At 58.0% G+C, this 64,354-nt stretch overlaps 2 protein-coding genes and 1 long non-coding RNA gene across 4 annotated transcripts; 1 reads left to right on the top strand and 2 right to left on the bottom strand.

The window, feature by feature from the left end:
* Nucleotides 1-22,110: 22,110 nt before the first annotated feature.
* LHX3 (LIM homeobox 3) lies at nt 22,111-28,661 on the bottom strand. 2 transcript variants are annotated; one of them, XM_025475775.3, is made up of 6 exons: nt 28,456-28,661; nt 26,107-26,278; nt 25,377-25,579; nt 24,650-24,801; nt 24,403-24,574; nt 22,111-23,605 (listed from the first exon to the last, which is right to left on the bottom strand). In XM_025475775.3, exons 1-6 carry the CDS (start codon nt 28,547-28,549, stop codon nt 23,187-23,189), a joined length of 1,212 nt encoding a protein of 403 aa, XP_025331560.1. In that variant the 5' UTR covers nt 28,550-28,661; the 3' UTR covers nt 22,111-23,186. The 2 variants fall into 2 exon arrangements, with proteins under 2 accessions (XP_025331560.1, XP_025331559.1); XM_025475774.3 differs by lacking the exon at nt 28,456-28,661 and adding an exon at nt 27,506-27,632.
* Nucleotides 28,662-29,226: 565 nt separating this feature from the next.
* LOC118355649 (uncharacterized) lies at nt 29,227-30,560 on the top strand. The gene is made up of 3 exons (XR_004818503.2): nt 29,227-29,364; nt 29,659-29,803; nt 30,431-30,560. It is a non-coding gene; the product is annotated as an uncharacterized LOC118355649 (long non-coding RNA).
* Nucleotides 30,561-32,031: 1,471 nt separating this feature from the next.
* On the bottom strand, nt 32,032-63,919 carry QSOX2 (quiescin sulfhydryl oxidase 2). The gene is made up of 12 exons (XM_025474995.3): nt 63,563-63,919; nt 50,006-50,106; nt 48,462-48,510; nt 47,508-47,613; nt 47,271-47,361; nt 45,487-45,632; nt 43,871-44,005; nt 43,491-43,620; nt 41,498-41,620; nt 40,169-40,319; nt 37,263-37,451; nt 32,032-34,927 (listed from the first exon to the last, which is right to left on the bottom strand). Exons 1-12 carry the CDS (start codon nt 63,891-63,893, stop codon nt 34,380-34,382), a joined length of 2,100 nt encoding a protein of 699 aa, XP_025330780.3. The 5' UTR covers nt 63,894-63,919; the 3' UTR covers nt 32,032-34,379.
* Between the last annotated feature and the right edge of the window lie 435 nt (nt 63,920-64,354).

Here is a 64,354-nt window from a genome sequence, read left to right as displayed (position 1 = left end):
TTCCAATGGCTGTGAAATCCTCAATGGATTGGTTGTAGCACAAAACCCTTAATACTTTCCCCGACATTTAGACGTTTGGGAGGATGCTATTTCTTTGCTATGATAAATAATGTTGCTAAGACGGGCCACACGGGGTCTGCCCCGAGCTCCCTCGCCCCAGCCTCATCCCTGGTACCCCCGGGGCCCCTCAGCCTCCAGAAGCATGCGAGGGGGGAAGGGCAGAGGCAGACAGACTCTCAAGCAGACTCCACGCTGAGCTCGAACCCCACACAGGGCTCAATCCCACGACCCTGAGGTCAAGACCTGAGCCAAAACCAAGAGTCAGATACCCAGCCAAGGGCGCCACCAGGCACCCCTTCGTCTTAACCACTTCTAAGCAGGGCATGCAGATGTTTACGGTTGCAGTGATGGTTGCTGTTGCTTGCCATCTGCTCTCTTCCCTCCATCTGTCTTGTTCCCTTTCCCCACGTTTTCTGCCCTCCTTCACTTAACCAGGTGCTTTTACTATTTCACTGCATCTCCTCCTCCAGCTCATTAGTGACAACACTTTATTTTGTGTATTTATTGGTTGTTTTAGGGATTATATGTCCCTAACTTGCCACGGTCTTCCTCCAGGTGATCATCTACGGTTTCCGTCCACCTAAGTGCCTCATCCCTTTCACTCCCATTCACAGACACAGGTATGTGAGTGCACAGACACACGTCTGCACATGGACACATGCAATCAGAGACACGTGTGCAAGTGCACACACACACACAGATATGTGGACCTCTGGCTCACCCCTGGCCTGAGTGCTATGGTTCACGCTTCTACATATGTTGTACACCTCGTAACACATTATTACAACTCTTGCCTAAAACTGTCAATTATATATTTTTAAGATTTTATTTATTTATTCATGAGAAACACAGAGAGAGGCAGAGACATAGACAGAGGGAGAAGCAAGCTCCTCACAGGAAGCCTGGTGTGGGACTAGATCCCGAAACCCGGAGATCATGCCCTGAGCCGAAGGCAGATGCTCAACTGCTGAGCTGCCCAGGCGTCCCTAAAACAGTCAATTATTTAACACTTTTTTCATGAGAAGGAAAGTATTAACTATTACCCATGCGGCTTCCATTCCCTGAGTCCTTCATTTCTTTGTGGAGATTGATCTTTCCATTGGGAATAATTCTTTTTGTCCGAAGGATTTCCTTTAACATTTCTCATACTGTGGGTTTGCTGGTGAAGAATTCATTCAGCTTTCTTAGGCCTGAAAAGCCCTTCCTTCACTTCCCATTTCATGGAGATTTCCCCACTTGTAGAATTCAGCGGTGGTGAAGGTTCTCTCTTGGAGCCTTTGGAATGCCCGCACTGCTTCTGCAGAGGAGTTGGCTGTCCCTTCCTCTGCACATATGTGCCCTTCCCCATGGCTGCTTTCATGGTGTGCTCTTTATCTCTGGTTTTAAGAAATGTCATGAGCTTCGGTGTCAGTTTTCTTCATGTTTCTTGTATTTGGGGTTTGTAGGGCTTCTTGGACCTGGGGGTTTATAGACTCCATCAATTTGGGGAAGATTTTGGCCATTAATTCTTTGTGTACTTCCCTTTCTCTTTCCCTTTCCAGGCCTCCAGGGACAGGGACACTAAGCCACGATTTATGGCCTTTTCTGTGTTTCTGTTGCCATGTCTCTGAGTTCATGTACCATCATTCTCTCTCTAGGGTCTATTGATCTCTCCAGAGATGGAATTCCAGTGTTTGTGTCTTCCACGGCATTCTTTACATGCTCAGCCTTCCCTCCTCCTGGAGCATTGGGAGCATGGCTCCAGCACCTGTTCTGACAGCCTTCTCAGCTTGTCCTCTCACCCCCGACATTTCTGATTCATTTCATTGATTTTCTACTCATATTATCCTGCTTCTTTGCCTCTCTGGTAATTGTTATGTGGGTGCTAGACATTGTAGATTTCGTCTTATTGTGTGAAGGACACTTTGTGTCCCTGTAGATCCTCATGAGCTTCATTCTGGGATGTAGCTAAACTACTGGGAACAGTTTGCTCCTTTGGGCGTTGGCTATCGAGCCCTCCTGGTCTGTTAGAGCGCCATTAGTTCAGGACTAATTTTGCCCCAAGGCTGAGGTGAGGCCCTTCTGAGTGCTCCATCTGATGTCCCAAGCATTGCGGGGCCTTTCACTCTGGCCAGTGGACACCTCCAAACTCCTCCCAGCCCTGCTGGGGTTTCCCAGGATTCCTCTTCCTCTTCCATGGTTCTTTGCCAGCCCTGGGCACTTTACACACATGCACAGGCTGGACTGGCAGCTGGAGACCCGGGGGGGGGGTGCTCTGGGGCTCTCAGCAGCCCCCTCTGTCCACACGGCCTTCTCAGAAGAATCCTGGCTCTCTCTAGCATTCCTCTCCCCGCACTAGGCCTGGCAGCAAGCTGAGGCAACCGGGCATGCTCTTTGTTTGCTCCCCTCTTCCTGGATCGCCGTCCTGAGCTGCCATCTTCTGATGTCAACCATTGTTTCACATACATATTTTATATATTTTGCTGTTGTTTCTTCTTTAGCTTGAGGGCAAATTCAGTTCCTGTTACTCTGTCATGGGTAGAGGCTAACGTTGCCTGATGATTCAGTGAATATTTTCCAGGTGAATAAAGCAACCAGTGACCGAGTGATGCTCCAAGTGTCCTTTGGAGCAAAGAGTTTTTCTCCGAGTCAGGCTGCTCACTGCCTGGGCTCCATGAGGGCGAGTGGTGTAGCCCGCCCTCCTCTGTGTCACAGAAGGTGGGCAGGGATGGCCAGCTGCGAACTGACCCCGGAAGTGTAAGCAGGACACCCACAGGTATCAACACTTGTGAGGCCCTTGAGCTGAGCCATGAGGTCTGGTTGCTTCCAGTCCCCAAGGAAAAGTCCCCGTCTTCAGTCCAAATCCTGAGCTCAAGTGATGGCAGGGTAGTGGTTTCTTTCTTTCTTTCTTTCTTTCTTTCTTTCTTTCTTTCTTTCTTTCTTTTTTTTTTAAAGATTTTATTTATTTATTCATGAGAGACACAGAGAGATAGAGAGAGAGGCAGAGACGCAGGCAGAGGGAGAAGCAGGCTCCATGTAGGGAGCCTGATGCAGGACTCGATCCCGGGTCTCCAGAACCAGGCCCTGGACTGAAGGCGGTGCTAAACCACTGAGCCACCCAGGCTGCCCAGGGTAGTGGTTTCCACCCTCACTGGTTTCCACCTAGAAGCCCAGGATGAAGGGCTGGGGGGATCCCTGTCGTGCCCTCATTTGTCCTGTGGAGACAATGGGACACCAAAGGCACCACTGGAGGGGAGACTGTATGGCCCCCGAGCAGACCCCATGTCCACGGTCCCAGCTCAGGCCTGGTGGGAGCAGCTCCTTCGAGGAACCTGAGCACGGACAGGGTGGAGATGGTTGGTTTCCTCCTGACATAGAAATAATGACTTGAGGGACGCCTGAGGGGGCTCGGTGGTTGATCATCTTCCTTTGGCTCAGGGCGTGATCCCGGGGTCCTGGGATCAAGTCCCACATTGGGCTCCCTGTGAGGAGCCTGCTTCTCCCTCTGACTGTGTCTCTGCCTCTCTCTGTGTCTCTCATGAATAAATAAATAAAATCTTTAAAAATAATGACCTCTGCTATATTGTTAAGGAATCCTAAAGGGAAAGTGGGTTGCAGACTGCCCAGATGTGTATGGGGATCATGGGAGAGTCCTGGGGGTTCTGGTCTCCTGGGGAAGCACCCTTGGCCTGTGTTCCCAACACTGACCCTAGATGGGGTCTCACTGGAGGGGCAGCTGGGGCCCAGCTTGGTGCACTAAGGAGCCCCAAGCTGGGGTCGGGGACGGTGGGGGAGCAGAGATCAAGGTGCCCACTGTGGGGAGGCCAAGGATGGGAGGAGGGTCCATCTCCTCCCACGTAATTCCTAAGGCCACTGCCCTGACCTCAGGGTTATGGCACCTCCTGAGAGACCCCAGAGTCCTCACAGGACCATGAGAGAGCCAAGGGGGCCATGGGAGCCAGCAAGGAGAGGGACAAAGGGGGGCTGGGGCAGGGAAGGGGCCAGTGTGTGTGGCTGGGGAGGAGGAGCCTCCATAGACAGGGGGCCCGGTGCCCGTGTCCACCCCCTGCCCAAGCCGGCTCCAAGCCCCCATGGGCGCAGTGGCCATTCCAGATGATGGATCACGGAGGCTGCCCTGATGCAGCAGATGCGGGGCTGCACTTGGCCTCAATCGCTCCCCAGGGACCCCGATCGATGGCGGCCCGTGATGAATGACTCAGGATTGATTTTCACTTAATTGACAATTTGGTGAACCTGTTTGCAGAATCCCAGGTTGGGCCGGGGAGGGAGCCTCAAGGTAATAGACGGCGGGTGATGCTTCCCTGGGCTGGGGTGGCCGCCAGGGGGCAGCAGAGGCCAGCCAAGCCGTTGGGGGCCGGGGTGCAGGGGGTGTGGTGCAGCTACATCAGGGCTCAGCCTTACAACCTCGTGCCCACTTGAGGGTCTCATCACTCGAGAGGGTGTATGAGGCCACTTGCCCAGTTGGAATGGGTTTTCCTCTGGTTGGGGGCCCCCAGAAGAGTGGGTGCAGCCATCACAGGCACAGTGATGGCAAAAGGTGGGGATTTGATCCCAGCTCAGCCATAGGCTGCATCATCCGGGTGCTGCCTCTGGGCCACTCTGACCCTCAGGTTCTCTTCTGCAGAGTGAAGCCCACTCAGGCCTGCCCAGCCCCTCGGCAGTGCCCACTTTATCACCACAGTGTCTGCCCACAGCCCTGCCCCCTGCCCCTCCAGCTGTCAGACACCCTCCTTCTCCTTGCCTCAACTTCCTTCCAGGTCCTGGGACATGCCGAGCTCTTCCCACCTCAGGACTTTTGCGAATGATGTTCTCCAGCTGGAATGCCCCCCTGCCCCTGGCCTGCACACCACAAGGGGTGGGCCCATCCACCCCCCTGATCCCCAGGGCAGGCCATGAAGCCCCACCGCCGCTCCCCCCACCCCCTGCCCCTCACCCCAGAACTCAGAGCAGCCAGGTTGTTACTAGGACAACAGGAAAACAGGCCTCAAGCTCACCTCTGCCACCAGCCCCTGAACTCATAGTAACAGGACCCAGGGTAATCCCTCCCAGGGGCCACCCAGACAAAAGCCAAATTAAGTCAACAGAATTGCAGAGGGGAGACCAGGAGACTGGAATTTACCCCCAGGAGCAAACAAAGACTGTCCCCTTCTCAGATGTAGGCTGCACAGGGTCTGATTTCCGTCCTGAGCAATTTGATGCCGCCCCAGGAGCCTGAGGACGGTCCCCCTCCCCCACCAACCAGAGCGCCCTGGGCTCCAGACTGGCACCCAAGGTCCTCGCAGCACAGCCTACCTACCCTGGCACCACACACCTGCTTCACACACACCCAGCCCCCACACCCACCCTTGCTCCTCACCCGGCGCCCACAACTGTTCCCCAGGTGCTGGGTGGACAGGAGTGAGCCAACGTGCTTGGGGGGAACTGGGGCATGAAGGGTAAGCTCTGGGCTGTGGAGGGTCCCCAGCATCCCACACAGCATTCATGGGGCCTTGGAGCCCGTCTCCCTCCACCCCCAGCCTTGGGGGCTGTTCTGGAGAGGCTGGTGGGGGCTTCTGGGGAGGTCCTGGCCACTCTGGGGGCTCCGGTTCTGCTGTAAAACTCCAGCTTGGGGAGTGGGAGATGGGAGGCGGGGGCAGCAGACCCTAACCTCAGCTGGAGGTGGCCTTGGACCTGACTTCCCCCTCCCAGCACCTGGATGGAGAGGCTGTGAGTTTGAGTGAGCCGGTCAGTTCTGGGAGGCTCAGTGTCCACATCTGGAAGTGAGGGTGACAGTCCTCATTGCCTAAATTGCTACAAGGACCTTCTGAGATGTCCAGGGTCTCAGGCTTCCCTTGGCGCCGGGCGGAGTCCTACTCTGCGGCTGGTAGCTGTGACTGGCTATGGCCATGGCTGGTGATAACAGTGTCCAGGTTGGGAAGCCCCCATAGAAGGCATGAGCATGTGCAGGATGGGACCCCCGGGGCTGTGGGAAGAGGTGGTTTTGAGCAGCAGGGGCCCTGCAAGCCTTCAGTCCTCTGTCCAAACCCAGCATGGGGTGAGCGGGTTGGGCGGCCAGAGCAGGGGCCCCTGGATCAGGCCTGGGGGCTCAGTGGACAGAGGCTGCCTGGGGCCCCTGCCATGACCTGGACGAGTGGCCGGCAAACCCCGCTGGGCTTATCATCACTGACCCCAAACCATCCGTTCCCCACTGACCAGTGCCTCAATAGTGCAGAAACTGCTAGAAACCCATCTGAATCGAAGACTCCCTTCCAGCTAGGCGCGGGGCATCCTGAAGGCATTCAGAGACGTGTCCTTGAGACCCAAATGCTTCACCTGGGGGAGCAGGACAACTGTCAGCTTGGGCCCATCTGGCGGTCACTGCAGGTCAGACAGGTGGTCAGGGAGCCTCCTCGAGGACGATCACACCTCCTCTCCAGAGGGGCACGTGGAGGCCTAGAGGTCGGCCAGGGCTCACAGTCAGCCAGTGAGGGGCAGACCCAGTGTCTCTGCAGACGTAATCATTTCCGGGTCTCAGAGATGGGATCCTCCTGGATGGGTCGGCCCTGCATCCAAAGACCCCATGTCCTAATAAGGAGGGGAGGGGCAGGGACAGAGGAGAAGCCACGTGAAGGACGTGGAGACTAAGGTGATGTGGCCATGAGCCAAGGGCCACCTGGGCCACCGGGAGAGGCCAGAAGGACCCTTCCATGGCTGCTGGATGGAGCGCAGTCCCGTGGAATCCAGATTTGGGACTGGTTCCAGAGCCAGACAGAGCCAGTTCCCGCTGGGGAAGCTCCCTGGACTGTGGTCATTGCTCGAGATCCCAAGACACTGACACACAGCCCCAGGGGCACCTGGCCCCAACGCTGGGCATCTGCGCCCCTCGTTGCCCCTGGAATCCGGTTCTGCGCCCGGCCCCACACCAGTGCCTGCGAGTGAGAAGTTTCCTTGACCCTCTTAGCATCCCCAGAGGGTCTGATTGGTAAACGGAGGAAGACAGATGAACAGAAGAGAAGCACACATGTACGTTTTTGGTTAGTTCAGTGTCAGCTTTAGGTGACAAGAGAGCCTTCACGAGGAAATGAGGGCCCAGAGAACCAGCTGACTTGGGGCGCCCAGGGGGTTCAGGTGGTGAAGCGTCTGCCTTCAGCTCTGGGCATGATCCCAGGGTCCTGGGTTTGAGCCCCACATGGGGCCCCCTGTTCAGGGGGGAGTCTGCTTTTCCCTCTGCACCTTTTCCTGCTCATTCTCTCTTACTCTCTCTCTCACTCTCGCTCTCACTCATCCCTTCTGTCAAATAAATACATAAATAAAATCTTAAAAAAGAAAAGGAAAGAAACAGTTGACTTGCATGTTCAGCAGAGAGTGGGCAGGCCCGAGGAGCCCGGCAGGTCAAGCAGCAAGGGAGGCTGTGGATGGGGACCTCTAAGCAAGGCCTGCTTGTTTGGGCTCTTCCTGGGGTCCCCTTGCTTTGGAGACAAGGGGTGTGGGGAGAGTGCCTCTTGCATGAGGGTTTCAGGACCGTTTCAGGGAGAGCCTCCATCAGCTTACCGTCTCAGATATGCCCAGGAACGATATTTTGGAGCAGGTTCCCCAAACCCTGCCACCACCATCCCTCCACCTCTCATCCCCTCCGTTTGTCCCAGGCTCTCCTGCTCTGGCCTGACCCAGCAACTCCAAATCACAGGCAAGGTGTCCAGGGAGCCAATGTGGAAGAGTGTACAGGGAGAGGACCCAGGAGGTACAAAGGCCCTGAGGTCAGAGAGTCAGTAAGGAGCCCAGACACTGGGGGATGGGGTGGGGATGGGGAAACCAGGCTGTGTGGGACTGGGCGGTGGGCACGGCTAGCATCGCCAGCTCTGGGGGAGAACAGGAAATGGTCTGGCCTGCCATGAAGACCCCACGCCCTTTCCCACCTAGTGGCCACAGGGGCATTGCGCTGCCCGCTGGCTGGTACGAGCCCTGACTGCAAGCTTTCTGAGGGAGGGCAGCCCTAAGGGTCTGGGGCAGTGGGTAGCAGGTGTGAACCATGCCTGGGGAAGCAGGGGATGGGTCTTCTCGGGGTCACCTAACTGAACATGCCCCTCGACAGCCAGTGCTGGCAGGTCCCAAAGCCTCGTGGGCTCGCCTGGGCAGCTGTGGTCCTTGCAGCCTGTCAGCCTCACCCACAGTCTGGACAGTAAGGTGGCCACGCCCGGCGCCTGGAGCCCAGATGCCCAGTGATAGACCCTCCTGGCTGGGCAGGACCCCTGAGCCCCCGGGACTCTGTCTACTTTCTGCCTCTCTTTCCTGAACTCAGTCAGGGCTGCTGGGGGCGGGGGACAGGGGGACAAAGGCACACCTGTGCTTAGTCGGGAGAGTTACTGGTATACTCCCAGCACCAGCCTCAGCTGATAGGATGGCTCCCCACCCCTCCCAGATGCGGCCCTGGAGGGGCGGCTCGGCTCTCCCGAAAGCAATCAGCCAAAAAGGCCTGAGTGCTTCAGAAACAATTTGCTTCATCAGCATAATGGAGACCCAGGAAGACTGGGGTTAGGGCTTTTGTCTCGGGTGCCAGAGCCTAAGCCCCTGCCGGGCAGGAATGTGGGCGCCCAGGACACCACCCTGAAACCGGAGCTCTGGGCCGCTGTGTGGACTTTGGCCCAGTTTGCTGGGCTCTGTGAGATTTCTCCAGCACTTACTCTGGGATCAACTCTTAACCCAGCCGGTAAATCTTTTTGTTCCAAAATGCAGGCCTCATTCCTTGCGGTTTCTGAGGTAGATCTGCATGGTTTTCCAAGAGCGATCTAAAGCCCTGGATGATTTTGTGAACGGCTTTCGGACCCTCATGGGGTCAGAGGCTTGTCTCCAGCCTCTTGTTCCTGGGGGACACGGGCCACCTTCCAGCCAGGGTCAGGCCGTCCCTGATGTCAACCCAGACTGGACTGGCAGGGATAAGGCTTTCCTCAGTGGTTCTCGAGGGCCCGTGCAGGAGTTTGGCATTCGGGTCCAGCCCTCTGTGGAAGTTAGGAAGTTAAGACCTGACAGCGGGTTAACCATGGCCCAGAGCTCAGCACCACACCAGCTGTATGGCTCTGTCTTAGTGCCCCGGGTTAGGAACCTGGGCTCAGAGACAGGTGGGGAGGTGTGGCTGGAGAAGCTGCCCCAGGAGCCCAGTGATCTCATCCCTGCCTCTGCCCCCCACGCCCCTGCAGGGAAGGCCCCCAAAAGTCAATTCTGGAAAGGCCCCAGGCTAGCCCACGGTGCCCCCAGGGATCCCTGCCCAGGCCTCCCCTGGTCCCCTGGTCCTCTGAACACTGCCATCCAAGAAAGGCAAGAACGGCTGTGTTCCTCTTACTTTGGAGAGGTGCAGACAGGTTAGACGGAGAGCCAGACTGTGCCCCGGCCCCTGCGGATCTGGAGGCTCCGCCAGGCACGCATCTCCTCTGCCCCTGCTCCCCACTGCTCCCCGCTGCTCCCCACTGCGGGCAGGCAGGCAGTGGGGGGCAGCAGGGAGCCCCGCCCGGGCCCCTCACCACTCACTCTGGACAAGCACAGTGACCTGAAGCAGAGCCGGGAGCTCCAACCTTTTCATCAAGAAAGATTTAATTTATTGGGAGTGCGGAGTCACAAATCATAGGCCTGGAGATTTATGGCCTCCAGGAGCAGAATTGACCACAGAGAGAAGGCAGCATTCCCAAGCTCCACACGCTCCTTTAATAAAGTCGGAAATGTAAAATATGCCCACCCCACGCCGGGCTCCCTGTGCAGGGCGCAAGGCTCCGCGGAGGAGACAGAGCCATCCCCTGGTCCTGGGGAAAGCTGCGGGGGACCCGTGGCAGGTGGCCGCAGGCTGTGTGACGTAGGTGATAGGCCGTGAGCCCGGCAGGGGAGGCAGCGTTCCGGGTGCTAGTTGGCGGAGGTTTGAGTCCCTGAAAGCCATCTCCCAGCTCTCAGTGTGGAGCCGCGCCCCCCAGGGGTGTCCTGGGGAAGTCCGCCCGCCCCAATGCCGTGTCCCGAGTCCAGGCCTCAAGGGAGGCCTGCAAGGCCTCTCGGGCGCCTTTCCTGGTAGGGACAGTGCAGGGTCAGTGCAGGGTCAGGCTGGTAGAGAACCTGACCCTCAGGGGGGCTCTGGAATCAGAGCCTGGAGCCTAGGCTAGAAGGCTGAGGAAAGTCTCCAGACTCAGCCAGGGAAACTGAGGCCCAGGGGATCCCTGCGGTCTCCATCAGCTGCACACACCCTCAGAGGGGCCGTGCGGGGCGTCCTGGTCCCCTCCTCCATGCACAGGGCCGGCCTCGGCCTGGGGGTCAGGCTGCCACAGGAGGGTCAGCTGCTCTTGCCGTGGTCCCAGACCTGTGGTGAGGCTGCCGTGGCCCAGGCCTGCTCCACCAGACGCGGGGGTCCCGCCCCACCCCCAGCCACCCAGTGGTTTACCTGAGAGACAAAGTGCAGGGTACCCCCTCAACTGCCACCCAGCAGGGGACCTGGAGCCCCCGTGGGGGTGGGAAGCGGAGACCAAGGATTTGCTTCATCAGGGAAATCAGAGGTGGTTTTAAAGTAGGAGGTGAAGGAAAGGCTGTTGAGGAGCAGGTATGTGTGCCTGTGCAGGTGGACACAGGCGTGTGTGCATTCGTGCCTGCGCGAGTGGACATGGGTGTGTTTGTGCACGTGTGCACGGCGTGTGCGTGAGCGGGCACCATGTGGCATGTGCAGGTGTGCCTGCGTGGGGGCTCACAGTGTCGTGTGACTGTGGGACATGCCCACACATGCACACACCACCCGGCTTCACCTGGGGTGTACGTGGCTACCTGCAGGGACACTCACTGTCTTGGGATGGTCCTTCTTCAGTCAGGCTACAGCCCTGCTTAGAAGCCTCCCCAGTGCCCCCCTGCCCCCCTGTCCCCCCACCCCTCCTGGCCAGCTGGCTCCCACCCTGGCCGAACCCTGCCCTGGCTGCTGCTTCCCTAGGATGCCCAGCTGCTCGGAGCCTGGTGGAGCCGCACCCTGGCACCCTGGACCCAGAGCCCCACTCCCTGTGGCATCCCACCCTCTCCGGCTCTGGGACCACCCGCTCATCCAGCCCCTGCCCCCCCCCCCAGCACTCTACTTAATGTCTTTCTCATAAGCAGTTTTAAATTATAAGCCTAAATGAGGTCTATAAATTTGACTTCATAAAATTCCACGCACATCATTTTCCAGCAGAAAAGGCTCTCTAAGAAATATTTTCCCTGAGACCCCCTGTGTCCCCTCCCTCTGCAATATAACATTTATTCTAATATTAAAATGGCAGGTGTTCTATAAATCGTGAGTCATTAGTACTCTCCATTGATTGTCCCTGCAGCCTCTAGCCCGGGGTAGAAGCCATGTGTGAATACCAGTCTATTCGATTGAGATTCATACCCTATTTGGGGGTCAAAGAGCGAGGCCCTGTGAGCTTGAACTTCTATCAGCCTAAAGCTGATCAATACTTGGAGATATATTAGGGCTGGCCGCTCACACAGATTAAGTGGCCATAAATAGGGGGTGGGGGGTGCGGCAGGAGGAGAGGGAGGCAGGAACCTGGGGCCATGCTGCCTGTCCAGCTGGGTCTGGGGGTCTCCAACCAGGGGTGCTGGCTGGGGCAGGAGGGGGCTTGAGGGGCGGGGCCCAGATGCAGGATGGAGAGGCTGCTGCACTCAGCCAGGTGACTGGCTCACCTTGGCCTCTCTGGAGCTAGGGCCCCCTGCCCCCGGGTGAACCGGTGGGAGACCCTGGTCCTGACCCAGGGGTGCAGTCCTCAGAGCAGAGGGATCCAATGAGCTCTAGGGCTAGAGGACCCCGCCGTCCACAAGGGCACACGGGGCAGGGGCCCCCTTCCTCATGATGGGAACCAGGATTTAAATCCTAGCTGCAGATCATTGTCTTGGCTTGGAGGCTTCCCAGGCCCACACTATGGTGGGCCCAGCTACCTCCGCATCCAAACTCTGGCCATGTACCCTTCTTCGCAGGGCGGCTCCCCTGGGGGGGGGGGGTTACCTCTTTCTCCCCTGGCCCTTCGCAGCCATCTGCAGCCCCCTGCCTGGCCTCTCAGGCACATCAGCCAGTGGAGGCCTCTCCTATCCAGGCTGGGATCCCAGTCATTCCCCCTGGCACCCCTGGGCACCCCCGGGCTCTCCTCCTGCCCATGGCCCTAGAAGCCCCCTCAGCTGGGCAGCATCCTGCACCCAACATCTTCTAAATACCTGCTTTGTCTCAGATCAGGGACAACCACTGAAAGTCAGCAAAGGCCAGCCCCTGACTCCAGCCCCAGCAGAGGGGCAAAAACCCCAAGGAAGCACCTGCGTCCCCTCCTGCAGTCCCTGAAAGGCACGTGGGGTCGCGCTCACTCCCTGAACCCCGGAGTGTCACGCTGCCCGCCCCCCTCTCCTTGGACTGGAGGATCCCTGGCTCTGTGGCCCTCTCCAAGGCTTGTCCTTCCTGTGCCCTTGCAATGGGGTCACTCCAGGGAAGATCCCACGCCTCCCCAGCCCGCCTCCTCATGCATCACTCGCCTGCCCCAGCGCGAGGCCGCTCGATGCCTGCGATCGGTTGCGTTATTAGGGAGATAAATAATTTGAACTCCGGCCTTTTACCTTTTCCTCTGGCAGGCGGGCCGCCCCCACCCCCTGCCCGGCCGCCGCCACCCGCCACCCGGAGGAGTAATTTCATTAGGAGCTTCCTGGCAGCTGGCAGAGGCCATCCTGTGAGGCCCACAAGCAGAATTTCTTTATGGAGATGAGAAATAGGAATATGAAAATTTAAGCCGGAGCGGATGTAATTTAACTTTGCATTATTTATTGGGGACACAAATCCTTTCTAATATTGGTGGACTGGGGAGGGCCAGGTAGGGTCACCGGGGCCTTTGTGGGGGCGGGAGGGGGGCTCAGCCCACATGCTCCCTCCCCACCCCCTCAGCCTGTAAAGAGGCCCTGGAAGACTCTGGGGTCCCATGGGGCAGCAGGTTGAAGCTGCAGATGCCTGCAGGCTGTGTGGCTATGAGGGACAGGCCCCGGGAGGGGGGGACATGCCCTGAGATGGGGGGCAGACCTCAGGAGGAAAGGACCCATCCTGGGATGGGGAGGACAGGCCCAGGAGGGAGGAATAGGTCCTGGGAGTGGGGAATGGGCCCCACGAGGGAAGGATGGGCCCTGGGAGGGAAGGACAGGGCCTGGGAGGTGGGGACAGGCCCCAGGAGGGATGGACAGCCCTGCTGCCATGGGTAGGCCTGAGACCTCTCCAGGTACCCTGGCCCCTCCCCCCACGCCCTGCTCCCCGCTCAGGACCCACCCCGCAGGGACCCCAGGGACCCACATTGTGGGGTGATGTCGACACCAAGCAGTGGGCCCGGGTCGCTGCCTTAGCAAAGTACCTGACACATACGGTAGCTTAAAACTGTATTCTCGGGATCCCTGGGTGGCGCAGCGGTTTAGCGCCTGCCTTTGGCCCAGGGCGCGATCCTGGAGACCCGGGATCGAATCCCACGTCGGGCTCCCAGTGCATGGAGCCTGCTTCTCCCTCTGCCTACGTCTCTGCCTCTCTCTCTCTCTCTCTCTCTGTGTGTGACTATCATAAATAAATAAAAATTTTTAAAAAATTTAAAAAAACTGTATTCTCTCCCATATTCTCTCCCCCATGTGGAGGCCACTGTCCAAAATCAAGGTTTGGGCAGGCTGGCTCCAGGGCCCCTTGCAGCCTCTGGTGCCCCCCCCCAGCTTGTCCCAGCACCACCCACCCCTGCATCTGTTCCCATATGGCCATGTTCCCTGCTATGTCTCTGACCTGTCCCTTCTTGGCACACCTGTCCCTGGGTTAGGACCCACCCCGACCAAGTAGGACCTCATCCCCACTCAATTACATCCAGAAACAACCTTTTCAGCAGAAGGTCCCATTCATGGAAGCCGGGGTGTAGGAAGTGAATGTCTCTCTTAGGAGTACGTGGGAGGGAAGGGGAAGTCTGTCCACCCAGAGGACGCAATGGCCCACTGCCAGGGTGGGCAACAAAGATTTAAGTAGTTACATAGCCACGTTCTGTGATCTTGACTGTTCTTTTTTTAGCATAAAAAAAAAGAGTATTTGGTGTAACTATTCTGGTTTTTCAAAAATTCATTTAAACTCCTAAGTTCTAAAGTTTACGTTTCAAATTCGATTCAACAATGACGCTTAGCAGACTCAGAGCAATGTCAGAGAACTTCTGCGACTGCCTTAAACTCTCCTAAACACCCCTCAACCTCGGAGCCATTCCAGCTGCCGGACACAAGGGAAGGCCCCAGGTCACGCACATCTGGAACACACGCCCCACGGACCAATGTGGAGCCTGGTCTTCTCACAATTCCAGTGGTTTACGAAGTTCCTAAGAGAGCGGCCTAAAAGCCAGGACTGGTAATTTAATTAAACATTTTAGCTGGAATCACAAACCAATGGGCCAAGTGACTTTGACCTGGACACAGGAAACCATAAATACGCAGCCTCCCGAAATCCCACACATGACTCTGCACTCCCCCGGGTTACCTGTGCCCACTGCTAACCGAACAAGTTGTTTGGGGCTCCTTTTGCAAAATACCTCAGGCAGGCGGCTTCGCCAATGCCAAAGTCACTGAGGGACGGTCTGGGTGTGGGCTCCCCATCCCCCCTTCAGCCCCCCTTGACCCTGGGCCCCTGAGCCCCTGAGCCCCCGGGAAGTCAGGAGATAGCTCCATTGAGAAATCCCTCAGAGGGTTTGCTAAAGGACAGTGACAGGAGGCGGGCCGGCCAGGCCCCTCGGGGGAGGCAGGCTGCAGCCCTCCTGGACCCCTGTGGAGGCCTGCCCACCCGCCTGTGGCCCCCCACACAAAGGGCCAGATGGACTGGAAGGATGGCCAGATGTAGGGGAGGGGGATGCAAATCACTGGGATGGGTGCCAGGTTGGAGAGGCTTTTTCCCAGGCCCACCCTCTCCAGTTGGCCCCCATACCCATCGGGTGCCCTCCAGCTCATGGGGCTGAGGGGCTGAGACAGGCCTACGTTCCAGGCCTGTGGGGGTGGGGGGAGGGAGGGACTGCCAGCCCTAGGAGAAGGCAGTCCTGGCCTGAGGACACGTGGCAGGGGCATGGATGCCAGCACAGGACCCCAAAGCCTGGGGTGGGTGGGAGGACAGAGGGCGGGGTGGGTACGGCTATGAGGGAGGGTGAACTCATGTCTCAGCTCCTCTGGGGGCTAGGAAGTGCCTCCTGATCTCCACCCCTCCTCCAGCGGGGCCACCCCAGATGCAGACCCTCCCTCCTCCATGGCCTCAGGGCCCCCTCCCTCCCCCACACCCAGGCTGGGCCACAGGGAACACACACCTTCAGAGACATGTGTGTGGAGCCCCCAGGAGAGCAGTGGCCCCTTGGCTGTAGTTTGAGAAACTCCACATCCTCAAGCCAGGAACCCTAGGGGAAGGGAGAGAGAGACGGGACTTGGGTGGGAGCCATGGAGGGGAACATGGGCTCCCCAAAACTGTGGTGGAGCCCCATCAGAGACAGGGGATGGGGAGTGGCCTTGGCGTGGAACATTCTAGAAAGGAAGAAAGAGGCAACACCGGGGTCGTTCCCTTTGGTCAGGGAGATGCCCCTGAAGAGGAAAGATGTTGACCCTTCCCCAGGACCAGGTGGATCCCCGTCTGACCCCTCCAGACTCTGGGGCGTGTGGGGGGGCAGGTGGTGCCAACAGAGCCCCGTGAGCCAGCGAGCTGTCCTCCTGCCCCGGCTGGACTGGGTTCACGGTTCCCAGAGCTGAGGTCCCCAGGAGCACGGCAGACACCCACCAGCAAGAGGGCAGGTAAGGCCACCAGCAGCAGAACTTGCCTTGAGGTACATTCGGCCGCCCTGGAAACGGGCATGGAGCGACACAAAGTGAGGACACTGCCACTTACGGAGCTTGGACACATGCACACGCTGAGTGTGCACATGCCAGCACGTGCAGGTATATGTGCAGGTGTATGTACAGGTGCATGGGCAGCACCATGCGGGCTTCTTGGTTAGGATGTCCGGCGTGCGGGACACGTCCTGTATGTTTTCCAGAATTTTCTACAAGGAGCATCTACCACTTTTCTAACAAAGAGGAGCCACACACAGTACTTCCTCCAGCTGAGAGTGGCCAGGTGGGCCCCAGGCCTAGGGATGGGACAGGGAGGCAGTGGCCCTGTAGTGATGGAGGCCACCCCCCACACCTGCCCTGGCCCCTCCCTCTGGGCCCCACCACCTGATGCCACCCGAAGGGCTGGGAGAGCCACCCACCTGCGACTGGCGGTGCAGGGGCTCGGGGCTCGGGGCTCGCACCCGGCTCACACCCGACTCGCACCAGACTCCCTTGCTCAAGGCTGCCCAGTCAGCCATAGATCTCCATCCGGCCCCCTCCAGGCTTCATTTTAACTAATAGGACACTTAGTTTAATGAGGAGAGTTTGCATAAGAGGAACTTGCTAATTAAATTTTAAACCTTGTCATTCTAAAGATTAGCGGGAGCTCTGGAAGAAACATTTGTCAGAGGGAGAGAGGAGCCGCCTCCTCCCCAAGGAAAGGCCTGGGGGGGTGGGGTAGTTGACTACTGCAGAGGGTTCGCTGTGGAGGTGGCTGAGGAGGAATCTTCTGGAAGACTAGGAGTTTTGCACACAGCACCAGGCCCCCAAGGCAGCCCCCAGGACGGGCCCTGCTATGGGGCCATTGCCCTGGGGAAACAGTCAGGGGTGTCCTCACCAAAACCCACCCCCAGGGGGCCCCTGGGTCCACACGGCTGCCCCATCCTGAGGAGTCGGGACACACAGGCCTCAGGTCTCTAGAAGACGCCAGCGTGTGGTGGGCTCAGGGGTCCCGGTCCCTTTCTGCCCTGCCCACACCGTTGGTGTGGGGGCCAGGCCCCTGCAGCTCGGAGCTGGTGGCGGCTGGCCCACCCACCCCGCCTCCTGTCCTCCAAGGAAGCCAGGGGATCCTCTCTGGAGCTCAGACCTGCCTGCCCCGCCTCCTACGCCCATTGTTCTCCCAGCACAGAATGAAAGTGAGGGTGGAGGCCCTTGGAGAGGGTGCCTGTTGCCCTGTCACCCTGGAACATCACAGGTCTCGACCTCTGCCCTTTCTGGAGTTCAAACAAAGCTGGTGGTCAGGGTGGGCTGGTCTCAGTGACAATGGTCAGGGGTCTCATGGAGCTTTAGGCAGGGGAAGGCAGGACGGAGCCACTTTGTGGACGACTGCCAGTCCGGGAGCAGTGGGTCTGGGGCTAGAAATGTGTTTCCCTGCTCAGGCCCCGAGTCAAACCTCCCTGGACCCAAGCCCTTTCCTGGGACGGGGCAGTGGGTTCCTGGCCAGCTGTGCTCAGCTGGGGAGTGTCCCTCTACGGTCCTTCTCCTGCTGCCCTGGTGCCCTGGGGGCTCGGGCGATGCCTTGTGGGCTGGGCCCCGGGGTGCTTAGCACCGATGCGCAGGTGCTCCCTGTAGGGTGCTGGCAGCACCGTGGATCCTCTGCACGCTCCGCTGTGTGGGGGGCCAGCGGGGCTGGGGTCCCCTGGGTGGGCCAGTTTCCGGGGCCTTGTCAGGAGAGGGCTGCACATGGAAGGAGGATGCCAACGCCAGGGTCTGTGACCCAGCGCTGGGGGTCCTCCCACAGTTATTGCAGGATTTCTCCTGCTGCCTGCCCAAGGTGACAAAGACGCCATGTGAACAGTCATGCACCCCAGCTCTGGTTTCCAGCACCTCTCCGGGATCCCAGACCCCTTAGCGGTCACCTGCTACACTCCCATCCCCAGGACCACAAATCTTCCGTTTCTGAATTTTCCTGCTCTGGACATTTTCTACCCAGAGGACCGTATTAACACGCGGCCTGTGTCTGGTGCTGTTCAGCCAGCACAACGGTTCCAGGCTCGTCCGGCCATGGGGCATGGTGCATCGCCGGGTTTGTGGCTGTGTGCTCCTGTGGTCCTGACGGGCCTCTATCCATCTCTCACTGATGGACGTCTGGGTGTTTGCTCTGTTTGGCTCCTGTGCCACCGTGAGCATCTGTGTCTGGGTTCCTTTTGGGTCCCCGTGTTCACGCCTGGGGTACGCACTCACATGGTACCGCTCTCGGGGACAGGAGCCTCCAGGCTGTTGCCCACAGCAGCAGCATCTTATATCCCCAGCAGCGGAGTGGAGGCCTCAGTTTCTCCATGTCCTCGTCTTGTTTTGTCACCATCTGATGGGCGTGAGGTGGCATCTTACATGGTTCTGACTCGATTTCCCTGGATACCAGTGGTGCATCTCTTCCTTGACTGTTGACCAAATCATCCTGTCCCAGAGGAGGGGGACGGTGTGCAGAGGCGCTGAGTCACTTTTTGGCCCACAGCCAACAGGCCAGGGATATGGGGGACAGAATGATGGCTGCCCTCAGCCTTGGGGATGGGACACCTTCAAGGAAGGGGGGCCCCTCAGGTTTGTGGGAACTCCTGGGATGGGAGATCCCTCTGGGATGGAAGGCTCCTCTGGGGTGGGGAACCCCAACAATGGAGGAGCCCTCGGGGTCCGGGGACCCCTCTGGGATGGGGGACCCCTTAGGAAGGGAGGATCCTCTGGGATGGGGGACCCCTTAGGGACGGGAGACTGCTCCAGGTTGGGTCTTCCCAGACAAATCACCTTGAGCTCATGCCTCCCCCAGCAGGTTCCCTCACTGCCTCTGCCTCCGCCCCCGAGGGGCAGACACTGGCTGGAGGGGGGCAAGTGGACATGAGCCTGCCACCCCGTCTGGGCCCCCACCCCACACCTGGCTCAGATGACATGTAGACCTGGGTGCTCTGTTCAGAAGTGGGGACGACACCAGAGCCCCCAGAACCAGTGCACACAAGCCCTGCTCCCCTCTCAGCAACGACCTACAAGTCAGGGAGGAAGGCACATGGGCAGAGTCTGTGGGGATTGGCCTCCAAACCTGATGGAGGTGGTTTCCTTGCTGTCCCCAGCTCTGTCCAGCCCCGTATCCCTGCCCCCCACCCCCCCATGGCGACCCAGGAAGGGAGGTCGTATGCGGCTCTGTGAAGGCTCAGAAAGGGTGAGTCACCACCCAAGGTCACACAGCTTCAGCGCCCGGCACACGTGTGAGCCAACTGGCCGCGACCCTGAGCTTCAGGTGCCTGGCTCTCCTCTCTGAGAACTGGTGAGGGACGCGCAGGAGCCCAGGCACGGGGGCTGTCTTCCCACACCTGGCCGAGCCCCAGCTCCGCAGGTGGCTATCAGCCCGCCAGGCCACCCCATTGTCACATCCGGCAACCTGGCTGTGGCGACACACCCGGTCTGGTTGGCCTCCAGGGGAACTGGTGGAACTGAGGGCTATGCCCTCCTCTCTGGGGCAACCTGCACGCCCAGTCTGCACGCGCTCACATACGCGCACACCCCTCCATCTGGGGTCTGCAGAATGGGGCACTTCCCCTCCCGTCTGGCCAGGCACCCCATCCATGCGACGTCCTGTGGGCAGCTCCTTCGTCTCCCGTCGGGTTCGAATGCCAACAGGGGGCTCCGCTGGTCAGGATGGAATCTTTTTATGATAAAAAATGAGCCTTGTTGCATCAGCTCCGGGAGGGGTGGGAGCCGCCACCGCAGGTCACCCAGGCAGACTGATGAAAACCCTGCTTTACGAAGCCGTGGCTCCCCCATTAATTAGAGGGAGGGGGCGCTCCGCAGTGCCGCGCACCTTGCCCACGGCCAAAAGCTTGTCAACATTTTCCACAAAGAATGAAAATGTAAATAACTTTCAGATTATTCAATGTCACCAAGGTATGGAAAAAGGTCGCAGCGCTCGGTGTCATTTATCTCGTTGTGGATTTAAAGAGCTTTTTTCTATTAAATTTCTTAAAATTAATGTTTTATGTTGCTCAGAGTAATTTGAACAATTATGGGCTTAAAGAATTGATCATTACAGCCTCTGGGATTTAGCGCTCCAGACTGATCCCTTTGAAAACCCATTGATTTATAGTCTTTCCACTCAACCAGGCAGCCCTCAGGGTGCGCTCCCCCCGCCCCCTCCTGTCCACATTTGGGGGACCAGTCCCCCAAGACAAGCTGGCCTGGGGGGCGGTGGGGAGGGAGATGAGCAGGAGGGGGAGCCGCTGTGTCCCCTCATCTCTGGGAGAGGCATGTTCCTGATTTGGGAGCATTCTTTGAACTTTTGCTTCTTGTGTGAAATTTATATTTAAAAGGTGAGAAGACTCTTTATGTATCGTTCGGTATTATTTATATTATTCACGTATTTACTTTTTTAAAAGGTATTTATGTTTGATAATGTAATACATTGCTGGGTTCAAAGGTTAACAAGCCCTCCCCTCCCCCACAAAAAGGTTAGCAAGCCCAGTGGGCCCCAATCCTGGATAGGATGTCCCAACCCAGGTGTCCCCAGCCTGGCAGCCACCCTGCTGCCCGCTGGTGGTGCGAGTCAGGGTTCTGGGGCGCTCCACACCCCTCCCTACTGCTGTGCCCATCCCAGCGAGGGCCCCGGGGTCCCCTTATGCACCGGGCAGCGGGCTTTTTTATAGCCCTGAGACATGGGAGCTGGGTTTCCGCCCCAGGTGGCACTCCATTCAGACGGGGACACGGAGGCCGAAGATGCTACGCGAGTGAGCGTGCACCGCAGGGCGGCTGTGGGGCTGCTGGCCACGGGCATTCGCCAAGGGCCCAGGGAACCTCTCCGTGTGTCCTCTCCCATGCACCCGCCAGCCGGGGTCTCCTGCTTCCCCCGCACGGGCTGTGCCTGGGCCCCAAGGGGTCTCGCAGGCTGCCCACCCCCGGCCCTGAAGCCACGACTTGGCTCCGGGATTATCGACGCGCCGCCAGCTGGAGCGAGCTCGCGGGCAACTGCCAACAGGCGGAGGGCCCCGTGGGGACACTTAGCACTTTATTAACCTGTCAGTGCCTAAAAGGTCCCGGGCGGCCTGGGGGAGTGGCTAAGGCGGGAGAGGGAGAGACTGAGGATTTACGCAGCCCCCCCAACTCCCCGCGCCCCCTTACGCCGCCTGGGCTCTGATCCGGACTCTGGCAAGGCTGCTTTCTTTTCTGGGGGCTTCCAATCCCCCTGGGAGGAAGCACGATGTCGGCTGCCCCAGGACTGCGCCTCACCAGCCGCAGGCCGCCCCCGTCCCCGGCCTTGACCTTAGAGCACTGTCCCCTAGACCAACCTGGGACCACCCACACTTTTTGGCCCAGAGCTTCCGCTCACAGCAGGCACCGTCTTCTGGGCGGTTGCCTCCTCCTCCTGCTCCAGGACTGGCTCTTTCCTGCTTGCTCCCCTAAATGGCGTGACCTGGGGGGGCGCCCTTTCTCAGCTCCGAGGCTTCTCCTGGTGCCTCCCAACTCCCTGACCCGGGGCTGCCTTGAGTGCCTCTTGGATGTTGGGGTGTGTGACTCTGGGGCTGCAGGTGGGACTGTCCTCCCAGGCAGCTCCTAGGGAGTGCCCCCCTCCCTCCCAGAGTCCATCCCTCCTCCCCTGCACTGGAGGCTCATTCTCCCACCTGCCTCAGTGCCCCAACTTGTGTCCTGGCCCACAAGGCCAGGTCCTGCCCACCAGTGAGCACTCACTGCTGGGGGCGGGGTGGGGGTGGGGTGGTGGTGGAGGTGAGGCCCCAAGCTCACAGACTCTTCCATCTCCCCTTAGAGGAGGTGTCACCACTGTCTCCCCAGGACTCAGAGGGGGCAGCTCACTTGCCCAGGGTCACACAGCAAGTTAGCAGATGGCTAGGATTGGAATCCAAATTAGTGAGAGCCCTGGAGACCCTGGGCCGTGAATCTCCTGATGGGCTGACTCTGGCACCCCCTTGCCCCTCGCTGTGAGCACCTGCCCTGGCCACCCCAGTCCCTGCCTCGGCGGGGGTGGGGGGGCAGTGTCAGGACGCTAGGCCTCTACTCGCGGCTGGGCAGCTTGCTTACCCACCTCTCCTCCTGGTGCTCAGAAGTTGGGCCAAGATCCAGGGACGAGGGGCCCAATTCACAGCAAGTGCCATCTCTGGCAAGGATGGCCTCCCCGCTTTTGGGGGACCGCTCTCACCCCCAACGCGCTCTCACCCCCCACGCCTGCGTGCCGCCAGCAGCCCTAAAGACGTGGAACTTCTAGACTGGAACTGACCAATTTATTAAAGTCTTGGAAAGAGCCGATGGTCAGAGAGTAAATAAAAAACACGGGACGTCCACAGAACCAACAGGTAGTTTGGGATGCAGGTTTGCGGGGGTAACTGGGCCTCACGGGCGGCCAGCCTCCAGTCTGGGGCTGGGGCGTCACGTAGTCCAGGGGAGGAGGCGGTCCAGTCCTCAGGCAGTTAGAGGGTTAGAGCCAGCTCCCAGACAGAACGGAACGCCCAGGGCCTCAGGCTGTTTGGCAATGGAAATCGGTGGGCTGGGCGTGGCCTGGGGGGAGGGGTGCGGCCGTGATGGGGGAGGAGAGGGGAACTTGCTGTGGGCAGGGGAGGGAAGTGCCCACGGCCCTAAAGTGTTGCTCGCGGAGACGAAGGGCACCCAGGCAGTGGTGTCTCCTCCGACAGGTGGTGGAGTCAAGAACAGAAAAATCTAGAGCCAGCTGTTCCAGGGATGATGGCGAGGAGGCTCCTGGGGGCGTGGGGGTTGGGACCAGAAGGATGCTGGCGTGGTCCCGCTCTGCCGCCTCTTGTCTGGACAGAAGAGGCTCATCCCTGACCTGATGTCGGGACCACCAGGCAGATGGAGCTTGGATAATAAAAGCGTGGTTCCTACTTTTTTTTTTTTTTTTCTTTCCATTTTAGAAAGTAAAGCCTCTTCCAGCCTGAAGACTGTGCTGCTCTGGGCTGGAGGTCGGGCCCAGCCTGGGAGGGGGCGACACTTCGTGTCTAGAAACAGCAAGCGTCCAGTTAAGTGGTCGATCAAGGGAGAAATCTGTACAAAACAAGGCTTGTGGGGCGGCTACCAGCCCGGCCCCTGTGTCCAAGGAGGAGCGACTGGTCCAGGGACCGCTGGAGTCCCTCCGTCCCCCAGGGAGGGGCGCGGGGTGGGTGCTCCGTAGGAAGGAGCCTTCGGTGAGGTCCTCATCCTGTTTCCGCTGCTGCCAGTGGCACCTGCTTCCCACACAGTTTGGGGCTTCGGGTGAAGAGGGGAGTGCAGCTCCGGGCACTGCTGCCCACACCCCTTGTGTCCGGTACTCAGTGGAGCCTGGGGGCCCTCGGTCAGAACTGGCCGTGGTCAACCTCATCCAGCCAGGAGGCGGGGCTAGCGGGGAAGTCGGGGTAGCCCCCACTGCTCCCTGTGGACAGGTCGGAGCTGGGTCCGTTTCCGGCCAGCACCCTCATGGGTGGGGGCCCACCTGGGGTGCCCGAGGGCACCAGGCCCAAGCTGGCATCTGGATATACTAAGCTAGAGAGAAGGGGCTGGGGGCCAGGGAGGCTCTGCAGGGCAGCTGGGGACGGGGGGACCCCATAGGGGCTGCTGGGGCGCAGCTCACGGTACTGCTCCGGGCCGGCCAGGCCTCCGTGCTCCAGTGGGAAGCTGCCTGGGGCTCCCGCAGGCCTGCCCAGGGCTGAGGTGGGCTCCCCCAGGCTGCTGTAGAGGCCGTTGGCAGGGCCCAGGTCGGCCATGGTCGGCTCATCTGCAATGGAAGCAGAGAGCGTGGATGGGTGCCCGCCCCCCTCCACCTCCTGCCCCCAGAGCCCCTCCTTCAGGGGTGTCCTGCCCCAGCCACCCGAGGAGCCAGCCTAAGACTCTTCAGCTCTCAGGACTCATGCTGCCCTCTGCCCCTGTGCTTGCTGAGTGGTTCAGCTCAATCCCACCTGCTCTCTAAAGGCGGCGGGATCCCCCCCAGGGACCAGGGTCGTGACTAGGCCAGCTGGGCCCAGGGTTGCAGGACAGTCCCCACGGCTGCCTTGGGAGGGGTGGCCACCATTCCCATTTTGCACACAACTTATTGGAGGCTCTGAGCCGCAGAGTAGCCTAAGGTCACAATGCAGTCAGAGTCTCCTGCACAAACTGTCTGGGGATGGGCATTGGGGGTAAGTATGGGGCCTCCCTGGTACTGGGGAATGAGATCCCACAGAGGAGGGTGGACCCCTCAACTCCAAACACCCAGCACTTTTTATCACTTACCCCAAAACCGTGCTGCCCACTTTCCTAAAAGTCATTGCAAGGGCCAGGAGCCACAGGGATGGTGTGGACCCTTCCCTGTGGGAAAGCCTGCTGGGGGTGTGTGGGTCGTGGGGGCTGTGCCCCCTCAGGGGAGGGGGTCACCGCAGGGCCTGGGGACGGAGGGGACCAGCGTCTAGGAACTCTTAACAAGGAGGCTTAACAGCGCCCGACTGGGAAGTTCACACCCAGGCTCTGGCCTCGGTAGGGGGCTGGGTGCGGGAGCCGGACCGCTGCCTGGGGCGGGGGACTCCGGGGGCGACGTACCCGTGAAGGAGACGTCGGCGTCGCTGTCCTGCCCCTCCTCCTGGACGCTGTCCTTGTCCGACTTGGGGCCGCCGCGGGCGCGCTTCATGCTGCGGAAGTACGGGCCCCAGCGCTGCCGGCCCGCATCCTTCTTGAGCCGCTTTTCCTTGGCGCGGCGGTTCTGGAACCACACCTGGGCGGGGGTGGGGGGAGGGTGAGCGGCGGGCGCGGGGCGCGGGGCGCGGGGGGCGGGGCGCGGGGCGCTGACCTGCACGACCCGCATGTCCAGGCCCGTCTCCGACGACAGCTGCTCGCGCACGTGGCGCGCCGGCTTGGGCGACGTGTTGTAGGCGCTCTTCAAGGTCTCCAGCTGCTTGGCCGTGATGGTCGTGCGCGGCCGCTTGGCCGTGGCCTCCGCCTCTGCGCCGCGAGGGGTAGGGTGAGGCCGCGCCCCGGCGGCCGCGGGGACACCGCAGGAGCCGGGGGGTGGAGCGCGTCTGGGCCTGGGCGCAGGGGCTCCTGGCGGCGGCCCCCTCCCGCCTCGCCTGCCGCCTCCGCCTCCCGCCCCCGCCCCCGCCCCCGCCCGGGTTCCCCTTTGTTCTGCGGGTAGGGCCGGATCTTCACGGTCAACGGTTCGGGGCGATAATTCAGACCAGGGGTGATAATCTACGCAGTTGAGACCAAGCTCCCGGCGGTGCCCCCGAGTGGGGAGGCCGCTGAGGCCCGGAAGCCAGGCTTCCCCAGAGCGCAGCCGACAGGGCCCCCTCCCCCTGCGCCTGCCGCCCCCCTCCCCCTCCCCCTGCCCCTCCCCCTCCCCCTGCTCCCGCCGGCCTCCACCCCGGCCTGGAAGGAAAGCGCCCAAGTTCTCTCCCCGCAGCGAGCGGAGCGCGCTCTGGCAGGCGCTGGGCGTGAGGATCCCTCCGCGCCCCTACCGGGGGGACCCCAGCCCCATTTTGCCGGCGGGGAGAGGAGGTGGGGTGGACCCTCCCACTGACCGCGCTGCTTGGCCGTCTCGTAATCCGCCTTGCACACGAGCCGGCTGTCTTCCATGAGGTAGAACTCGTCGCCTGTGGCCAGCTGCCGCTTGCACACGACGCAGGCGAAGCAGTGCAGGTGGTACACGAAGTCCTGGGCGCGGCGCACCACCTGCGTGGGCGGGATGCCCAGCTGGCACGCGGCGCACTTGGTCCCGAATCGCCTGCGGGACGCACAGGGCGCGGCTCAGCGCGGAAGTGGCGGCTCCTTCGCCCGGAGCGGGTCGCAGAGCGCTGAGCGGGGCGGCGCAGGGCGGTTCAGGAGGGAGTCTCCCCGCGGCAGGCAGCCCCCGCAGAGCCGCCCAGGATACGGAGAAGGGACCCAGAGGCCCTCGGGGAGGAGCCCAGCCGCCCTGACCTCGCTGCCGGGTCAGGAAGCTGGATCCGTGGGCCAGGTCCCCTAGACCCCAGAAGCCTGTGCCTGGGAAGCACCTCCTCCCCAGCATTAACGACAAAAACAATCCAAAATTAGGAAGGAGTCAATCCGATCACGTTCTGCAAACTTGGGCTTATCTTTTTGAATGACTATTACCGTGATTTAAAAAGTAATTACTTAGAATTTAGCAGCGCACCAGCCGGGCCTGGCCGCCCGCGGCGCTTCCCCCTGCCCCTGCCTGGGTGACAGGAGGGTCCGCTGTGCGGAAGCAGACTGCGCCCCTGCCCTCCCCAGCGTGCCCACGGCCACGCTCACTTGAAGAAGTCGTCCTTGCAGTAGACGCTCTCCCCGCGGCTGAAGCAACGCTCGGCCAGGGGCGTGTGGCAGTCCGTGCACTTGAGGCACTTGCTGTGCCAGTGGCGGTCCAGTGCCTTGAGGATGAAGCGGTCCAGGATGTGCTGGTCGCAGCCGGCGCACAGCGGGATCTCTGCAGGCGGAGGAGCCACCCAGGTCACGGGCTCAGAGCTGGAGCACTCGAGTCACCTTCCAGCTCCAGCCCCCACGGGGGCCCAATGTTGCCAAGGGAGATCTCCTTCCCTGCACACCCTCCTCCCCACCTGGTGTGGGTGGTGCTTGGCTCCCCAGGTGCAGGGAGTGCATGACATGAGCCTGGCCCATGGTTAAAATTTGGGAAAACCGAAATAGGTTTAGAAGTGTGCCCTTGAGCAGGAAGGGGCCCCGACCATTCAGCCAGATACCATCAACTGCAAAATGCTCCCAGTGAGCGTGAGGGGTGCACGTTGAGCTAAAATGAAAACCCCACCCCAGGGGCTCTCCACCAGCACCTGAGGCAAGAGGCAAGGCGCACCCAAACCCCATCGTTATTTTGCACAATCCAGTGTCCTTGCTCCTTGGAGATCCCTGGTTCAAGTGTGGCCGCCCAGCCCTATGGCCGTGTCCGCAGGCACCAGGGTAAAAACTGGTGTCCTCCTCATCTCTGGGAGCCCTCGAGGGTACTTGTGTACAGACTGGACAGCTGGATTGCTGTCATCACACTCAAATGTCGGTGTCTGACAAGAGTTACTCCGACACCTGGCTCTGCCACTGCGGGACTGCAGGCCTCTGGGGAACCAGGTCAGGGAGAAACTCGGGGGTGACCTGCGTGAGCCACTGGCCCATGTGGGGCTTTGCAGGGTGCTCACGGGGTGAGTCTCCCTGTTGTCTCAGAAAAGGTCTTCCAGAGAGGAGAGAGCCAGCAGCAGGGGCTGGAACCGGTGTGAACATTGCACCCACCTGGCCGAGTTCTCCTTCCTCCTCGCTGCGGACCCCTCCGGCCCCTGGGGGGGCCCCCCGCAGTGGGTGGGAGGAGAGAAGGGCTTCCCTGGGTCTCAGGCTGCAAGAACCCTGATCAACATCCCTCCCGCGGTGGCAGGAAACTCGAGAAGGACGCCGACCCGCATCGGGCCAAACGGCAGCCCCAGGCGCAGGGGAGCTCGGGGGCTGCACCGGGCGTTCGGGGCCCCCTTCGCGGGTGGTGACCGCGGGCCGACCAGCGCAGCCGGCCTACAGCAGGAGGCTGGACAGGCGGGGCATTCAGCACCGCGGCCCGGACAGCGCCCGGCCCAGCTGCCCCGAGGCCCCGCGTCCTGCAAAAGCCTTCCCGCCGCGCTCCTCCCCTTCGCGCTCCCAGTAGCGCCCCAGACCCGGGCCTTACGCTGCATGGTGACTCCAGCCTCGGCGGGTGTCCTCCCCTCAGCAGTGGCCCGGCCCAGCGGAGCCTCGCGCCTGCCTGCCTGCTCCGGGCCAGCTCTCCTCAGCGATCCCGTTCGGAGCCCGCCTCCCTTCCCTCCCTCTCCCTCCACCCTCCCACCCCTTCCTCCCAGCCCCTGCGGCCAACCCCTCCCAGGAACCGTCGGAAAAATAAATAAATAAATAAATAGGGGACAGATGAGACCCCACAGCCTGGATGTAACCTCTTTCCCACCTGCTCCGACCCTGTCACTCCCCACCCAGCCAGGCCCGCCTCGGTCTCCATCCTGTGGTCCCGCGGGGCGGCACAGCTCCAAGAACGACTGCCCACCGCCCTTCTCTGGGAGCCACAGCGCAGGGGGGCGGGAGCAGGACTGGTGCAGCTAGGGAGCTGGGGTTTCTGTAGAAGAGTCCAGAGGACCAGCCTGGGAGCCACTGGTGAGCAGGTGCGTGTGGGTGCAGACAAGGGGACCTTGACCTGGGACATCTGTGTCGGGCCCCAGCTACACTCTGGCCCCTGCATCTCCCTCTCTTCCCCTGGAAAGTGCGGAGGGTCTGGTGGGGCCCGCCCTCTCAAGGGTCCTCTTGCCCTGTGGTCGCTGGGCCACATGGTTGCTCTTCACATACTCTCCTGATAAGGGAGTGGGCTTCCTAAGTCTGTCCTGGGACCCCAAGGACTCTTCCGCCTGAGCAGCGCGGCGCAGCGAGCACACAGCTGACAGCACCGCTTCGGGGCCCCGCAGCGGACTCGCTGCTCCTGCGCCCAGGTGGGGATGTACTGGGGCCCTTGCAGCCACGCCCGTCGGGGTCTCCCGTCTCCCACCACCGCCGTGGCCAAGCTCGGGAAGGAGCGAGGACCTCCGGGTCTCCCGGGCCCGGCGTCCCCGGTGCAGGCACTCGAGCCCCGGCACCCACCTCGGCGTAGGTCCTCCCTCCGCGCCAGCAGCGCCAGCAGCAGGTCTCCACCCGCCGACTCGCGGCCCGGGCCCAGCTCCCCGCGCGCCTCCATGGGTCCCGTCTCCGGGAGCTGCGGCTCTCGGGTCCCGAACTTTCCCGGGGCCCCAGGCTGGTGTCCGAGTTATTCCCTGCGCTCCTGGGCGCTGCGCCCGCGGGCCGCCCCGGGGGCCCCGAGCCTCAGGCCGCGCGGAGGGCGGAGCGGCCGGGGGGCGGGGCCGCGGCGCGGGGCGGGGCCGGGGTCGCCGGCTCTGCGCGCCTTTGCGCGGGGACTCGGGGTGCCCAGACGCCACCCGAATGCCTGGCCCGAGGAGCGCAGGGACAGTCGGGGGAGGAGCCGGGCCGGGGCTGCCCGCCGGCGCTCACCCGGGCCCGCAGCCTCCTGCTCTGCGCCGAGGGTTGGGCCTGGGGCCTGGGGCCTGGGCTCGGACGTGCACGCGCGCGGGGAGATCTGGGTCCCCGGAGGACAGACCAGGAGGGAGCAGCGTCGCACCGCCGCTTGACAGCCGAGCCTAGGAGGCTTAGTGACAACGTCTGGTCGTCTGGTGGGCAAGAATGCGACCCGAAATCCAGAGAGGGTGAGTGTGGCGCCCAAAGGCTCACAGCAAAGCCACTCGGAGCCAGAGGCGACCTCAGACCTCCCAGTTGTGACTGGCTTCTGGGCCCCACCCTGGGGACTGCCACCTGAATGGGCACAGAGAAGGACAATTCTCGGCAGGCACACTTGGCCAGGACATGCAGCCAAGACTCAGGTCAGGAAGGACAGCTGGGAAAGTGGGAGGTCTACTCTCACGTCCTTCCACTCACCAGCTTGCACAGAATGCAGCTCCCACACCTGATGTTCCAGCATCTCATCCCCAATCCAAACGGGTAAGCCCATAGGAACCCACCCATGCTCGCTGTGGAGAGGTGCTCCTGCCCAGAAGGCACATAGCACCTGGCTACTGGCCAACACCAACGCCACCCCCCACCTCGATTAAGAAAGAGCCATGTGGGGCTATTGCAGCACGGGGCATGGCGAGGGCAAGGGGCCCCCAGCGGTGAGGGGGCGAGTGGGTTTATGCCGGCCTCCAGGTCCCTCCAGTTGGGATCCCATGGTAAGGAGCAGTCTTCATCCCGCTGCTCATCCTGGCCTCCAGGCACCTGGTGTGTGCACTTTAACAGGACGCAAGCCTGGAAGGATGTGGGCCCGAAAGGCACAGCACCCTCCCAGGTCCCAGCGGACCCAGGCTCCTGGTTTTGAGCAAAGGCGCATGCCACCAGCACTGCACCCTTCCTGCACACTTGTTACCCAGATGACAGGGCACAGGTGCGCAAGCCGGGGGGTTGAGGGGGCACTGGGTGCCCTGGGATGTTGGCTGTGGGGTGTCAGCTGCCGCAGAGGCCTGTCTAGAGAAACCATGTGTGGTTCGAGTGGGGAAGGGGCTGGCGGGCAGCGGGTCCAGGAGGTGGCGGCCCCACACGCTCTGCATCTGGCTGGCCTGCCAACAATGCCTCCATTCTTTCCCAACGTCTTTGACGAGATCGAGTGGCCCTTAGGGAGGGCGGTTCAGGCGGGAGACCCAGCCCGGGGGGGTCCCGGTGCTGCCCTGTTGGGCGGTGCAGGAGCGCTGAGGGTTGTGGGGTCTCTGGAGGAAGGTGACCCCCCACTCCGCCCTGTCCCTCACCCCAGCACTGTTCCCAGGGCACTCCACAACCAACTGCCACCTCTGGGGCAACCGCCGGGAACTCCAGGCCCTTTGCCCCTGGGACCTGCCTGACACATCCCTTCCTCCTGTTCCCATCCCTCAGGTGTGCCGCTCCCGCTCCCACCCCCACCCCAGCAACTTCTCCAGACTTCCTTCCCTCGTCTGCTGTCCGGGGTCTCTCCCTGCCCACCGTCCCTGACGCTCCCGTCCTAGCCATTTCTCCCTTGTGGGTCCTCTTGCCCCTGCAGGAGGCCGAGGGGCTGGCGGGGGCCCTTACCACAAGTCCCATGGAAGGCGCAGATGGCAGCCACCACGGAGGTCCCCGGGCCGAGCTCCGTCTCAACTGAGCTCGGTTTCCAGCAGCATGATGACCGCCAGGCGGGAGGTGGCGTCCGGGTCTAGGCCGCCCTCCTCCCTCCTCCTCTGCCGCCACAGGCGCCTCCAACCGCGACCCTGTCTACCTGGCCTGGCGGAGACTCAGGGCCCTGGGGCGCTGTCCGCGGTGCTGAAGGAAGTGCTGCCGCCCCCACCCCCTCCCCCTTGGCGGGCCTCTACCCCCCAGCCCCCTCTGCCGACCAGGCCCACCCCCTACCCCTGCCCCATCCCTCCCGCCTCTGCTGACTCTGCCCACCCCATTCCCCCCAGACCACCCCCTTCCTCCCTCCCCTCCTCCCCTCTGCCGACCCCACCCACCACCCTCTTCCCCCAGCCTACTGCCTACCTCCCCACCTGCCTAGGTCTGCAGTCCCTCCACCAAGTCTGCAGCACCCAGATCCCCCCTACCCACTTTCCCTCCTCTGGCTCGTCTGCACCCCCCACCCCCAGTCCCTCAGGCAGCCTCACCCCACCATCCCTCCCCTTGCTGGGGCAGGCAGTTTCCACCACACTGGCCCAAAGGCTTGGGGATGGGAAGCAGGTGGGTGCTCCACCCTGCCCTACACACAGCATCCAGGGTCCTGGACTTGGACGGGTGGCCCCTCCAGCCACACTGGCCTCCAGCCCGGGCCCCCACAAATCTCTGGCTCCAGGTATGGTCAGCACTCACCTGTTGGACTCATAACCTTCCCCACCTCTCCTGCCACAGCCCACCCCCACCCCCAGCAGAAACGACTCAGGACTCCAGGGGTGTGGGGGGTTACCCATCTAGGCCAACCCCAGCACCACAGACCCGGCTGGCACCTCAGGGCCTGCCTGTGCCTCCTCTGAGGGGCGGGTTACCTGCCAGCTTGCACACCGTGTGGCTGGGCAGGTGGAATCCACAGGAAGCACAGCCAGCAGATCCCTCAGAAGCTACACAGGGCCAGAGTGCTCACCCCAAACACCCCAGCAAAACAAAAGGTAGAAAGCAGGAGAAAAGGATCAATAGTTCAGAATCCAGGGGGAGCAAACAGGTGTGCAAAGCCCCAGGTAGGAGGCAATGCTGGGGCATTCAGGCCCGGGGCAGCAGGGAGGAGAACGGTGTCCAGCACCAGGTGGGCTGGGGGCTCCCACCAGCTGGGGTTCCTTGGAGGTCTCCTTCACCAGGGTGCCCCTGGTGCATTGCCAAGTTGTGAGACTCGCATCTGTTCCTGTCACACGTCATTGATGTACCGTGTGACATGAATGAAGGCTGTGGTCCTGTGGCCAGCCCCTGGTCTAGATCAGCCCCAAGAAGATAATCTATAATTGATCTCCCATTTTTCACTTTCCACCTGACCCCTGGGCTGTCTTCCAAAACGTCTCTAGTTTAATTCAAGAAACCCTGGGATTTCAGATGCCCAATCCACAAACTCTGGAAGGGGAGGAGGGCTCTGTTCTGCACCCTCTGATCACTGCTAGAACGAACTCACATTTTTAAAAGAATCAGTCCTTTCAAATGTCAAATTTTTTATTTAAAAAATGTGCACATTATAGTTCATTTAAATACAAAATGTTCACTTTCCTTGCAGGTAAGAAATTTCAGACATTTCCATGTCAATTAGCTTTTTAATCAAAATCCTTCCAGTAAAAATAAATACACATTTAAATTATCGAACTATTCTATTCATTAGTCTCAATACTTACAACTTTAGAAAAGAGACCTTAAACCTTGCCTAAAGGTAGTGTCCAGTTCTAAGCAGGCCATGGGAGGTGTGTGGCCATGTTCACACCTGCACACGAGACACACGTCCGTGGCCACTTTGGCACCACCACCTGTCCCTGACTGCTCGTGGTCTACTGGAAACCTGGCCCCCCTCAGGGTTTTGGAAGCTTGTCCCCCAAATACTGATGACCTCAGACTGCAATATTATCATGAACCTCGAAGCTGTCACGTGGGTTTTATAGAGGTTCCAGCACACGGTGGTGCTCTGCAACCTCATCCCAGTCCACACCGCGAATGCAAACTTCCTTTAGGGGAGGAAAGCATTCAACACGAACCAGAAGGCAGTTTAATTCATGGTGCTAAGTATTTCCCTTTGGATTCTGTGGGTGAATCTGGCCAGTTTTCAGGATAAAAGGAAACAAGACAGGGTCTCCAGTAACCCAGCTGCACAACCACCGACGAAACACACAGACTTCTGGGGTTAAAAACATGTCAAACAAGAAGAAACCTCTGGTGGCAGAGAAGCCAGAAGTGAAGCAGCTGTGGAGGACCATGCCCCATCCCGTCCCATCCCTGGCCCCCATCCCATCCCTGGCCCGTCCCCATCCTGTCCCCCATCCCATCCTGTCCTCGTCCTGTACCCCGTCCCATCCTTGTCCCTGTCCCCCCCACCCCCGGCAGGAGCTCAAGCTCCTGACAGCTCGCCTGCTGCCCACACGCTGCTCCAGCACATGAGTGTTCTTACACAGAAACGACCATGGTCAGCGGGAGTTTGTAAACATGGAGCACACTAGGCAAGGTGGAAAGACTATTTACAACCATCATAGTGACACAAGCACAGATACATCTGAGCTTGTGAGACAAACAGTCACAAAGGATCTCCACGAAAATGGCAGTTTGTTCATTTTGTTTACATCTCCAGAGGCAAACTGACATCTAAATGATTTGGGTTTCACAAATAATGTTAAAATCATTAAATGGTAAAAAAAAAAAAAAAAAAAAAAAAAAATATATATATATATATATATATATATATATATATATATATATCTCACAAAAGCCTGGGGGACGGGGGCCCTGTGCCAGGACCCTTCATAAAACAGCTTCAGGGAAATGAAGTTTGGAATTTGGCCTTAAAGGTGCTGGAGACAGGGCTGTGGGGCTCCTGGGGTATCCCCGGGCATTGTTGTGTCACTGGGCCCCATGTCCTAGCCCCAGGCCCTGCAGCTGCTGGACCACGTGACACAGAGGATGATGGGGGGCTCCTTGGAAGGTCTCCTGGGGACTTGGCTCCCAAGGAGTGGGCCACCCCACACGCCTCCCCTGCAGAGCTCTGCCCTCAATGCCTGGGCAAGGCAGTTTGGGATGGTCCTCGGTCACTTAGGGCTCTCTTCCCACCAGATAAACAAAGACACCGCCTCTGCCACCGTCCTGCCCCCACCACCCCCCTTGGCCTGGTAGGGGTGTTCCTTACAATGCAGCAAAGCCACAAACCCTCCTCTGTCCTTCCTTCCTGTGCCAGACTCTGCATCTGGAGTGCACACAGGTCTTGATGCAGGGGTGGTCCCTTTGGCTTGGAGCTGCTCCAGCACCACGGAGATGCTCTCTTGCTTCAGCTGAAACTGCCAGGCAGCTGAAAAGCACAAACACAAATGATCTCTGAGAACCAGACTGGCTTTGAGGAGCGGCCAGGGTGGGTGAGGCTCTGCTGGGCGAAGCTGGCTGCATGGAACCGTCCGGAGCCGCCAGTACACGGCACGGCTTAGTTGTTCTCCAAATCCCAAGCCAGGCTTGCAGAACGTGTCTAGAAACTCAGGATGAAAGCAGGTGGGAAAGAGTCTGTTCGTTTGGCCTGGGCTCCCACTTTTTTTTTTTTTTTAAACTTAGAAGAATAAAAATACAGACATCTTTTTGCTGTCGGATCTATAAAGGCGTCCAGGGAATATGCCAGCGGTCAGTCTCAACAAACGCTGGCTTGTCCTCCACAGGAAGACCATTTGTCCAACAAGGCCTTGGAGCCCATGACGCTGATGCATGTGAAACCAGATCTGCTGTGTCTATAAAATCCCTGATCTTAATTATTAAAGCACGGTGGGGCTGTTTTTCCAAAGGTGCTTCTGTGGTCCCACTTGGTTCTACACAGATAGGCGGTGATATCTGACTTTCCATCGCTTGGACCGCACTCGGAAGAAAAAGTACATTAACATTAGAAACAAGGAAGAGGCCACGTATAGCACGACGCAGAGGCTCATGTCCAGGCTGGAGAAGCCCATCCCGAGAAAGGGCACAGCCACCTCCACCTCCCTATGGCCCTCGGCCCTGCTCACACTCTGGTGTCCCCCATCCAGGCCGAGCTGCAACCCTTGTGACAGGTCGGGTCTGGGAGGCAGCACACTGGGTGGACGGAGACTCTTGGCACGCTGCTCTCCCTGAGGCTTCTCTGGGGAAACGAGGCCTCGCTCCTGCTCCCCGCCCTCAGGTGGGGCACCTCCTTCATGGGCGTCTTCCTGGTCTGCAGCATAGGTATCCACAAGGTTGTCGCTGCCATAGTGCTGCTTCAAGAACAGGAGCACTTGGCCCTCGTTCCAGCTGTGCAGGCCCTTAATCTCCTCGTGGCAGGCTGGGCAGAGGTCCGGGGAGGGCCACGGAACCTTTGGAAACTTGGGGTCCTCACTCAGATGGCCTGGGATGAGGGGAGAGCAACAGTGGAGAGGTGTCTGGTGACCTGACTGCCCCACACCCTGCAGCCACCTCCCTGTCCACCCACCTGCACCATGACCTCCCAGTGTTCCCAACTTCATGCCCAGTGCTCCAGCACAGATGCCTGTCCCCCAAGCACCCCATATAAATGTCATTTCTTCCCTGGCACCTCTGGCAGGGCCCCATGGCCACAGCAAAGGATGCTACCATGCACCCGGCCAGATCCTCCTCCAGCCTGCAGCTACTCTGCTTCCCTGTGACCTCGAGGCCCCAGGTTAATGTGCTCCCGACCTCACAAACCCTAGGAGTATCTGGCCCTGGATGTGGCTGTCCACACGATTCCACACACTTCATACTTGTGTGGGCCCTTCCCAGACCCCAAAATCCCTTAAGTACCTCTAAAAATTATTCTGGGAGACCTGCCATGACAGGAGAACCGCACTGCCAGAGCGCATCAACACAGCACTCTTCTGCACACTCGAGTGTACTTTTTACAAAACAGAACCGCACAGCATGGTTTCGATTGGACACAGCCCTTGGCCAGCACTACTGCTCCGTGTAATAATCCGGTCCCGGCTGCGTGGGTCAGCGCTGCACGTGCAATCAGCACCCCAGGACGGCCAGGGCAACTGTGCAGCGAACACCAGCTCCACACAAACGGAATCAGATTCAGAGCATCCACACATTTAAGGTTTCCCTACTTCCTGCTCGAAGGCTGTCCCCGAAAGCAGTTCAGCCATCACCCCCACTGGCCATCCACATGAGGCCACGGCTGATCCTTCTGTCCCCGTGTGTGCATTCGCTCCTCTGGTCCATACCTGCTAATGGAGCACCCAGCCTAGGGAGCACCCAGCTGTACATTCCAGGCAACCAGCATGTGCATACGAGACCCTGAGGCAGGCCATCACCTCCCGGCCCACTCACCCTGCATTGGTGACTTCCTATTTCTCTTCCACAAGGGTGAGTGACAACCCACCCGACCACCCAGCTCTGGGTCTCTGCCATACAGACTCGAGGCCACACGGGTTCCAGGTATAGCAAGTATGGTGCACAGTGCTCCTTGGCTCCCAGAAGAGTTCCCTGACCTGACTTGGGGTGCCCCCCACCTTAACAGTGCTTCTACAAGTAGACGTGGACAAAATCACTGTGTCTGATGGGTATGAAACACTGGAGATGCTCCTGCACCTTGTAGGCTCATAGCCGGGGGAGGTGGGGGAGGTGGGGGGCATTGGAGAATGCAGACCACTGAGGCCCAAGCACCAGGTACCAGGCTGCTGGCGTCTGCACCTGGGGGCAGATGCACATGTGCACACATGCAGGCCAATGAGGAGCTGCCCAAGGCCTAGTGTAATACCCCACAGATACAGTGAGGTCTAGGGCAGGGCTGCAGGGCCTCCAGGGAATCTGGGCCTCTATCCAGAGGCTGGAGGTGGGACTAGGGGGTGTGGGGGGAGACGGCCTACAGAATTGAAGGAGGGACATAATTACGCTGGCTGCTGAAAGCCCCTTTCTGCTGCAGCACAAGCACACAGGGGACACAGGGGCTCCCGGGCCAGGACCTGCCCCACAGAGTCTGGTGCAGCTATGCCAGAGCCGAGAGCTGCTGGGATAACCCTGTGGGCTCTGGGGTGTGGGGGGCAGGGGAGTGCCATACACCTGAGGTGGAAGCTGATAGCCACGGACGACCCCGGCAAGCAAAAGTGCTGTGGCCAAGTGAGCTGAGCTGCAGCAGCTCTGAGGGCAAAGAAAAACCAATTTTCTTTAGTGCTTCAGTTGTAATATGTTTCATAATACGGTGGATTAAATAAAAACCAATAGTTTAGTGGTTTTTTCCTACTCATCTCTATTAAGATTTATCCGTCAGCAGAATTATTTTTAAGCCTAATTTCAATCTGCCGGTGATTTAGGAGGAGTTTGAATTAACTCTGAGGCGATACACGCGCCCTATTTAGTTTGAAACAAAACTACTTCATGGGGTTTGGTTTATGAGAGCAGATCGCAGTGCCACAAACTCCTCACAGTAGCCTGATTCTACCCTAGTCTTCTGCTGTCAAATTTCCACGGGGGCCCAGGAGGCTCCCCCAGGGGGAAGAGGTGCCCCTGAAGTGGAGAACAGTCTGGAAAGCCAGGGACATTGGTGGCCTAGAGTGGCTGCCATTCTTGGCAATCCTCCAGGCAGCCAGCGTGGTAGCAATGGTCAGGTGCCATTCCCACTGCCTGCAGGACTCATGGATGGGTGCCCGTCTACACGGCTTCACTGTCTCTGTGCTAGCCCCTCTGTACCCAGGCTTGGCCACCCCAATGTGGCTTCTGCTCACCTGCCAGGCGGTTGTTTACTAAGTTATGTTTCTTCCAAAGCCAGAGAATTGCTTGGTCTGAGGTTTTCACGGAGTCCATGGATTCCTTAGCCATTTCCTCAAAATGCTCACTGCACTCCTTACAGCCAAAGAAGGTATGAATGTACCTCCTTATGGTCTGCAGCACCGCCTGGGGGTCATCCTCAAAACCTAGAGGGTCAGAGGACAAAGCGTTGACACGGTGGGAGTGTTTCTGAAGGCTTCCGCTGGAACCCAGGGCTCAGGCTGGCGTGGGGAGCCTGAGCAGGCCAGGTGCCTGACCGGGGACCCTCGGACAGCCTGCCTGTCTGCACGGGAAGGACAAAGGGAGGAAGGAAGCAGCATGTCCCAGACATCTACTGCATCCAGAAGGAGTGGCACCATGCGTCTGGGGAGCAGACCCATCGCCAGTGTCTGGGAGCAGCACGCACTCCAGGGTGTGCACAGGGGCCTGGGAAAATCAGCTAGACGCAGCGAGACACAGGGCTCCTTCCAGAGAACAGGAGGGCAGCCGCTGGCAAGGACCTGCACCACTCTGAAAAGGCTAGCCCTCTTCATGAGTGGCAACTCCAGCCTTGCCCAGCCACATGGACCACGTGCCCCATACGTGAGCACAGGTACTGCCAGGACACGCTGACTGCGTGAAAGCACTGCAAATGAGGAAAAACGATCTTTCAAGGAAATGGTCCCTGATGGCAGAAGGAAGCAGCTAGCATCTCACTAAAACAAGGACCCCTGAGAAAGCAAAAGGGGGGTGGGGACAGGGCTGGCAACAGCAGCTCCCTTCAGACAGCTAATGCGGGGGATTGAGCCAACAAGCGAGAGACTGTGAGATTAGAGCAGATTAAATGTCAGCATTAAAAGAAACACAGCAAAATAATTGGAAAAAAAAAAGATGTGCTTTTGAGACTGAATCCGTCTTAATCAAGAGCAGGCCCTCGAGGGTGATCTCTTTCTTTGCCACTAGCTGTGGCTCCACTGGTGGAGGGCCAGGACCCTGCATCTGTCGCCGACTTCAATGGGCCTCACCGGGGTTGCCAGAAATTCCAACTGAGCAGCCAGCCACGGTCTCCTCAGCTTGGTGTGTCTCAGAGGTGGTGGGTGGCGAGGGTCCACAGACACACAGCGAGGACATGCGGCTGACCCTCCTCATTTCTGCTCCCTGCCCTCCTCTCCCTGCCGCCAGCTGCCATGCATCCCTGAGTAATCCTCCTTTTCTCTCCCCACCAAACCACTGCACGCCCGGCCACCCTAATCTTTAGAGTGGACAAGAACCATAAACCCTACCTGTGGGGGATTAGAGGACTCGGCGGCTTTTTAGTCGATGGGGTTTAAACACCCACTAAGGAGAGGAAAAACCTTCCAAGACCTAATCCGGCGGTGTCCATCTGACCCAGTTCTCTGGGCATGAGATGCACTCCTCAGATATGGCTCCAGCCTCAGCCCCGGAGACCTTCCCAATGGCGTGCCCTGTTGCTCGGCTGCTGTTCTGCCCTGTGCCACGAGCCCCTGCAGAGCCCCCGGCAGCCCCTCAGCGGAGTGTGCCTCCCACGTCCCCCCACAAGGCCCTGAGAGATGGACATCAGTGTCACCCTGAGGAGAGCCAGGGTGGTGAAGATTTCCACAGACAGCACGTGGTGCCCACAGCGTGCTTTCATTGCTTCCCCCAGCGCCAGGTAGACACCCTGTCCTCACCAGGGATCCAAGCCGGACAAGGACCATTTGACCAACAGGCTGTGACACAAGGGACACCCTGTGCTGGCTGTCCCAGCCTCAAGGTCCTTCCTGAGCGAGGGGCTGTAGGGAGCTGGGATGGCCCTATAGGCGTCGCACCTCCTGAGTCTCTGGCCACCCAGCAGGCCGCACTCACTGAATCTGAGCACATAAAACCGTGGTTCTTTTAAGCCCAGCATTTGGTTTGGTTTGTTACAAAGCAAGAGATACTGCAGATTTCAGTCTCACTGGAAAGGATGATGGAGTGTGGGAGTCCCAGCCCTTAGGCAGTAGAAGCATCCCCGGAGCTGCCTGACTGATGCAGTGGCTAAAAGGCAGGCAATCCACCCACCACAGCCAGAGGCCAGCTTCATGGGGGAAGCACGCATACAACCGAGTCCAAAGTGGATAAAAACCCAGCAACGGTCTTCACTGCTTGGGTAGGACACAAAACATGATGATTCTGGTTTAATGATTTCCTGATCATTAAAACTGCTAAAGCTAACTTATGCTTCTGTAGCTTTTAACCTCCTGGGCAGGCAGCCTCTGAGATGGCCCAGGGTCACAGCTCAGCTGGCTCAGCCCCTCCCCCAGGCTGGGCGGGCCGCCCAGAAGCGGCCAACACCACACTGAGGATGGTGCCCTCTCTGTGGCTTGCCCATGAAGCCAGCTGCCACACTGACAGCCAGGAAAGCCCTGATCCCATGAGTGAGCAGGGGAGGGTCTCTTCCCCACAAAGATCCCCAGTGAGATGCCAGCCTCGGCTAACACTGGGCCTGCAGGCTCATGAGGTCTGTAGCTTGGGACTCTGATCCAGCTACACCTGGGTTCCCAGCCTACAGACACTCTGACATAATACTAAGCCATGGGGGTTCTTTGTTATGCAACAACAGGTAACAAACACACATTTCCAAGTACGCTTCACTCATGTTCAGGCTTTTGATAAAAGCAGGTGTTACCCTGCAGATTCCTGGCTGTGTGCACTCATTCCTGCACATCAGCCATGCACAGGTGGGTGAGCTCTGAAGTGCCTAGGGCCTGCAGAGGAGTGCACCAAACACCTGAAAAGATGCTCCCTCCACACTCCTTAGCATGGGAACCTTTGGCAGCCCTGGGGACATGTCCCCTAACCTACAGCTTCTTACGTGCCCCGGGCCCCCGTGGGGACAGTTTACCTGTGCCGTCCAGTGCCTCTGGATGGGTCCCAGCTTGAACAGTCAAAGTGTGGAATAATTTCCAGAGAGAACAGGTGTAACCCCTGAACTCTGGTCGGCTTCCTTGACATCCAACCCACTTTATGCGATTAATAAGAAATATTCCAGAAATCTGCCAGGGGGTGGGGAAGGGAAGAAATCAATAAATTGTTAAAATTATAATAGTTGATGATAAATGTTCTCTGGGTGCTGGTTACAGAGTGTACATTTATCAAAACTTTGTCAACCGTACATCTCACTATGTGTGTATATAATTGAATACCAAACAAACGAGAGAACAGTCTCCACTTTACTAAAGGAATTCTCAAAATAGGGGGACGTGGCCCAGGCCTTTCCTTTCCGTCCCCCAGAGAGGGGGGGTTCGTGTGTGTCTGGACAAAAGAGCTTTATTAAGGGATCAGGATCGTGCGTTAGAGTCCATTAAACCAGCCCTGCTGGGGAAGGCTAATAGTAGAAAACCTCAACTGTCCAGTGAGTGTCCACCAGAGCAAGCATGGACTATGACTGCACGGGCAGGAAGCCAAGGCCCTAACAGCTCGGGAGCCACGTGCCTGCAGCCAAGCACAAGCTTCTAACACTCAGCCCATGTCCACGCCCTGTGTCTCCCAGCCAGTGGGCACAGGGCTTGTCCCTGGGGTCCAAGTGTGCAGCTCCTACAGGGAATGGGCATGCAGGACAGACCCTATACCCAAGGACCCTGTGCTGGCTTCCAGCTCGGGTGGAGGTCAGGGGGAGGTCAAGGCAAGCACTCAGCAGTGGGCTCTATGCTGCTGGCGCAACTGATGTGGACTCCCGCGGGCATGCATACTGCCCACAGAATCAGCCTGACCAGGGAGCCACCGGGTTTGCTTCAAGTCACTAACACCTCTGGGTGCCCACAGTGGACACATTGAGCCTGGGTGGAAGGGAAGAAACCCTCACCTGCTGGCAGCTGGCAGCTCTGGCAGGGCCTCCATGCTTCTCATCGAGCACATTGCTTTATTAGCCTTTTTAGTATAACATTCCTAAGTTTATGAAAAATTTAACACAAAAGCCCTCGTGCCGCACTGCCTGAGAAAGCTGCCCATCCTGTCACAGCAAATAGGGGCAGTAAAATCCACAGGGCACACCTTAGAGGGACCCGGGCAGCTCCTGCCACGAGGTGTGTGTTGGGATGACAGGCCAGGGCGGAAGGCCACATGTGTGTGGCTTCCTTCTTTCCCAGGGGCTGGGGCTGGGTCCCCAAGCAGGGAGGACACGGACCACAGGGGCTGGGTGTGCCGTGAGTTCTGGCAGGAGTGCTGGGCTCACCCGCATCTTGTTGTTGACGAGGTCGAGGATGGCGTTGTAGGGGATCCTGTCGAGGGGGAGGTTGGCCAGCCACTCCTGCAGTGTCTCCAGTAGCTTTCTGACCGGTGTGCGGCCGGGGAAGAGCTAAGCAAGGAAGGACTGCACTTAAGATGCCATCCCTTGGGACCAAAGCCAGGTGGGGTCGGCCTGACCTGGACCCACTGGGTCAGCTGGGAGAGGTCTTAGGGGTCTCACCTAGGACTGGGCTGGGGCGCTCTCCAGAGCACAGAGCAGGGGGGTGGGAAGAGCTGCAGGCAGGCTTCCGGCCAACGGCTTCCCAGCTCAGTGCCCCAGCCCACAACTGCTTCACAGTGACAGACGACACAGCCACAATGTGCCTTATTCATCACATTGTCAAGGACTCTGCGGTCCTTTCTGAAAGCGCTATCTACTTAGGAATTCCGCGCCTCCCGTGAATGCGTGCCCATCCCGCCTGCTGCCCTTAGTGCTCTCTCTGCCGCCCCTTTGCTGTCTAACTGCAGAACTATGTGAAAAACGCACGTCCCACTGAGGCTTTCATGCGAAAGTGTGTAACCTGCTGGTTAACTAAACGTCTGTGCCAGCTGCACAGCTGCGGCCCTCACAGCCCAGAGAAGCACCCATTCGGCAACCCCAGGGGATGCGGCCCTTCCCAGAGGGACTCGGACTTGATGCAGCCTGTTAAATGTGCAAAATGAAGTCCACCCAGAGCTCAGAGGGCTGAAGGAGGCCTGCTGTGGCAGGGACAGCCCAGCTCAACTCGTAGAACCCCAGGTCCCACACGGGTCACAAAGAGTCACTACCGACTTGCCAGCATCTAACCTCCACTTGCAGCCAAGCTTCATAAAAACTGCTAAGAATAATTTATGGCCGCCTTGACCTACAAAGCTCTATGCCTAATGGAGGTAAAGGACAAGGACCCGAGCATGGGGAGTGCAGAGGGAGCGAGGACCACACAACGGGACGCACGTCGGTCTACACAACCTCCCTTTCTTCCCCAGAAAGACATCATGGGTCTCATGACTCCACTGCAGGCTCAGCTTCCTTCCTTCCATTTCAAAAGTCATAGAATATGAGTGTTCAACACACTATTCAAGTGAACAGGAATCATTCTGTCAGATACCTTACCTGAGCAAAAGACACCCTTTATTTATTTCTAAAGATACTATTTTTAAATAAATTCTACATTCAATGCAGGCCTTGAACCCACAACCCTGAGACCCAGAGTCTTAGATTCCACCAACAGAGCCAGCCAGATGCCTCAAGAGAAGTCCTTGAAAACTGAGTTTCCGTAACTTCTCGACAATGGGCACGGCTGTGGTGCCTGACACAGGGACAAAGGCCTCTGTCTTCAGGCCACTGTGACTGAGGCCTTCCCCGAGGTGAGAGCACAGAGGGGCCCCAGGCGCTCCCTGGGGAAGGGTGATAACCTGCTTCCTACTGCTGTAGCCCAAGGAAACAGGAGGCCTCGGATTCTTGGCCCTAGAGCTAAGAGCTCCTGGGAAAGGTGACCCGATGGCCACTTCCCAACTGATGGTCATGCACCACCGGTGATGGTCCCCGCCAACGGGCCACAGTCTGCACATGGATGGCTGATAAGCGGCTGCCGCTGCTGCCCTGCCCACACACCTCCTCCCACTCTTTGCTAGTGTCCTCTTTCAGACATGTCATAGTCCCAGCCCTGCCTTGACACTTTGTGCCGGTGTCTTCCTAGGCCTGGTGTCTCAGGGTCACCAGGCCAGCAGTGATGTGCGCTCTGTTACATCCCCGGGGCTCAGAACCAAGTGAACGCCCAGCAGGCACATGGTGAGCAGGGGCTGCACAAAGGCCAGTAGGGCCTGGGCAGCTGGAAGACAGAGCTGCCATCCACCTGAGGTCGGGGTCCTTCCCTGCGGAGCCCCGAGGGCACCCTCTTGAGCGCAGCCCCCATCCCGTGGCACCCCACTCGTCACAGCCTGGCTCAGACGCTGCACACCTTGGCGAGGACAGTGACGAAGTCCTTGAGTGTTTGTAGCTCGGCCCCCGCCAGGGACCTGTGAGTGGCCAGCTCTACCCTCAGCAGGTAGTGTAGCCCGGACTCAAGATCCGCAGTGTACAGCTTCGACCTGAGGGCAAATACCATGAAGTCAGCTGGGAACACACCCCTGCCTGGCTCCCACCTGGAGGGACCCCCCACTCCCCACAAGGTGACACCATCAACTCTAGAATAGCCCAAGGCCCAGGGGTGTGTGTGTGTGTGTGTGTGTGTGTGAGAGAGAGAGAGAGAGAGAGAGAATCCCACCTGCAAAGGGGCTGCAAGCCGCCCAAGCACGCAGCCACACCCCTGGGCGGCTCAGGACCAAAAGGAATACCTACCTGTCAAATTCTCTCCAAATGACAACTTCAGGATTTTCTTCTTTGTTGGGCTTTTCAGGCAACGAAATCAATTTTTTCCTCACATCCGGCAACGACTTCAAATAAGAGGAAAAAAACGATCGGAGGGGCTTCCCGCTGCGAGAAAGGGGCCAATGAGGGCACAGGCCAGGGTGCCCCCAGAGGCCCAGCCCCTCTGCAGGGGTTTGAGCAATGTGCCTGTCACCAGGCACCCATGTCCTCCACAACTGAGGGAGTTTGTCCAGACTCCCAGCCCACCCACTCTTTGGGGACTTGCTGCAAGGGTTATGGGTTGAAAAGCGGGATGCTGGCAGTACAGGTGTTGGGGGGCTGGCCCTCCACCTGAGAAGGTAAGATGAAGCCACAAATAACCCAGTCAGAGCTGTGGTAAGTACTAGGACTCATTTTCGCTCAGTGGGGACGTTGAGATGTTTTGTAAAGCTGGTATGAGCATCAGCCAGAAACGTTACACCAACTGGGGTTTGCAGCACACCCAGGAGCCCTCGTTGCAGTCTGCCAGCCCTGAGGGACACCAGGTGGTCAGGGCTGTGGGGGGCAGCAGGGTACATCCCGGGGCTGTGGGGACCCTGGACTGGATAGAGAGGAGCATGCACTCTGAGGATGTGTAAGGCCACTACCGAGCACCTCCAAATGGGCTCAGGGCTCACCGCCATCTAGGGCTCATTCTCATTCCCAAAGCAACAATGGTGAAGAGGTGGTACAGGTGTTGCTTTTACTATAAAAGGAGCATTTTTCCTTAAAACAAAATGGCATGTGGTTCAGGGAAACTCCGCTGAGAATAACACCTGCTGTCATGGTGGTGCTGGATGCCTCTGCCGCTGGGCCAGAGCAGGGCACGCAGGCCCAGGGCTTGGAGTGTCCAACAAGCTCACTTGTAGAGCATGACATGAGTGGCCCAACCCACAGAGGTTGCCATGCCTACCCTGTTCTTTTTTAAAATATTTTATTTATTTATTAATGAGAGACACAGAGACAGAGAGAGAGAGAGAGAGAGAGAGAGAGAGGGGCAGAGACACAGGCAGAGGGAGAAGCAGGCTCCATGCAGGGAGCCCGACGTGGGACTTGATCCCGAGTCTCCAGGATCAGGCCCTGGATCGAAGGCAACGCTAAACTACTGAGCCACCCGGGATGCCCTGACTTCTGGTTCTTAAGGGACTGGGGCATGTCTGAGGCTCTGGGGAGGCCACTTCTCAGCTGAGCCAGGAGCCTGGGGATGGAGGAAGTGTGTCCTGGCTGGGCTGTGTCCCAGTACATGGAGACTCACCAAGAGCAGCCTAGGCAGTGCTGGTTAAGTGGACACCTGCGGGCCAGCAGGCTGGGTGGGTGCCCCTGGGGGTAGACAGGTCTTCCACACCTACAGGAGGCTGGGGCCACGGCAGACACCACAGGCCTCAGGATCCTGTCTCACCTTCTTACCTGTGACCCTTCCCAAATTTGCTTCAGGTTGTTCACTTTTTAGCAGCGCCCGGTGCATGCTGACGGTGTCCAGGTGGGCTCTGTGGTCTGGCCCAGGGGAGGCTCCCACACTTGGAGGGGTTCCCCAGATCCAAATACTCCTGAAGCCAAATTATACTTACATGTTCATTAATCCACGCGTCCCATTTGGGTAAATTAAGTAACATGAAGGAAGGGAAGAAACACCCAGTTTCTCCAGGAAGGCCTCGTCCGCGTCCAGCACTCTCTTTACTACAATGTTCTCGTACGGAAGCAGGTCTAAGATCACCTGGGGAAGTAAAAAAGAAATGTCACCTAAACTGCGGATGGCCGGGTCTCAGGAAACATCACCTTGATGAAGTGCAAGGCAGCGTGGGCACAGAAATGAGAAACGTCATGTGGAATACATCTGTGTCCACCTCCTCTCTGAGCCAGACCGACACTCCCATCTTCACTGTCACTGCACTCTCAGACAACTGAATGAGACGTGTGCAGGCCAGCACGGCAAGCTCGCTCAGCAGGCTTACAGAGCACTGAAGAAAGTGCGTATCCATAAACCGGTTCTGGGCCTCCTAAGCCAGACAAGCGCAGGCACCACCACTCATGTACATAGGGCTGGCTATGACCCTGGCCCTGAGCCTGCCCTAACACATGTGGCACGTGCCCTGCTTGTGGAAGGCTAACAGTATCCCCTGGACAGCAACACAGCCCTGGCCAGCCAACTGAAGGCCTGCAGGCTGGGGGCCAGCTGAGCCTTCCCTCAAGCTGGCCCTGTCTAGGCTGAAAGGACGCAATGAAGGATACACAGCAATGGCATCTCAGGACCTAGAACAGTGAAACAAACCCCGGCATGCAATCAGGTGCAGAACCTGCACCTCTTGACTTCTTTCCTCAACAGAATCAGCGTATCTTGAACCAGGGGCATTGCTGAAAGTGTGCACCATGTACTCCAGTGCGCCAGCCACCAGACTCCCGCGAGCTGAATGCATGGGCTGGAGTGACCACACTCAAGCCCCGCCACAGAGCGCCCCTAGGAAATACTGCAGCCACCTGCCCTGGGGAGCAGTCCCTGCTCAGGTCTGTGTGTGCAAGTGAGAGGGGCAGCCTGGGGACAGTCTGGGGGGTGTCACGTGAGAATGCTGGGTCCTGTGGCTAGCGGCTCCTCTAGCCCCCCACTGAGAATCCCGATCAGCCATGGATAGGTGGGATGATGTCACTACCAAATTTGGAGGGCACAGGGAGACGCAGTGTGGTGGTCAGATCACTAACATGTGCGGCCTTTGCCTGCGTAAGTAGCAACAAGAGCTCCTGCCAGCAGCATATGACTCCCACCTCTGCTCCCAGAGCTCATAGAGGAGGGGAATAGAGCCAGCAGGCAGGCAGAATGGTGAGTGGGGAGGAGCAGGGGTGGGCATGAGCATGGGGGTGCAGCCCCATGGGCAGGCACTTCCTCCCACCTATGAGGGGAGTCCCATCATCCGTGCTGGTGTCTGGTACCAGAGGCAGAGGCTTCAGACCCCCACGTGTGAAACGAGAGCAGAGTATCATTCCACTGAAGAAACAATGTTTTACAGAACCTTGGATTTGGCAAAAAAGTTGAGCGTTCCCAATACAGCCAAGAAAAAATCTTGATGGTGATGCCAACGTGTAAGAAATAAAGAAGGCAATGTGCCCTAAAAGCCAGGTATGGGGGGCCCCCTCTCAGCCCCACATCAAGGATGAGGCCACAAGCCTGCCTGCTTCACCCCCAAGGCCCTTCTCACAGTCTTCTCTGCGAACCGGCTGATCTGCTGAGTGACACCATTACATCCCAAGAACTAATGAGAGCGAAACCCAGGAACGCCTCTGATCAGGAGGAAGCAGTCGTTCCCACAGAGGAGCCCAATCACAGCACGCAGGTAGAGGGAGAAAGACACAGACACAGTACCTCACGTCCGACGTAAGAGCTGTTGTTTTCAAACAGGATGGCCACATAACGGCCATCACGGTTGTCCAAGAGAGAAAGGACGTCACTGGGCCTTTCAAGAGAGACAAAGAGGCATTTAGGGCTCCCAAGAACAGCGAGCTGGCCATCATACACCGGCATCCATATCCCTGAACGCAAATCTGAATGTTACAAAATTTAATTCAATTCCTAACATTCCCCCATTTTTACACTACGCACGGAATAGGGCCCAGGGGCGGGCAAGCCGGGGGCCTGTCTGTGTCTGTGTGATTCTGCAGGAAGTCGATCATTGTCCGCCTCACGGTCTGCAGCTCCCGGTCAGGCCCTGTGGGGAGGTATGCCACTATCACAGCCACATCTGCCCCCCCCACCCCCACCCCACAGTGCCTCCACTCAGAGCCCTGGAGGACAAGGCCTGAGCATGGGGAGGGCCCATCGATGACCGTCTACCGCGGTGGGTACGCATGACCAGAGACCACAGGGTAACTAGCGTGGAACAAATGAGCACAGGAGCCAATCTCACAAATACAGTGTGGAGATGCAGGCCAGGGACGCCTTGATGCCATCTCCGCCAAATTCAAAACAGGCCCGGTGACCTGTGATGGAGAACCGCCACCACTGTGGACTGGCCTGGGCACTGGCTGCCCGGGGGGCTCTCTCATAAAATTCAGGTGAGCATGTGATTTGTGCCACTTCTCTGAATAATTTTTTGAGTAAAAGAGTTTACTTAAAAAAAGAAAAAGATTTCAACGTGATATTTGCCAAGGAAGGCATAACACACACAAAAAAAAAGCCATCACCGAAATTATGGGTGTTTAAAAACTCCTTAAGGAAAGGCAGGTTCGCTGAAGCCGGTGTGGAGCACGCAGACCCCAACACGTGGGATCTCTGGGCTCTTGCATAAATCCTTGCTTTAACGAGTTCATGAGGCAACTCTGACAGAAACATACAAAGCTCATGTCCTTACCTTTATTTTTTATTTTTTTATTTTTTAAAGATTTTATTTATTCATGAGAGACACACAGAGAGAGGCAGAGACACAGGCAGAGGAAGAAGCAGACTCCATGCAGGGAGCCCGACATGGGACTCGATCCTGGGTTTCCAGGATCAGGCCCTGGGCTGAAGGCAGGTGCTAAACCGCTGAGCCACCCAGGGATCCCCTCATGTCCTTACCTTTAAAATTTTCTCCAGTGGTAAAGTCCTTGGTGAATGCCTTGAAATACTACGAAGAAAGACACAGGACAAGTAAGCAGCAGCCTGACCTGGGGTCTGGGCAAACATTTCATCTTTAACCTGACCAGAAAGCTTATGTTCACTGATGACGAGCTACCCACTTCTAGGCACGTCTGCGGACCTGTGCGTTCCCGAACAGACTCCCCATGAGTGCTCAGTATCAAATGGGCTCTGTCCCCAGCAGGGCTAGAAGTCAGACAGTGCGGCAGGCGCTTTCCCTAGCCCCCAGCACCCATATGCATCCTAGTGGGTGGCTTGGGCTCAAGCGACATATAGGGAGGGTGACAGGTACTACAGAGCATCTTGGAGCAGAAGAAAGCGTTAAAATTAATCTCTTCTAGCGAAGAAATGCCAAGATGGAGAGTTGCAAACCAAATGAAGAGACTCAGTTCTCACAACTGAAAGGTCAGTGTGGAGAACACATGCAGGGCTCCTGTGAGTCAGGAAAAAACCTGCAACTACCCAAGAGCAAAGGGGCAAACAGTAGGAGCAAACAGGGTGATGCAGGGCTGGTGAATAGAAGACGTGGCCACGATCACACGCGTGGGGGGCAGAAGGGGTGTCCTTAGGGAACCGAAGCCACACCCAAGGGTGCGGGGTGCTCGTGGTAACCCCCGCTCATCAGGAGAGAGGAAGCCCAGCGCGCACAGCCCGCACAGCATCCTATATGTGCGGCTAAAATGAAATACAACTCTGACAAGAAGGCAGACAGCAAGCAAAACTCCAGAGAAGTGTCACTTGCAGGTGGAGGCGTGGCCACCACAAAGCCTGGCTGGTGAGCAAAGGGAAAGCATCAGGCCCTGAGCCACACACAGCACAGGTGTCAGGACTGGAAGACTGGGGCCCTCCGAGCTTCCTCAGAGGCTTTCTAGGATGTAAATACTGTCCTGAAGCATTCGTGGGCCCACATGCACACACACACACACACACACACACACACACACACACACGGGCACAGACCCTGCATGCGCCTCTTCAGAAGTTTCTCAACAGATCTGTTTATTCTCTGCCCCCAGTGGAAGAAAAGGGTCAAACCCGCATGCGGGGCCACCCTCAGGCCACCCACCAGGTGTCCCTCTGACAACCCGACCCGCCATATACACAGTACGTGGAGGGGGCCCAGCTTGACATGGGTCACACACACAGGGGAGCGGGGAGGAGAGACCCCCACCCCCGGGGCTGGCCCATGCCCACCGGGTCTGCACACTGCAGACCTCCCCATCTTCTGCTCCTGCTGTGGAGTGGGTATGAGTGGGGGGCTGGGTGTGCATGTACAACACCCCCCAACAACATGGACAACCCAAGAGGGCGGAACAGGAGGATGTGCAGACACATTCCTGCCAAGTTCTGGGTTGCACACCCCTATGTGCCCAAGCATAGGAGTCATACACAATGCCGCAGGAAGGTGTCCCTTGGGTGGAAGGGAGGATAGGGGGAGAAGGGAGAAGAGAAGGAGGGAGGGGGGGCGGGGGGGGGGCGCTTACCCGGAAACTGGGGTAGAAGTGGATGTCGTAGGCTCGGCATACCTCATGGTTCTCCTCCTCCGCGCAGTCCAGGGCAGCAACGCGGATGGCTGCAGCCCAGTCTGAAAAGTGGGAGTGCGACTTTCAGGGTGGGGCTGGGCCTGTGCCCCCCATGGGACATCAATCAAGTACCCGCATGAACAGAACATTCCTGTGTTGGGCTGGGAGAGGGACGAAGCCCCCATGGGATGAGGGGTCTCCCATGGCAACCACATGGCAAACAGACCTCTGCTGAGTGTGCTGGCCACCACAGGCCTCCCATCAGGGCCAGGAGAGTGCCTGCAGACGAGGGACCCTGCAGGCACATTGAGAGAGAACGGTCCCCAGCACTCACGTAAACAAGAACCAGCGCTGCAGCGTTGGAGCAGCGGTCCTTCCAGGAAGCAGTTCCTATCTCCCCTGGACGCCTCCCACAGACCCCCTGAATGCTGGCACCTGTCCTGGGAGTAGAACAGGAGAAGGTTTAAATATATACTCTGCCTATCTTTGAAGGTTTTCTTATGGGAATGTCACCACATGTGAATACCATAGAGGTCACACCAGCTCTGGCCAGGCCGCTCGCTTCCTCCAAGCTCCCATCCACTTCTAGAACCGTCCCATTACCAGGTCACAGCCAGCAGTGGCTGTAGTCACACCAAGTCACATGGAAACACTCTCTACTCAGGGCTCACATCTCCCCACGTTTCTCTGGTCGGGAGACCATGACCGTGTCAGGTCATCTACTGCTCTGCAATCCCCGGTACTTCCTGTCAAAGACCCTGGATCCTTCATCGGGTGGCCTCCCAGCACTAGGGCTGTGCTTACGGCAGCCCCACCCCTGATCCTGTACCTACATGGAGACTGGAGTCTGATCCTCCAGGGAGGTGGCTTCCCAGGTGGTGTTGTGCACTTCCACGAGGAGGTGGGTGACCCCTGGCTCCCTCCCTTCTCACTGACAGCCACCAGGAAGACACAAACTCCAGATGGGCGGCTGGTCGTCCCTGCTTCGCATATGGTTGGGGCCCCTCTGTACAGAGGAACCCAGCTCATGGCAACCCTGAGGCTCAGAGCACACAGGAAGGGAAGTGCTTGGCTCAATCCTGTGGTTGCCAGTCTTAAAGCATGGCTTCCTGAATATCCTCCAAAAAGTGAGGTTCTCTCTTTACAAGATTTGATCCCTTTCCCTAGGATGTTAGGGTTATCCATGCAAACAGCTCCCGGCTCCTTAGGGGACAGCCTGAGGAAGCAGGACAGGAGCACGGCAGTCTGCAGACACACAGCAGCAGAGTACTCACAGCATAAGAAGCACCCAGGTGTGGCCCAGTGGAGGCAGGTGCTGACACCTGACAGAGACCTGGAGGAACCGGGCCACCCAAGGGATGGGCAGGTCCCTCCTGGGCTCCAAAGCATGTCACTGCCCCTGAGAGGCTCTGTGCTGCCGTGCATCCTGACAGGACACCACGGGTTTAAACCAGTAATCTGGTTGAAAATCACATAATAAACGTTTTCTCTGCATACTGGCTATGATCTCGAACTTCAGAGGTTACATTAAAAACATGCCTGGAAGGAGAGAAGACACCGGTCATGACGAGATCCCCAACACAAGGGCTCCTGTACGTTGCCAATTCCATAGTTGCCAGTTTTCCATCTAACTCACTACTTGTGCTAAAAAACATTCCCCTTTTTCCTCTGCCCTTACACATTTACCAGTTATCATTAAAATTCGAAGAATCAAGTGAAAAAAAGCCACAGCTGATTTTCACCCCCCAAAAACCAGTACAGTTCCACTCATGTTGCTCCCCTGAAACCAATTCGTGTCCTGGGACCATTTCAGATGTCTCAAAACAAGAATCACAGAACCTTCCTGAACCACAGGTCACATCTTCCCGGAGTCTCGAATTACATGGAACTAAGGAAGAACAGTTAATACTCTCATCCAATTAGTGTAGCAGATGGCCCAGAGCGTGGAGCTCAGCCCGGTGCCAGTGGCGCCCTCCACTGCATGTGGCCCCCTCCAAGGCAGCATCCCCCCAAACTCTATAAGGCACCTTCCACTGCAGTGGCCCCCACCCTGCACACAGCCCCCTCTACCACAGTGCCCCCACCCTGCACATGGCCCACTCCAAGGTAGCAGCCCCCCAGCCTCCATAAGGCACCTTCCACTGCAATGGCCCCCACCCTGCACGTCTCCCTCCACCGCGGTGGCCCCTACCCTGCACATGGCTCCCTCCACTGCAATGGCCCCCACCCTGCACATGGCCCCCTCCAAGGTAGAGGGCCCCCACCCTGTATACAGCACCCCCCATGGCAGTTCCCACTGCCCTGCCGGGGGAGCCTTCTCCAGCCTGTCATCCTTGCTTCTCTTCCCATTCATCTTGCAAAGTGCCTCCTCTTTGCTACATTGTCCCTGCCTCACAAACACAGGATTTCACCATTTACTGGGAATTTCCACGACATGCTGTCATTTCATGCTTTAAAAGAAAAAAAAAAAAGCACCCACAGCCCAGAAAAAGTACGTAAGAAAATGAAAAACTGCCCCAAGGGCTGACACTGAGCATTCACTAGAATCATGATGAATAATCAAGCCAGATCAGAAATAGGGGGGGAAAAAAAACAAACAAACCAGAAAGAATGCACTCTGAGACGTTCACTATGGTTTGGTTTTCATGGTAGGATTTGGTCTGACTTCCTAGTTTTCCTAATTTTTCTGAATAAGTGTGTCTTATGTATAGAAGCAAATGCACGCCATAATCCCAGGGTGGACACCGTGCTGTGCATGTGTGCCCTGCAGGCTCCTTGTTCTGTTTCCCAGTTCCTACCTTCCTGGAGTTCCTGGTGTAAAGAGACTCCAAACAGCACCCCACACAATAGACTCCGTGGGTCAGGACACAGCAGGTGACAATGATGCTGAATAAAACCTGACCCAAGGCCACGGTGACACCAGCCACATTTTAATAATCCTCTGGAGTCAGACGTGGCACGAGAGACAGTGAACACACGAGCTTCGTGCATGGGGGGAGGAATGGCTGTCAGCCCTGCCATCGCAACCCGGTAACCACAAAAGCAGGATTGGGTGCTGCTGTGCCCTCGAGAAGACTCTCTGGCACCCATGGCCTAGGCTCAGCCCGCAGCCCCAGATCAGAGTGAGGCCTTGAAACCGTCCCCTGGTCTCTGTGCCCCCTCTGCAGCCATTCCCACCCCCGACTGTGACTCTGTGACTCAGCAGGCAGTTTTGATGACATGGTCCCCATCTCATACACATACCCCGCTCTGAGCAAGCGCAGGATACAGTATGTGTCCTAGGGCAGCAGCCAGGCTCCTGCACTCCCTCCAAACCTGCTTGCTGCCTGAGCTGCCCTCTTCCTTCCAGCTGGACTCCGCCAGGCCCAATATCTGCGAGCTGGTCCCACCTACTGCTCTCCCACGATATGAAAGAAAACATTCAGATCAAGGTTGAACTATGTGACTCTTAAATTCCAACCTTGGTTGGAAGGGGCCTCAGAGGATGCCTAGCTCTCAGCAAGACAAGAACATCTGCAGGTAAGATCACTTCTTGTGTGTTGTCGGAACCTTCCAGATGGAGCCCCTCACCACATATTTCATCAGCTAACCTGTACCCTTGTCTCTCCTTCATTCACTCTCTGCCTCAAGCCACAGACAGGTCTGAGCACACTCTTCTTGCCCCAGGACCTTTGCACCTCCTCTTCCTTGGGTGGAACACACTTACTTTCCTCTCACATTTATTTGCTGCTTTTTAAAAAAATTTATTTATTTATTCATGCGAGACAGAGAGAGAGAGAGAGAGAGAGTCAGGCAGAGGGAGAAGCAGGCTCCATGCAGGGAGCCGGACATGAAACTGGATCCCAGGTCCCCAGGATCATGCCCTGGGCTGAAGGCGGTGCTAAACCGCTGAGCCACCCGGGCTGCCCTATTTGTTGCTTTATTCATCAATTTCTTTATTTTTTTAATTTATTTTTTAATTATTTTTTTTAATTCATCAATTTCAACACAAATGTCACCTCCACAGAAGCCTGCTCTGATTCCCTGCCCAAGCACAGTTAAAAATGGCAAGAAAAGCTCTCCACTGGTCTTGCTTCCAAAACAAAGTACACTACGCAGTACTTTACAAAGCTTTCTTACCAAACCCCTACTGTGGCAGTCTGCCTAGTGAAATAGGCAGGATGCTACAGATGAGGAGGGTGAAGGCTGGAGAGACTAAGGAAACTGCCCAGGGTTCAGAATCACCTTGGCGGCACCACCACCTGTCACCCACCATCACGCTCGCGGAGCACGCACACAGAAGACTTGCACGTTCTCCAAGTGCTCAAGCATCTTACCAGCACTGTGCTCTCCCTCTGCCCTCCACCTCCCTCCTCCCAATCCAGCCTGTGCTCCTCTGAACCCCACACGGTTACATGTGGAACCACCAACCACTTCCTCCACGAGCCTCTGTGCAGCATGTTTCCTTAAGTATATAGGAAACCAATTCTCTGGAAAACAACTTATCCTTGTGTTTCCAACATATTCTCTACCACTTCTCCACCTGACCATGGGCCTAACCATTCAGGCAGGAACCATGTTCAATCTGTGCTGAGCCCCACCCAGAGCCGCAGGGTGCAGCCGTGCCGACGGCACCCAGTGCGGTGACACAGCAGAAGCACCCTTTCCCACTCCCGGCACCCCTAGAGCTCACCTGACCAACTCCATGCCATGCGCTCTGCAAGGACAGCCTCATCACCTCTTGCATCTTGTGTAGGACTCAGTGTTATTTTTTTTTTCTTTTAAAGATTTTATTTATTTATTCATGAGAGACACAGAGAGAGAGGCAGAGACACAGGCAGAGGGAGAAGTAGGCTCCATGTGGGGAGCCCAATGTGGGACTTGATCCCAGGACCCCGGGATCATGCCCTGAGCCAGAGACACTCAACCGCTGAGCCACCCAGGCATCCCCAGGACTCCATGTTCTACAAGCCCACTGATTCGTGTGATCCCATTTCAGCTTCACGCCCAAGCCTGCGATGTGACTGTCACCCCTCCTACTTTACAGGCGAGAGAACAGAGCGCCAAGGCCCCACAGGGTAGGTGAGGGGCTCCCTGCACTGCCTCCCTCGCCCTGGCCTCCGGGGCACCCCAGCTACAAGGAGCCCTCTGCCCCTGGCAACTAGGGACAGCACAGAGACAGCAACTAGGAAGGCACAGGAGTGCCAGGTGGCTAACCTTCCTCACCTCCTCTGCCCCTTGACATTCATGACACATGGAACCTGAGCATGCCATTCCAGTGGATCTCCACGCAGGGCACACAGGGTTAGCCACACATGACTGGCAGATCACACTTGCCAACTCAGTGCTGACGATGCACCAGCCCAGGGCAATGGTGGGGAATAATTCTCTGCCTGACAAAGGGGATGCCTGGCTGGAGAAGCAGGAGACAAGGCCGAGGCAGGTTGGGCTGGCAATGGCACTGGCACACAATGGGGCCCTGGGAGCCGTCCGGGGCAGAGGCCTCCTCCACCTGCCATGCCGCCACACAGATGGCAGCAAGCTGGGACTGGGCCACAGCCCCGAGAGGACCCTGACAGCTCTGCGCTATGGGAGCAAGGCCGTTCTCAACCAGCCAAACGGTCCAGACAGGCCCCTTGCTTTTTCTGGTCCTCCAGCCTCCATGCGTTTCACCCCCCACCCCGCCCCCAACAGCCACACTACACGTCCTTCTGGGTCCTTCTCAGGTCACATCCTACCATGTCCTGGCCTCTGCCCCCTTTACTGAGCTCATTCCCATTGACCTGCCAGGTGCCCCCAGAGGGCCCTGTCCTGTCCCAGCACCAGCAGGCCCATCTGTAGCTGATAGACGGCAGCCAGTGGCGGATGACATGGAGACACCCGTCTGGAAGCAGACCATGCCCCCTACATCCTGCTCTGCCTCTTACCAGGTTTGGAGAATCTAGGCAACTTCTCAGTCTGTCTGCCTCAGCTGCCCCGCCCGTAGAACAGAGGACACATAATATCGACCCTCTAAGGGGGTCAGATGGACAGTTGGACTGACTGACAGCCACACATCCCACTCACGGCAAGGCCGGTAAGCGTCTGCTGCCAGAATGTGGTCTGAGCCCTCCCCATAGCCAGTGGGGCAGCAGGGGACCCCACACTCGTGTAAATCAACAGCAAACTCCCAGTGACCCTGGCAATTGCTGTGCTACCAGACACTGGCAACTGACCAGGGTCTGAGAGGTGGGGATGGGAGGGGAGACAGCTCCAGGTAGAGACCAGGCAGGCAGCAGGGAGGACAGTCAGTACCAGCAGCTCGAGTCGGGCTGGACCAGTGCCTGCGAGGCTGAGGGTCTCGGGAGCGATTCTGTTCTGACATGTACAGAGGACCCAGACATACCTGCAACGTGGTGAGTGCACAACATCCCGCTGACGGGCAGTGCAGGGTCCTGGTAGCAGAGGGACTGCAGAGTGGCTGCCACCCCTCTTGGGGTGCAGGAATACCCAGGGCAGCAGCCTTCCTTGGGGCTCTGGCAGCTACAGCGAGCAAGGTCCAGACAACACCACTTCAGGTCTCTAGCCCAGCGCCCGGATTCTGGGTAGACAGAGGGTCCTGCCCAGTCCTTACCCCACAGCTGGTGCAACGTTCATATTCGGCCACGACTCTCAGGCCCCAGGGATTTTGGAGGAACTGGGCACAGGTTATTGGCACAGTAGCAACCTTCCCCTCTCCAGTACCCAGGAGTTAGGGCCAGAGTAGAGGGCGGCTGACCCATTGCATGTAGAGCCCCTGAACCTTCCCCACACGCCTCCCCCCTGCCTGGCCCTGGCAGCACGCATCCCTCACCTACTGCCCCAGGCACAACCTTCCAAAATGCAACTGAAAGAGGCCCCTTGGTCCTGCACCTCCTTGCCCCCTGGAAGCTGGGAGCCAGCTCTCCTCCCAAGGGTGCTGGCTACTTGCCCAGGCAAGAAGTCGGGGCAGCCAGGCTCGGGGGAGCACATGGTCTAGGTCACAGATGCTACTATGGGGAAAACAGAAGTGGCACAGACCACAGTCACCAGCTCTGGCTTTTCAGTCTCCAAAGCTCCTTCAACTTTCCCAGGCACCAGGAGGTAGACCCTGCCCTTCTGAAATAGAGCACAACTGCTGGTGGCTTAAAAATGAAAAAGATAGAGCACTATGGTGGCTTAGTGATCGAGCATCTGCCTTTGGCTCAGGTCATGATCTCGGGGTCCTAGATCGAGTCCCACATCGGGCTCCCCACAGGGAGCCTGCTTCTTCTGCCCATGTGTCTGCCTCTCTCTGTGTCTCTCATGAATAAATAAATAAAACCTTTAAAAAAAATTTAAAAGATAAAGTTTGGTTTCCCTAGGTTTTAACTACCTGCTTGTCCTCATCATAACAGTGAACAGGGCAGAGTTGCAATGTCACCCATGAGTGAGGCCCTTGGCATGCCGGATGCCGCTGGATGGCTCTGCAGGGGCTCCCAGAAAACCTCCAGCACAGGAGTCTTTCCTTTGCCATCCCTGATAACCGAGGTGCTTGGTAAATCCAGCAGTGGGAGGGCTCCAGACACCACATCCACTGCAGCTAGTGTCAGGGCCTAATTTCCAAAAAGCTAAAGGCAGGTCTCATACAAACACAGGACAAACAGGCCTCAAAAGTGTTCCTGACCCAAGCACTGAAGGACCAGGTCAGGGGTGGGTGAACGGAGCACACAGCCTGCCAGAAACAGTAGGCTCCGAGACAAAGCTGGCTGATGCCCAGCAGGGCAGGAAGCCCCTCACCTCCGGGACAGAAGCTGTGTGCTCCTAGCAGATGAGGTGTGTGAGTTAACGTGTAGCCTCAGAGTCAGAGCCCCTAACCAACACTGAGCATGCCAAGTCTGATGCAGGTGCAGCCCCCCTGCAAGCAAGCCCCCAGGGGAACCCATGACACAAGGCCCTGACACAGAGGACACACCACCCCTCTTTTTTCATAGCTGTGGGTTTTAAATAATGTTTCATAATGGCAGGATGTAGAAGAAAACTAGCTCAGCATGGAAAGTAGCCCAAGGCAGCCGCTGTGCCTGGAAACATGCCATAAATCCCCATGCCTCCCGTGCTTCCAGGAGGGAAGATATCTCACTTGGTGAGTTTTGCCCAAAAATCATCCATCCAAAAATGCAACACTACCTAGAATGCAGTCTTTCCTTCTGTTCACAAACTCGAAGGGTCACCTCTGAGACACCCGCACTGTTGTGGAAAGACAAGTGTCACAGTGCCTACGGCTCTTGTACCCGCCTGGGTCCATCAGCATCCCCAAAAGATGGCTGCCCTGCTGGGGCTCGCTCACATTGTTCCAATCTGACCCCTGTTGGTCACTGGTGCTCGGTTCTCCAGGGAACAGCCAGAGATTTTTTAACATAGAAATCAGATCATACGACCCGCTGCTTAGAACTGCTGTTCCTTCCGTTCAGGAATGAGACCATGGTTTATCTCGCCTACAAGCCTGAAGCCATGGGCTTCCACCTGCTGCCTGACCCATCAGAACCTCCTCATTCACCACCGAGGGCCACAAGGGCCCCTTGCAGTCCTCTGGACGCCTGCGGTCCTGCCTGCCACAGGGTCTCGGCACTTGCTGTGGCATGCCCCTCATCTTCTGAATGTCAAATGCCATGCGAGGTCTTCCTCCACCACCCTGTGCCAATCTAGTCATTGGGTTTATTTTCCTAGGACGTATGACCTACAACGAACCTCATTTTGTTTGTGTTTCTGTTCACTGTCCCTTCCTCTGAGGCACAGGCTCCTCTTGGATCATTCCTGCCTGGTTCACTGTTTCTCCGTACCTACCAGGGCCACACGGAATGTAACCAGTACAAGTTCCAACGTGTGGAAGGAGGATGCAAATTCTACCTCCGGGGGGAGCACAGAGGAGTATGGATGAGGCGAGGTCAGTGCCTTGTGCCGGCACACAGAGACAGCCGCCTGCCCTGGTTCCCCAGGATTGTCGTCGTCAAGCGTGTCTGCGGAGCTCCGCTCGAGGCACAGCACGCCGGCCTGCCAGAACCTGGCCGGCTGAGTGGAGGCACAGGCTGACGCCTCACCAGGTCTTTGTCTGCCTTGGAAAGGAAGCTGCCCTGCACTAGGCGGGAAGGCTTATGAGGAAAGCAGATGAAGGAGAATTTCGGTTACAGAGACACCAGCAGTCCCTGTGCTGGCAGATGGAGGCATTCACGGAAACACAAAAGACACAGTCTATTTTATCGAATAAAATGCAAACTATTTCAAAGGTTTAGCTTCGGGGTATCTGCCTCATTGAACTCGTGCCCTCCCTTCCTCCTGCCTTTCCCACCTGTCTAGATCCCACACACAAAGGACAGAAACACTCCAAATCGAATGCAAATTGCCTGCTTGGGCGAGTGTCAGGCTACCCCCAACGAAAGCCAGGGTAAAGGGCACTAGCTAAAGGGCACTAGCTGGGAGGCATCCGCAGAGCAAGTCACACTCTGCTCACAAGCCTGCCCACTTTTAGGACCAAAGGCTTAAAAACACTCATCAAATAATTAAGCTTCTATGTAACAGCAAACTAAAATTTATCTCAGGTTTACCTGTCAAGCAACTCTATGACAACCTACAGGATTAAACCTCATACCACTACTTGCCAAGTTCTAATAAAAAGTCTATAGAAGTCGGATTTGTAGGCAAGCATCAATTTGTCATAGAAAGTGATTATAGTACAGGATCATTACCCTCTGGGATTAAAGAGCGGGCAAGAGGAAGGTTGTCTGGAAGGTGGAGCTGCAAGGAGGTTCTCTACCCTGGTGAAGCCTGGGTGGTGGGGCTTGCACATTCCAGCCACCAGAGGACGCTCTTTCCCTCGGTGTAGACCCCTTCTGGGTTAAGCAAGGGTTTTTAGAGGACTCCAAGATCAAGTGCAAGTTGAAGCTATACAGGCCTGGGTAGTGGCACCCAGGGAGCTCAGTCAGTTGAGTGTCTGACTTTTGATCTCAGCTCAGGTCATGACCTCAGAGTTGAGAGTTCAAGCCCCATGTTGGGCTCCACGCTGGGCATGGAGCCTACTTAAAGAAAAAAAAAAAAATATATATATATACACACACACACACACACACACACACACACACACAGACCTGGGTAGAAATTAAGCCCATGTACTGATAAGCAAAGGCCAGAGTGAGTTATCTAGAAGTTATTGGAGGTGGCTGGAGAGTCCTGGCATGCTGCCTCAGTTTATCCTCAGAGTGGAGATGGACAAAGGTCTCCATGGTGCTCCTACCCCAGCGCTCAGTGTAGTGGAGTTAAACTAGTCCTACACACAGTCCAGGGCAGCTGTTCCAGAGGTGTGATGGGACACAGCCATCCTGGATGCAATCGTCTCTCCTGGAAGCCTCACAACACTGCCCGAGTCCCCCAGCTCATCTTCCTGGTGGCCCTGATGACCTGGGTTCTCACTGAGCTTGGCAATGCTGCAGCAGTACTCCTCTGGTCACAGTCATCACAGAGTCTGGGTCTCACGGGCGTGTCTCACTCAGGCTAACCGGGGCCAGGGGTGAGGGGCACAACAGGCCTTCCTGGGCCGTAACAGGTCGTTGTTGCCCTGCCTGCCTCCAACCCAGAGTCTGGCAAGCACACCCCTGGAGGTGCACTGATCTGTCACTCCACTGCCATCGGCACCCCTCCCCCATCACTCACCAGCCCCACTGGAACATGGGCCCATGGGGAACACCAAGTGGTCCCAGCTCATCTCCAAGAAACCTGCAGCCTAGCCAGGTAGGCGGGAAGACCATATGGTGAATGAGGAACTCAAGGGGGGCAAGCCAGAGTGGACTCTGGGCAGCAAGAACAAGCACCTGCCCCACTGCTGCCACAGAGTGAGCTATGAGCCCCGGAGCCACGCAGCCTGTCACTCAGCTGTATGACCCTAAGTGAATGACTCAGCCTCATGGGGCCTCCGAGGGTCACCCTCTGCGACATGGGTGCACCAACACCCCCTTGCAGGACAGGAAGCAAAGGTATGTGCTGGAAGTGACTGCCTGCTAAGTCTTGGGCTGCCCTTGAGCCTCACCTAGAATTCCAGGGCCCTGTTACAGAAAATCTGCCCCACTTCGGCAAGACGGGAGTAAATGCGAGACCCATAAGAACAGATGCTGAGGCTTCGGGATATTCCCTGAGTTGACCAACATCTCCACAGAGATACCTCAGAGACAGCTCAGGGGCCATGGGATGGATGTCTCATCTCTGGAGTAAGAAGATGTGGCATCACAGAGGGACCTAATGCCACAGCTCTGGGCTAAATGATTTCCAGGAGCACAACAGAGTTTTGTTTTGCAAAGGATTTAGAAGTGACAGGCTGAGCTAGATCCACATAAACACTGGAACAACACCTGGTTACACTCAACAGTAGACCTTTTGTTTGTTAAGCCACCTTCTTAGAAGAAAAAACATTCATTTTCAAAATCTTGAAAACGTCAGTGAAGTGCTCAAGTTCAATCTAAATCTTTTAGGATAACAAAGGTATCCCAAAGCTGTGTGCAGAGAGGGCTTGCAGAGCTGGGGAGGAGGAGCCCCACCCTCTGCAGACCACTCCTCAGGCTTCCTGTCCCTTCTGAGCAAACGGCAGAGGCCCTTCAGGTAGCAGGGGTGGAGGGATGGCAGGGGAAACAGTGCCACTGCCACGGCCTCCCCCACCAATCTCACTGGGGAGCAGAGCCTGTCCCACTTTCCAGAAGCCTGGAGATGGTGCTGAGGCTGGGGGCGGAGTGGCGGTGGATGGGAAATGGACACTCTCCATCTCAAGAGGGGTGGAGAGAGGCAACCAAGGGGGCCCAGTGCAAGGTCTCTGTGCCTGGGAGACTGGACAGCTGAATTCACAATGGGGCCAAAGTGGTGACAGGGGGAAGGAAGCCAGTGCTCACTCAGGACCACAGGGAACGATGGGCTTCTGATCCCCTGTGGGCAGCTGGCCAGCTGGGGAGGTTGGGGGGCTCTTTTCCAGTGATTCCATGGGGAGTTGGCTGAAATGAGGCACAAAAAAGCGTCCTGTGATAGATCACGTAGGAAGCAAAGGCTTAGACTTGGCCAACTTCTTTCCTGAGGAATTCTTGTGTGTGGTGGACATCCACGAGGGGGAGTTCATGGGCTGTTTCCTGGTGCTCTTGGCCATGAGCCTTTCCTTGCAGGTGTCTCCTAGGGCTGGTGCTCCTGAGAACAGTAATCCTGCAGCCCTGGGGCTTGTGCTGACAGGATGCTGGGCCTCATTCCAGTTTCTGACCCAGTGGGTCTGGGTTGGGGTGGTGACATGTTTCTAACAAGTTCCCAGGTGACCTCTCTTTGGGGACCCCAAGCGGGCCACTCCTTGGTGCTGAGGGCTCTAAGTGCTCCCTGGCGTCCCTATCCCTTTTCAGACCACAGCTGCTTTTCACCTTCAGCTGTATTTCCCTTCCGTCTCAGGTCGTCTTCCTCCTGACTTGGACACCGTCCAATCTTGTTAAGGTAACCTTATTTAGCTAATAGTTGAGTTAATCACACCATTAGGTACAGATTTTACCACTTTCATTTCCAGAAGAAACCTTCCTTCCAAGTTCCAGGGACATCCTTACACGCTGGTTCGACGACAGAATAGTTTGCAACGTTCAAATCGGGTTCACCCTATTTATATTTCAGATACTATAGGAGAAAACCAAAATATGCACAAAACAGGCGACAAATGTCTTGTCACGGGTACCTGCACGTGAATGTACATATCTGAAAAGTTCTCCTGTTATTAAAATGCTTGTTTGTCCTCAGAGCAAAGACTCTATGAAAACCTACTAAGATGCTGTCTGTCCACCCCCTGGGTTCCAGACACTGGGGACTTAAGAAAACATGAGCTCAAAGAACAAAGTCTTCAGAATCAAAAATCCCAAGACCAGGAGGTAAGAGGAAAACCCATCTTACAGATCGTCATTGACACTTTTGCACAAAAACCCTATTTAGGCTCTTAAAAAGTCGGTGAATCTGTTTGGCTATGAGAAAAATCACAACAAAGGATATAAGACTCAAAGTACAGGCAGAAAGCGTAGCAATTTGCTGTCCTCTTGCCCACGGAAATACATAATTAGAGGTTAGCTGCGCACCAGCTCGGCCCGCCAGGCCTCACTCTGGCCGAGGACAGCTCCGGCTGCGGAGCGCCCCCCGCCCCCCCGTGCCTCTGGACAGCTCAGCCCGCCGGCGGGGAGGGAGCCGCAGACGCCCCCACCCCCAACTCCGCCTGCGGGCCGGCGAGTAGCCCGGGGACCGGTCCCCAGCAGGCAGCACGACCGTGCGGCCCGGAGGACGTGGTCCCGCTCGGCCGCCGCAGAGGTCTCCGGTGCCGGCTCCGGGAGCCCCCAGCCACAGAGGGCGGAAAGGGCAGGGGGCTCGGGGGCGGGACCGGGACGTACCGAGGCGCCTAAGGGGGTGTGCGTCAGCAAGCCGCAGGGCAGGGGCCCGGGCGGGGGCCCCACCTGCGCGGGGAGGGGCGCCTCGCGGCTCCCGGCGGCTCCGCCTCGCGCCTCCAGGGCTGCGCCTCACCTCGCACGTCCCTGGCCAGGGCCCGCCAGGTGGGCGCGTAGCCGATGCAGTGGCCGCACCACGAGGAGTAGAACTGCACGAGCCACGCGGCGGAGCTGTTGGCCGTGGCCCCGCGCACGCTGCCGCTGTCCAGCACCCACACGGCGTCCTCGCCCGCGCGGTACAGCCGTGCGGCGCCGCCCGCCCCGGGGCCCGCCGCCGCCGCCGCCAGCAGCACGAGCAGCGGGGGCAGCCTCCGGGCTCGAGCCGCCGCCGTCGGGGCTCCCGGGCTGCGCGGCGCCGCCGCCGCCGCCGCCGCCGCCGTCGCCGCCGCCCCGGCCGCCGCCGCCATGTTGGGAGTGCCGCGGCGCGCCTGACCTTTCACCCTGGCAACCGGCGTCACGTGCGCCGCGCGCGCCCGGCCCCGCCCCCGCGCCCGTCAGGCCCCGCCCCCCCGGGGTCGCCGGGTTTAGCCACTGGAAAAGTCCCGCGTCCGCAATGCAAATTTAGGGACCTTCTTCGACTTACCTACGCTGGGCTGCTGATTGGGGAACTCCCATTTAACGGGGGTAGTGGGGGGACTGGGGGAGCGGGGACTGTGCTTTATCCGGGAGCCCCACCTGGGCCTTAGAGAGTCCGCTACCCAGACCTGGACTTTTTAATACGAGATTTTACCTCCTGGATAGAGCTGGGGTGCGGTGCCGCCCGAGTCCCCGCGGTCCCGCAGAGCGCCGCTGCTGTCTTTGCAAGCCTGCTGTCCCGGCCTCCCCCGGCCTCCCGCGGGGCCGTGGCCGCAGCACCCTGGCCCAGGGG

This window comes from Canis lupus, chromosome 9 (genome assembly GCF_003254725.2).
Source record: "Canis lupus dingo isolate Sandy chromosome 9, ASM325472v2, whole genome shotgun sequence".
Classification (NCBI taxonomy): Eukaryota; Metazoa; Chordata; class Mammalia; order Carnivora; family Canidae; genus Canis; species Canis lupus.
The sequence above is the reverse complement of the archived record's forward strand: the minus strand, read 5'-3'. Positions and strand labels throughout refer to the sequence as shown.

Excerpts from the sequence above, each read along its gene's own strand:
- LHX3 (XM_025475775.3), bottom strand. The coding sequence starts at position 28,549 with ATGGAGGCGCGCGGGGAGCTGGGCCCGGGCCGCGAGTCGGCGGGTGGA. Across the intron at positions 25,580-26,106 it reads TGCAAGGACGACTTCTTCAA|GCGATTCGGGACCAAGTGCG; the intron begins GTGAGCGTGGCC and ends TGCGTCCCGCAG. Across the intron at positions 24,575-24,649 it reads TGGACATGCGGGTCGTGCAG|GTGTGGTTCCAGAACCGCCG; the intron begins GTCAGCGCCCCG and ends ACCCCCGCCCAG.
- QSOX2 (XM_025474995.3), bottom strand. The coding sequence starts at position 63,893 with ATGGCGGCGGCGGCCGGGGCGGCGGCGACGGCGGCGGCGGCGGCGGCG. Across the intron at positions 41,621-43,490 it reads TCGTCACTGTCCTCGCCAAG|CTCTTCCCCGGCCGCACACC; the intron begins GTGTGCAGCGTC and ends TTCCTTGCTTAG. Across the intron at positions 40,320-41,497 it reads TCGTCAACAACAAGATGCGG|ATTTCTGGAATATTTCTTAT; the intron begins GTGAGCCCAGCA and ends ACCCCCTGGCAG.